General features: G+C 34.7%; 2 protein-coding genes across 2 annotated transcripts; one reads left to right on the forward strand and one right to left on the reverse strand.

Annotated features, from left to right (window-relative positions):
* Positions 1-10,923: 10,923 nt before the first annotated feature.
* Positions 10,924-30,351, forward strand: kl-3 (dynein heavy chain 8, axonemal kl-3). Its single transcript, XM_069045592.1, has 60 exons — positions 10,924-11,160; positions 11,238-11,460; positions 11,511-11,659; positions 11,715-11,913; positions 11,968-12,131; positions 12,345-12,521; positions 12,579-12,902; positions 13,150-13,293; positions 13,492-13,766; positions 13,817-14,156; positions 14,206-14,332; positions 14,391-14,795; positions 14,851-15,030; positions 15,081-15,234; positions 15,291-15,514; positions 15,571-15,710; positions 15,762-15,942; positions 16,005-16,167; positions 16,227-16,401; positions 16,453-16,871; positions 16,930-17,370; positions 17,438-17,609; positions 17,664-17,817; positions 17,870-18,231; positions 18,279-18,484; positions 18,533-18,753; positions 18,812-18,960; positions 19,011-19,147; positions 19,204-19,450; positions 19,503-19,615; positions 19,664-19,890; positions 19,946-20,043; positions 20,105-20,223; positions 21,742-21,970; positions 22,019-22,205; positions 22,256-22,603; positions 22,670-22,788; positions 22,844-23,180; positions 23,242-23,512; positions 23,570-23,799; positions 23,855-24,071; positions 24,129-24,447; positions 24,500-24,726; positions 24,780-25,179; positions 25,235-25,402; positions 25,462-25,677; positions 25,729-25,866; positions 25,927-26,223; positions 26,279-27,012; positions 27,060-27,608; positions 27,910-28,186; positions 28,235-28,433; positions 28,489-28,750; positions 28,804-29,043; positions 29,099-29,266; positions 29,317-29,458; positions 29,510-29,699; positions 29,751-29,872; positions 29,929-30,090; positions 30,146-30,351. The coding sequence occupies exons 1-60, from the start codon at positions 11,032-11,034 to the stop codon at positions 30,269-30,271; spliced, it is 13,812 nt and encodes a 4,603-aa protein (XP_068901693.1). The 5' UTR covers positions 10,924-11,031; the 3' UTR covers positions 30,272-30,351.
* Positions 30,352-58,982: 28,631 nt separating this feature from the next.
* LOC138124797 (uncharacterized) lies at positions 58,983-63,729 on the reverse strand. Its single transcript, XM_069040005.1, has 3 exons — positions 63,009-63,729; positions 59,107-62,105; positions 58,983-59,000 (listed from the first exon to the last, which is right to left on the reverse strand). The coding sequence occupies exons 1-3, from the start codon at positions 63,727-63,729 to the stop codon at positions 58,983-58,985; spliced, it is 3,738 nt and encodes a 1,245-aa protein (XP_068896106.1).
* Positions 63,730-72,089: the final 8,360 nt, after the last annotated feature.

Here is a 72,089-nt window from a genome sequence, read left to right on the forward strand (position 1 = left end):
CTTTAATTCTTCTTTCTTTGAGTTTTGTTTGTGTTTCGTTTTGTTATTATTTGCTTTCGTTCTATTAAACTCGCTTCTTTTTAGAACCACCATTTGTTGTTTGCTTTACGACTTCCGCCCATTAATAAATTTGTATTAATAGTTGCGGGCTATACGATGACAACTTTTATTAAATTTATTGATATTATTCTTAACCTACATTTTTTTGACAGTGCAATAATGTGCTAAATTTGATAATAAAATACAGTCGACCAGATATTTTGAGTAGAATGATAATATTTTTGGAAACCAAGCAACGCCCTCATTCATTCTGTTCTCCCCTAGTTTTTCCGAGCTTGACTAACGGGATTGGTGGATTTGATATGCTTCTAAGTCGATTAAAAAAGCAAATAAGAAAAAAGAATCAGTCTTTCCAGTAATGTTATTGCTGTCGGCACAAGTCAGTTTCCTCTGGGGCGTGAGTTGTGCCACACCCTGTATACTGATTGCGATTGGGTAGTATGCATAAGAATAAGCATTTGCTTTTACTATATATTTATCTTTTTCTATTTAATAGAGTCCATGTATTTCTATCTCTCACTAATGCAAGTAAAAGCATTTGCTAATAATTTATGCATATGACCCAATGTCTTAGAACTGTCGCATGATATTTTAATACCAAATTCTGCAGCGAAAATCAAGACTAAAATTGAAATAAAAAATGTCAAGGGTCCTACGGTAAGCAATTTTATCTGACCAATTACAAAACCTTTCTTAATTGCTTTATTAGGTAAGCTTATTACTTTATTTCATTTACATGGACTTTCATAATACGATGAAATGCTTTGAATTACATATTTGGTTCGTCACTTTGACAGCATAATTTTTACTTAAGATCGAAAAGTGAATATGTACTTTTGAAAATGTTTACCGCTGCAGAGTACTCATATGCTCATATGGATATGGAGCATCTGGTGAAAGTGCTTCCGGAGCTGTAGAAGCCTACGCTGCACCTTTTCCTCTTCGACAACATCCAATTGCAAATGTGTTTTTGCGTTTGGTGAATTGCGCTAGGAATTTAATACCTCAAACTACAGGAGTTGGTAGTTGGTGGTGTTCCACGAGAGGCTCCCACTCCACAAAATGAAGAGACTGTTCCTCAGGCTTTTGAGGAAAACGGAACGTTGAATATTAGAAGCGTCGCCGTCGCTAGTATGTTTAACATTTCAAAAAGCACAGCGGATTCTAAAACGATTATCATTATACGCGTGTGCAGTTCTGTGAATGGTTACTGCAACAACATGGAGCAAATCCTAACTTTGTAAAAAGTATTTTACATATTTACAGATGAATGTTTTTTCTTGAGAAGCGGAACATTTAACATTCATAATTATCACGTATGGGTTGACGAAAATCCACGTACAATTCATGTTAATGCATTTCAACATGGGTTTGGCATCAATCTGTGGGCTGCGATTTTAGGAGATTCAGTGTTTATAAATAAACGATTATCAGATAAAATATTGAGTGTAGAGTTTCAGATTAAATGGCGAAGTCTATGTCCATTTTCTTAACGAGGAATTGTCTGATCTTCTAGCATCTAGACAATGTGCCATTGCAATTCTTGGTATAGTTTGGGAACGAGAAATTGGAACTTTAGCTTCTTCACTTGCAATGGATTTAGGGTAGATTGTAAAGATTATAATAATGAAGATTTACGCTGTGGTCAGTTTTTGCCTACCGACCTGCTAGTTATTAAAGTGGATGCCGAATATCGGCAAAATGCAGATTGTTAGTGCCTCCTGGAATGAAGTGCTCATAGTCGTAAATCTTCATTATTATAATCTTTACAACCTCCCCTAAACCCATTGCAAGTGAAGAAGCTAAAATTCCAATTTCTCGTTCCCAAAGTATACATCCCTGATTTCAACACGAAGGTGCTCCAGTGCATTATACCTACAAGACAAGCTCAACAAGTCCTTCATGGAAGATATCCTGATTCTTGGAGAGGTGGTGGGCAATAAATTGGCCGGCTAGGTCGCCCGACCTCACACCTTTAGACTACTTTTTGTGGGGTCACATGAAAAACTATGTTTATCGTGAACCGGTGAACTCTTTAGAACAATTGGATGATAGATTGCATGAAGCTTTGACAACAATTACACCTCAAATGATTTAAGGCGCCCAAGCAAGTTTAATAAGACGAGCACGCCTTTGTATTCAAAAGAGTGTCTACAAATGGTTAACTTTTATGATTTTTGATTGATTATTAAACTTTTTTTTTTAATTCTAAAAAAAGCAAAACAACATTGATTTTCTGTTTTACCCTGTTTAATAAAAACCAGCTTCTGTTGAGGTATTATTCTAGTCAAACATGAACATCAATATTTTTTTTGTTCGACACTGTCAGAATTTGAGAATTTTCTCCTATGTGAACGGATTTTGATAAATGTCACCACTTGTCAAAACGAAACGTCAATCTAATTTTAAAGATTTTAAGCGATTTGGAGCCTTTAAGGGGCTCGTCGAACAAAAAAACGTTGTATTCAACTCGTTCGTGTGTCTATTGGGCTTTTTTGGCACTCGCGTTTTAAAGGCCCACTCGTGCCAAAAAACCCCAATTTACACACGAAATCGTCAAATAAACTTCTGTTCACTAATTTTAAAGAGTGTGTTAACGTTTATCAGCTCAACATTTACGCTTTCATCTTAGGGTGACGTGCCTCGACGCAGCTATTCGTATTATTCAAATAAATTAGGTCGATTCTGTAAGTTCGTCGCTACGAAGCTATCCCGTAGCGATGTCCCTTGCAAACTACAAGTTTTCTTAGCGAGCTTGGTAGCTACTTATTGAAAATGGAAAATGTGTATTCTAAGCCATTGAATCAATTTACAGAATAGGAATATATCAAAAAACTCGCTAAGTAACGATCGACTTTGTTATAGCGATGTACTAGGTTGAATCAAAAGTTTTCGCCACTACTGAATAACAGACCTGTATTATTTTGTGAATTTTAGTTTTATTGAAAGCGTAAAAAAGGAACAATTTAATACTATGTAGTTTACGTGGACAGTTGTTAATTTTTGAAAAATACAAGTTTTGAAAATACAGAGTGTTAAAAACAAGTGAAGAAACAGTGTGGCGGTGCACAAAGAAAAATTGTATAGCAACAATTCTAAATTCGGTTTTTTCAAGAAAAGAAAGTACCCATAATCACAATTTTGAATAATACAGCGTGTCTCAAAAATGGCGCCCAATCTCTTGAGTGGTTAAACTATTTGAAGAGTTGAGTTCAATTTCGTTGTGAATTTTTTTTCCTTTGACTATTCTCTAAGTTATACGCATTTTAAAATAAGCAAATTTGACAACATTGGTTGGTATGCACAATCAACTAAACCAATTCTCCTTTGAGGTCAATGTTGCCACTGTTATTTTAGCGTATTTTGGTAGGTCATTACTCTAAAAAGAATTACTTCGGTGTTGTTCCACTACCTAAAGGGGCCTTGGAAAAAGTAACATTGTAAAGTAATTTATAATTCAGCTGTAAAATTTGGTAATAAAGAAGATGCATCTCTTTGAAATTACCATACTTAAGAGCAAGTTATACAAAATCTGTTGGTCCGATCAAATTTTGTATAGAGATTTACCTTCCAAGACTTCTATTCTTTAAGACCCTTAGGAGATTGGGCGCCATTTTTGAGACACCCTGTATATACCAATAATAATTATTACTGGTAAAATAAAAAATCAGTAACTCCATCAAGAGAAAAACCCAAGAAGCTATTTCTGCCAAACCAAGATACGGAGCGCAGTTCAGGTATTAGTAAAGGTCAGTCCAAATATGTTGTTGGTTCCGCGAAGCTTCCGACTAAATGCGTTGAGGAGGGTGTTTTACGGTGTCCTGAAGGAGTTGACCTCGCGACCGTGGTTTCTCCATGACTGCAGCCTGATGTTCCGCTGCTGATCCTCAGAGGGGTGAAAGGTTGCACGTGTCCTCCCCGGATGCAGGTCCTGTTCGACGGGACGAACAAAGCGAAGGAGAGGAAACGAGACGGAGAGAAGGCGAAGACGTAAAGACAAGACGTCAAAAAGATGTAAAGATGAAAAGACGAAAGGACCCTTTCATAAAAAAAGGAGACGTAAATTAGAACTGATCTTGGTTGAAAATTGTGACTTACTCAATTGTTGTGAGGTCTTTTTTGGGGCGTACTAGGCCGTGACCCCCAGAAGTTGGGGTTCCAGGTACGCACAAAGCCACAGAACTCAACTCCTTACTAGAGTACGGACTACGGAGACGACGATATCCAAACGAATACTGGTGACGAAGTACATAGGTACACCAAGTCACGGTACTTGAACGAAACGGAGGGAAAATGGCGTCGAAATCTAGTATTCATTGCCTATAGACCTTAATACCGTGAGATCGAAAAAAAAAAATTAGAGTTGGCTTTGACCAAAAATTTCAGTTGGCAATTCATTAAAATTTCAGTTATCAGATGTCAGTCTTAAAAGTTAGGTTAGTGATTTTGAGAACGTCGAAATCTTGATTATTATAAAGGGGTGCATTATGTGTGACCTGTCGGTTGTAAAAGAAACATGAGGAGCTCCAATCGTACTTACGAAGTAGAGTAAATGTTCGAAATGTCTGCCTTCAGCTTCCAAACATAATGCTACTCTCTTCGTTTCATGTTTTCAAATGACATTCGCAAAGTCGGGACATCAATTAAATTGCAGTTAACAGTAATTACTTGCATTAATGCGGGAATTGTGCCAGGCCTGTTTTTGAACACGTTGATTTTCAGGTATGGAAAAACAAAATAATCAAGGCAAGTTGTTGGTAAGTGTCTTGAAAGTCGGGAATGACAGTTACTATTGTAATTAATGACATCTGATGACATTTGAATTAAATTTTTATTTTTATTTTTGATCGCGCGGTAGCAATTAACGAAAGGAAAAGTCAAGAACTGATAAGTGCGTGCGTTCGAGAATTTTTGATACGCGGAAGTGGAACCAAGATACGATAAGAAAATCAAAACAAAAGAATTAAGATATTCCCACTTTTAATCGTCGATGAGAAACGTCGATCGAGACCGTCACAGCGTGTTCTGAGAGACAAGGAGAGCTATCAAGGGACGAAGTGCGTAGGACTAAGTAGTCGACGGAGAAACAAAAAGGTCGAGGAGGCGAAGAGAATTTATCTAGTTGGAGTCCAAAAGGAAAAGGAAAAAGTGAGTACTTGGCTTACCCAACTCCAATACACTCGAGGCTATGAAGAGAGAAGAAGATGGGAAAGAACGAAACGTTTCTGACATAGGACCAACCAATGTTCCAACTGCCTCGTCAGCTGGGGCAAAAGGTAAAGGGAATCTACTAAGTCAGCAAAAAAATCTTAAAAGAAAACAAGGCGAAAAACGATTGATGACAACAACCAAACGAACGAGAAGAAGAAGGATCGGGAAGAAAAAGATACATAAACCAACTGCGGCCTGGGCAGTCGCGGAAACATACATACTCTCGGCCTAATTGTTGGCAACGGTTTACTAAGTTGGACTTTTAAGGTATTGGAGTAACGATGGTATATTCATTCCCAAGCATTAGTGGAACCCATGAGATGAGTCTTCTACTCTGGCTGTTATTTGTAAAAATGGAGAAACGAACGGGATTTTTGAACCGTGACAATCTGGTGAATTTTCTTGTTTAATGTCTTGATGTGTGTGATAAATATCACACAAGTTAAACAAATACATATTATACAGTTCTAGGATAATTTTTCTCTTATGTGTTTCATTAGAATTACTTTTCCTTAAAAAATGTAATTTTAATACATGTTTTCGTTATTGAAAATTAAGCGCAATTATCATTAGATTATTATAGTATTTTACAGTAGAAGTCCGTTAGGATAGCCTTTACTGCCGAGCCAGAAATTTTGTGAGACGAGCTCGCAGAGCGAGTCGAATAATACTGGCGAGGCTGTAAAGGCCCTAACGGACGTGTATTGTACAATAGTTTTTGTAATATCTCTACGATTCGTTCACAATTATCTTTTTGAAATACATTTTTTTCAACGCGATCGAAAAAACCGAATGATTAATAAGTGTGCGGAGGACGTCGTCATGTCGACCGTTGTTTGTGAAAAAAAATTGTTTCAATGTTGTTTGTCAGATTTGTTCAACGCTTAACTTTCCGTTGAAAATAAGTGAATGAAATCAATAAAAAACCGCAATCAAGAAATTCCCGATGTCCTGAAGTGAGGTCACCGTTATTGCCTGCAAAATCGCGCTTGTGTTAGTGAAGCATCATCTTCGATTTTGTCTCCATTTGTTGCTGTTTGTCAGATTTGTTCAACACTTAACTTTCCGTTGAAAATAAACGACTGAAATCAATAAAAAATCGCAATCAAGATATTTCCCGATGTCCGGATGGCCGCAGAGCAAGTGAGGTCATCGTTATTCCCTGCAAAATCGCGCTTGTGTCGGTGTTAAAATTCTGAAGCATCATCTTCGATCTCGTCTACATCTGCTAGTGACTTACGGATTTCGATTAATTCAAGGTGTGTCCCATAACATTAAACATTAATTATTGTACCAATTGTAAAAAAGTTGAAAAATAAAGTTTAGATCTACGTTGCTATAGTTATTTGGTCATTCATAACGGCCGCTCCCGCTCATAACGGACACCCTTAACGGACTCCGGCCGTTATGAGGTTGTTTACATGGTGACAAACAGTCCGGATATCCACCTTTAACAACTAGATATTACAAAAAACATTAAAAAATAGGTGTCTACACAAACAATTAAGTTAATCACTTGTCTGATTCAAAGAAAAGATTAGATTTTATCGGCTGTAATTACACGAGAGGTCTTTTTTTGTCCGGATAAAATTGAATTTTTTTACGATAATTTGGTTGCTTGGTAAATTGACGATACAAACCACCCGATAAAAAAACGAGTCCGAAGGACGAGTTTTTTTATCTGGTGGTTTGTGGAGTCAATTTACCAAAAAGAAACCAAATTAGAGTTTAAAAAATGAAATTTTATCCTGGACGAAAAAAACCTCGAGCGTAATTCGATGAGATAATTTAATTGAATTGGCCATTTTGCACGTCAATTTATTACAAGCTGTGTCAATGTTTAAGATTGTTGGTTCGTTATCATAACAACAAACAATAATCAGGTTCGAAAAAGTTTGCCATGGAAGTTTAAGCACATTTTATCCAGATGCAAAGTTAGGGCTAACTTTATCCGATGTCAAAGTGACAAATGCATCACCGCTTATGGGATTTTTTATACATGAATTAAATTATCGTTAAAAATTTAATGTAAAGTTTGAAGGTATTTGAGCCTTTTGAAACAATTGATGATTAATTGCCAAGCAACATTTTGTACACCCTTTAAAGTCTGCCAAATTGGGCGCGCTTTATTAGAAACGTCTAATTGTGAAAATTTATTGAAAATACTCTAAAAATAGACTACAGCGGCAAAAATTTCAATATTGTTGAAAAAGCAAAAAATTTTGCATATGGAGAGTGTCGTAAGAACTTCAATTACACAGTTCGTTTTCTCGTGGAACACTATCCAAATGTAGGCTTTACAAAATGTAAGGTTAAGAGAGTCGTCAATTTATTTGAAGACACAGGAAGCGTACGTGAACTAAATTATCTTGCTAAAATATCCCGATCGTGTTTTAGTCCTTTATAGAAGAATTAAAGCATCCATTATAATAAATTACGTCCAAATGTTGTCTTTAACTTTGTAAGTGTTTGTAAGGTTAGCAAGATAAACGTCAAATATGTCACCTGCGCTTCTGCGAAAAGGGATGACCAAAATTCTGCAAAATTGCGCGTTTGTTTCATACGCGTCTTCGTTTTTGCATTTGCAGCCACGTTTAACACAGTTTTTTGCTTTTTTCTTGCAAACCAGACGTCTTTCAAGGACGAGTTTTTCCCTACAGCATTTTTTATTGACGATCAATTTTTTATGTAAATCTTAATTGATTCAACATTTTAAAAAGGCATGTAAAAATTACGTTTTTAAGACTTGGGTGATTGCATTAATGGGATTTTATTCTTCACCGTCTAAAATATCTGCATTTTAAATTTCACAAAAACCCGCTGAAAAATAACTGAATTATTAGGCTCGAAAATCTTAGCTGAGACACCCTGTATAAGTTAATTTCGCTTCTGTAAACTGGCCCTGTACTCGTAGTAATGTCAACAAGAAATTACTCCCTAAGATTCAGGGATATTCGTTACTAAGTTGCTATAACTTTTAATTTACTTAGGTTGAAGGCTATGTGGTTTCTGGCGACAAACAAAAGATATGGTAACAACAAGGCAGCGAATTCCTTGCAACAGTTGCAAATGGCTCATTTGTCGCTAACTGAGTTTTTCGCTTCACAATTAGTTTTAGTTCCTGGCGGCATATTTAGGTGGACTTGCGTAAAAAATCTCTCAATTGATAGTAACCAACCTTAGACATTCAAAACTGATTTTGAAAATTCTAGTTACATACAACATGAAAAACGTAATTTCCCTAAAAGTTCGAATCCTAGAGAGCAATTTCTTGTTGACATTATTATAGGTAACTAGCTGACCCGACAGACGTTGTCTTGTCCAAATTTCAATACCTAAATTTGTTTGTGATCGTTTTGTAAATTTGTGAAAAGCTATGGAAATGTGTAAACAAAGTAAAAGTGAGGATTTTTACATGGGAGATGAATTGTATCGGCAGTGTGACTGATGTGCTTGGAATGTGATGCGGTTCTGTTCCAGAATTTAAGTCACAATTAAATTAAACAAATGATTTATTTTCTTCCATTAAATTTGAAATCACAATGAATCTCAAGAAGTTTTATTGGGTGATTCAAAATTATTGTGAATAAGTATTGTAACTATGTACGAAAATTTATGTGGCAACTGTGTGAATGGGATAGAGTTGACATTTGTATGACATTTCATAAGCGTGCATTTGATTTTTTAAATTCCATTACACATTGATTTGACAACTTTCAAAACTGCGCGACTATCAAAGAAATGTCAACTCTAACCTACCCACACAGTTGCCACATAAATTTTCGTACATAGTTGCCAGATTTATCCACAATTATTTTGAATCACCCAATATTCACATTTCGATTTCGATTGCAAGATCGATGTTCAAGTAAACAATTCGATTGGTTTGATTCCCAATTTCACAATCAGCTGTCAAATGACATTTGTGCATGTAGGCAAATAAATTGAAATAGAAAAAACAACTACATACTACATTTATTGAACAGATCGCGAAACAATACAAAAGTAAAAGCACATGTAATTTTATTTTAATTTACTGGATTGCGTTTTTCCAGATTTTTCTTCAAATCTTCCAGATTTTTTTCCAATTGAAAACAAAAAAAAGCATCAAGCAAATATGTAGCTCCTACTGTCAGTTATGATCGGGAGTGCATACAAAAATTATAATTTTTGAAATTTGTCCAAATTTTCCGACTTTCCTTTGTAATTGTCCCGATTTTTTTTTCCGAAGACTTAGCCAAAACCCTAACAAACAAAATCAAAAAAGAATTACGCATAGCCATCATTCGAATCCTGAGTTAACGTCTTGATTTCTTACAAAAAAGCAGTCAGTTTTCCCCGAATTATTTTAATTTAGTTTTTCCAGATTTTTCTCCAAATCTTCCAGATTTTTTTTTTCTATTTAAAACATTCAATTGAGTTATTTCCATCCCGGGGCATATCGAACAAAAAAAAAAGAATTAATCAAATATGTCATTCTTATCGTCGTCAGTTATGATCGAGAATGCATAAAAAACTATAATTATTGCAGTTTGCCCGAATTTTTCGACTTTCCTTTGTAATTGTCCCGATTTTTTTTTCCTGAAAACTTTTTCACGACTATAACGAACAAAACAAAAAAAATAATTCTGCATATCCATCACAAAAAAGCACTTTCAGTTTTTCCCGAATTTTCCGATTTTCCGAGTAACTTTTTCAATTTTTCTTTACATAAAAACCTCATACGGATTATTACGAACATTAAAAAAAGAAATTAGCCAAATCGTTCCAGTCGTTCCCACAGAAAAAAGCACTTTCAGTGTTTCCCGAATTTTCCAATTTTCCGAGTAACTTTTTCAATTTTTCTTTATATAAAAAACTCATACGAATTATTACGAACATAAAAAAAAATAGCCAAATCGTTCCAGCCGTTCGAACAGAAAAAAGCACTTTCAGTTTTTCCCGAATTTTCCAATTTTCCGGGCAACTTTTCCGATTTTTTTTTCTTTTTAAACCACCCCTGAATTAAAGCGAACAAAAGAAAAAAATAAATATTCAAATCGGTTAAGCTGTTTTTGAGTTTTAGCGAGACTAACGAACGGCGATTCATTTTTATATACAACGTGTAACAGAAATAAGTACATTAATTTTAACTGGTAATAGAACTCGTCAAAAGGAACAACTTTTCTACCTACCATTTTGCCGAAAAACGATGTTTAATTCCAAAAAAAAATTGGAGAGATTTTTCACTAAAATAACCCTACGCCACTAAATACTGCAATGGCTAATTGAGATCAGCGCTAATATGAAAAAAACATACATTTTCATCCAGAAAACGTGTTTTAACGCCGAAATCGAAATTCAAATAAATCTACCCGTATAGCAAAAAATCCACTTCGTAAGAATCTGGTTGTTTCACGTTTTTAGGTAGCTTAGTTTTGGAGATACGAACGGTTTTAGGAAAATCTTTCCTATTTTTTTAAGCCACTACGCATGTTTTTCGCCAAAATGGCAGAGAGAAAAGTTGTTCCTTTTGATGAGTTCTATTACCAGTTAAAATTAATGTACTTATTTTAGAAACACTCTGTATATAGATTTTATTCATTTTTTGCTCATTACATCAAAGAGTGTAAAAAATATGAATTTAAGTAAACAGTTACCATAGGTTGTCAAAATAACAGACAAATTTTAAAATCTATATTTCACATAGATTTGAGAATTTATTTTGTTCACAATTTAGTGTATTTATTGTGTAATTATAGTTTTAATACAGAAAAAATCATGGCAGAGGCAGATGATTTTGCGATGTTAATGGATGTCGCCAAATATATTGCTAAATCAGCAGAAGCTACAAAAAGATCTGGAAGTGCAACAGCTTTCGCTCTAGCTGAATCCTTCAAAGAAAAATTGGTATACATTGACACGTTTTATAATAACATCTTATCGTCCTTATTGAGAACATGTTTAATATACATTTATTCTGGTAGGTGAAAGCCAAAGAAAGACGGACTCAGCGGTTTCAGGAATTACTATTGCCACACAGACACATATGTGACATGATAGCGATGCATTTAGCTGTTGAACCGAATGAAGTTCTTGAAGCTGCAGCAGACAGCGACAGCCACATTGAACTATTAGACAAATTACTTAATAAAAATGGCATTCACGGACTGCTAGTCTATTATCAAGATGGACCTGGCTACGAAATTGGTATTTCCTTAAATGTTCAATCTGTTCTATTTCTATGAAATGTATTGCAGATTCTGGACGATTTAATCCAAATGCAATAGTAGACATGGTAATCAAACGCATTTATTTTACAGACGGAATGGACGCTGCAGTAAAAGATATAGTCATTGCTGTATATAAAACAGCAAATGTTGACGTTACTTTGAAAAACATAAATGATGTATGTGATCATTACTAACTAACATTACCTACTGAATAACTAATTTAATTTTCAGGCTTTGTACTTTACAAGATTTGATATTCAAGCGGAAAATGGTAATTCGGTGGCAGTTGCGTACAATCTTTTGGCCGAATTAGTTGACCCTTCTTTCAAGTTGAACAAAGAGTGGGGCGATTTGCCTAAAACAGAAGTAGGACTCAAACAACAAAATAACTTTCAAGGGGATTTTGATTCGTTTGTCGATTTTTTAAAACGTACCTAAAATTTCTCATTTAAAGCGTATTGTAAATAAAAAACTAATATTGTAGAAACTAAGTTGGATCTCGAAATGGTTATTAACTTTAACTTTGATAGATCTTTATACCGACGAGATTTGGTAAATGAAAAAAAACGTATCGAAGCAATTCTTAATTCATCCATTGTGCAACAAGTAGAGGCAACTGTGAGAATTTGGTGCAAACAAATGGAAAGGGTAATTATGCAATGTATTATAACCAATTAATTCTAACAAAATAATAACAGAAGTAAAGTAGTAGCATCATACCTACAATTTTAAAATAATTATACTTTCATATACATAATTATGTATTTGTTGCTGTCGAGTTTAAGTGAAGTGAATTACGAGAATAATTATTTTATTTATTCAAAATTTGTTAAAATTGCACTGAATGATGTGTTATAATAGGCTTTAGTGCAATACCAACAACTGCGAAGGGAAAACGAATTTGTTGGGCCTCTTGTTGAAATTGAATATTGGCGAAGACAACTTGCCCGTTTTACAAGCATAGTGGAATTCCTACAGGATGCACCGTGCAAGGTTCATATTCAATTCTTGGAAGGATGTAAAAGCAAATTGTTGAAGGTAAATAACTGAAGAAATGTATTTTTTGAGAAAAGAAAAATGATGTCCTCTTAACAGGTGTGGACCAAACATGAAAGTGCCGTAATCGAAGCAAAAAATGAATGCGCCGACAATATGAGATATCTGTATGCACTTGAAAAATTTTGTAATCCACTCTATAGATGTGAGGCTACAGAATTATTGCAACATATTCCGCCATTGTTACATGCAATTCGAATGACCTATACTACGTCAAGATATTATAACAATACAGCAAACGTGACGGCACTCTTAGTAAAAGTGTCCAATCAAATGATCAATGTATGTAGGTCCTATTTAAACTGCGGAGGGACAAAAACAGTGTGGAATCAAAAGAAAAAAGTGGTGCTGGAGAAAATTAAGGTTGATAATTATTAATATGTTTCTGTTGCAAGAAACAAATTCGTATTTATTATTTCCTTGTCATTTTTGTAGTCTCAATGTATTATTTTATTACATGAAAGAATTTGTTAATTTCATATAAGCAAATTTCATGAAAATTGCACTGGATGCAAAATATGTCACATATCCAATGATCTTTGTTTAACTTACTAATATGCAATTAGCTTAAGACAAAATTAATTCAGTGACTTACATTGTACTTTAATAGGTTTGTTTGGACATCTATTTGAAATATTACCAGTGTTTTAAACACATTCAAGAAGAAATGAAAGAAGCAGGTGAATCTCCTTTTGAATGTTCCGAAATGTATGTCTTTGGAAAATTCGAGACTTTTAAAAAGAGAGTAGAAGAGGTAAGAATTATTAACATAAAATCAGTAATTTCGAAGCTCGTTCACATTCTTACAATAATTTTAATGATTACATGTCTTTGATACTTGGGTATACCTACTTATACTTGGGTATAAATTGCATTTAATCTCCAATGAAAATTCATAATGCAGTGCTGAATAACAGACATACATATTACTGAAAAAAATTTTTGTTTTAAGATTGTTGATGTTCTTGAGACAACAACAAGATACTCAATTCTACAGAGTAGCACTATTGAAGACATCGACATATTTGCCAATAAATTTAAAACTTTTTTTGAAAACATATCACAACAAGAGTACGACGCATTGAACCACAGACTGCCACATTTTGACAAGGATTACAACGAGTTTAAGCAGAATGTTGTTGACACGGAATGGGAATTAGAAGAATTTGTGGGTACATCCTTAGAAAAAAACATGAACGTCCACAATGTGTTAAGATTGCTAAAAAGGTACTGGTTTTCAATAATATCTGGTCAAAAGTATAACGAGTATTATGTAGATTTGAAAAGTTGAACCTCGAATGTTTACACCTAGACGAGCGATATTTAGAGGCCATGGAAATGTTTCAACGAGAACTAGAGGACTTGCGTGATCGTTACAATGAAGATAGACAATCGCCTTTATTACCGAGAAACATGCCACCTGTTAGCGGAAGAATCATGTGGATAAGACATTTGTACAGAAGAATGGAAGAATCCATGGAAGTTTTCTTAACAAAGCCGCGAGTAATGCGACACAGAAACGTACAAAAATGTATACAGCTTTATAATGCACTTGCAATGGTTTTCGTACATTACGAACAAATATATCACGAAGCCTGGTACAAATTTGCCGGCCAAGTACCAAGAATGAATTTAATCTGCTGCAGCTAAAATTATGCTTTTTTAGGTACGCGCTTGTTTAAATACACCCATATTGACCAAGGATCCAAAGACGAAAAGATACAAAGTAAATTTTCATTCTTACATTGTTGAAGTAATCAGAGAATCAGAATATATGTATAAGCTCGATCTTGGTACAACAAAATCAACATTTCATTTTACCGGAGTGTAATAATTTTCGATTGATTTTAGCTGTACCTGATGTCGGTCAAGTATTAGTTTTTTGTAAAGAGAAGATACTGAATTCTTATGAAGTTATAAAAGGTTTAGTTGAAAGAAATGACAATATAAAGAGCAATATTCCACCTCTGTTTATTCCTTTAATTCGACTGCAATTAATGAAAATGGAAGATGCATTTAGACCGGGCTTTTCCGTTATCACGTGGACTTCCACCAAAATACCGGAATATTGTGAAGAAGTGACTAACGTTTTGGACTATATCGAAATGTTTGTTAAAGAAGTTAAAGACATGAAAGAAGCTAGAATTGATGAAGTGTTGGACGCTATCGCTACCACCAGTTTGGTACATCTTCCTAATGTAGCTCTTATACCTAGCGAATTTTTGGATCAAAACAAAAAATATATGGACCAAGCAGGTTCCTTCCAAATCTATTATTTTTATGCATCAGGAGTATATGTGCTTTGTTGTAGTAAAAGAAATTGAGTTAAAATCATCAACTGCTGAAAGAGCTGTAATTGACCTTATTGAAAAATTTTTGAGCGTAATAGAACAACCAGAACTGCAAGAAAATAAACTGGATTGGTTAGATCCTGATAGAGCTATAAAACCTGTTGGATCCGCATCTCGTTTAAATGTTTCTCCCGAAGCAGGTAGGACATAATTTTTAGTACATAACTGCATAAAATTAATTTTTTTAAAGCTTTTAAGGAAATCGATAGAAATATTCCACTGGATTTGACAACAATTCACAATGACTGTTTAGAGTTATTCGCGTTTTTCAACATGAAACTATGTGAAGCCTTGGTTAAGTGTGTAAAGCTGTCTTTAGAACAAATTAAAAAAAGGACTGCCAGGTAGTCACATGAATTATTTTTTTCATTATAAATTGTTAATGGTTTGTTTTCTCTAGTTTAAGAGATGACAGTAATGCAATGAATACACCGATTATGAAAACCAACATGGAATTACAAATTCCCATTATTGTTATTAACCCCACGTTGGACGAAATTCAGAATTTTTTTACTCAAGTGATAACAAATCTTCTTGGTACTATGAAGTTTGTTTGCATGTGGGGACAACGTGGAACTAAAAAAAAGGCACCAAGAGATAAACCATTGAAATTTAAAGATATTGGTAATCAATAATATTAGTAGAGAGAGAGAAACAAATTAAAGTTGAAAAATTTACAGCTAAATTAGTAGCAAAAGCTCCTCCTCCAGATAGAAATTACTACAAGGTTGTATCAGAAAATAAGGAAATTATTCGTATCTTTATGAGTCTTCAAGGTGTGATGTATCTGTTGAAGCCAGATGTTGCAAAACTGTTACAAGTATTTGATCCAGTACAAGAACTGTTTCATTTTTAAACATTTTCTTTACAGCAATATCTGTCTTATTCATATTTATGGGCAGAATCAAGAGTTGATGAAATCGAAGAATTTTGCAATCAGAATCCTTTAACTGTAGAAATAGCAGAGAAATTTCAACACTTTGAAAACAGAGGTGAACTTATTCGAGAACTTCCCGAAAGTCATATTGTAGATTCGATTCAAATCGATATGGGTAAACAAACAGATACATTTACTGAGCGGATTACTGACATATTTTCGCATCGTAATTTGTAGAAAAATTTAAGTTAGCTTTACTTGTGGAATCAGATGCCTGGAAACATATTTTGGGTAAGAATCTAGGCAAGAGATACAGAGCAAAACTTTTGGAATTAGTTGATTTTATTAAGAACAGAGAAAAAGTTTTAAATAAACCTATAAAAGATTTGGATGACTGCAGGTATGTTTATTAATCTATACATTACAGGTGAAGGATGAATTGTATTTCCAATTTTATAGACTTGCCATGGCATGTTTAGAAATGATTAGAGAGAACTTTATTGAAATAGATTTGGATTTGATAAATATGGAGGAAGCTTATAACATATTTGGCAAATACAAAATTGACATTCCGAAAGAAGATACCGAAAGAGTTGAATCGCTTAGATTTAATTTTCAGAATATGGTCAACCACGTGAGTTTGTAAAAATGCATTTTAAAAATGAGCATTAAAATATTTGTGTAGGCCAAATCGGTTCAAGAAAATATATGTAACGTTCAAGGTCCATTATTGGAAGAGTTAACAGAAGGAGTTTCCAAATTTAGAGATGAAGTTGAAGCTTTTGACATTGATTTTGAATTAAACGGCCCCATGATACCGGGACTGTCAGCTCGAGAAGCTAGTGACAGAGTGTTAGCTTTTCAAGATCGCTTCGATGAATTATGGCGCAAATTCGAAATGTATAGTAGTGGTGAAAAATTATTTGGGTTGGAAGTCAATGATTACCCAATTTTACACAAGCGCAAGAAAGAATTTAATCTTTTGAATAAACTTTACGGTTTATATTTGGCAGTTAATCACAGCATTGATGGATATTACGATATCCTTTGGGCTGATGTTGATACGGAAGCAATCTTTGCCGAGCTTCAAGAATTCCAAAATAGGTAGCGGTTATGTTTTTTTTTTGTTAATATTTTAAAATAATGAATTATCTATAAAAAGGTGCCGAAAACTTCCTAAAGCTATGAGAGAATGGCCTGCATATTTGGATCTAAAGAAAAAAATAGACGACTTTTCAGAAACCTGTCCTCTTTTAGAACTTATGGCCAATAAAGCTATGAAAGAACGGCATTGGAAACGAATCGCAGCTACGACTGGTTACACATTTGATATTGAATCTCCTACATTTACATTAAGAAATGTCATGGAAGCTCCATTGTTACAATTCAAAGACGATGTAGAAGACATTTGCATAAGTGCAGTTAAAGAGAAAGACATTGAGGCAAAATTAAAACAAGTAATAGCTGATTGGTCTGTTGTCGAATTGTCTTTCTCGCATTTTAAAAGTCGAGGTGAACTGTTATTAAAAGGAACTGAAACTGGAGAAATTATTATGGCTCTTGAAGATAGTTTAATGATCATGAATTCTTTGTTGAGTAACAGGTAGGTACATTTAACTAACGAAAATTAACGATTTTATTTAAATTTATTTAAATTTAAATTATCTCAGATACAACGCACCTTTCAAAAAGGACATTCAAACATGGGTTCACAAGTTGGTAAACACTTCTGAGATTTTAGAGAAGTGGTTGGTGGTTCAAAATTTATGGGTCTATTTAGAAGCGGTTTTTGTGGGTGGTGATATCGCCAAACAATTACCCGGAGAAGCAAAAAGATTCAATGTAAGAAATCATTTACCCACTTGTATCTTAATACATTCTATTAAAATTTTGTAGAACATTGACAAGTCGTGGGTAAAAATAATGACAAGAGCTCACGAAATTCCGAATGCCGTGGAATGTTGCACCGGAGATGAAACAATGGGACAATTGTTACCTCACCTATTAGAACAACTTGAAACTTGTCAAAAGAGTTTAACTGGATATTTAGGTATCTACTTTACAATAACGTTCAAAATTTATTTGCAATACAATATTTTTAGAGTCAAAAAGATTATGTTTTCCAAGATTTTTCTTTATATCTGATCCTGTTTTATTGGAAATTTTGGGTCAAAGTTCCGATCCTACATCAATTCAGTCTCATTTGCCCAGTTTGTTTGATGCAGTATACAGAGTGGAATTTGATCCGAAAAGACCTGATACTATCATAGCAATGATGTCTGACCTAGGAGAGACGGTTAATTTTGAAAAACCGGTCCAATGTATTGGAGGTGTTGAATTATGGTTGAACAGTCTTCTTGAAATGGTTAAGGAAACTGTGAAAACTGTAATTGCGGCTCACGCACAACTCTTAACAGATCCAGAATACGATTTCATTCAGGGGTTTATACCATTCTGCGCGCAGGTACAAACATTAAGATCTGATTTTAGTTTGTAAACAAATGTTTTAAGGCGGGCCTTGTTGGAATTCAAATTTTATGGACCAAAGAAGCCGAAATTGCTATCCGGAAAGCTAGAGTGGATAGATTTATAATGAAAATTACCAATGCGCGATTCTTGGAACTTCTTAATGCCCTTATTGATTTGACTTCAAAAGATTTGTCACAAAGAGAAAGAATTAGATACGAAACAATGGTGACCATACATGTTCACCAAAGGTAACCAGCGATAGATAAAAATTTGAAAATTATAAAATATTATTCTAGGGATATATTTGATACAATTTATAAACTTAAAGTAAAAAGTCTCCTAGATTTTGAATGGCAACAACAATCTAGATTTTATTATAATGAGGAAAATGATGACGTGACTGTAAAAATAACGGATGTAATTTTTCTTTATCAAAACGAGTATTTAGGTATTACGGAAAGATTGTGCATAACACCATTGACCGACAGATGTTACATTACTTTGGCTCAAGCAATCTGTAAGCAAATTATTTGCACTTCACCAAAACGCTGCTCAATCTCGATGTATTACTGTAGGGATTAACATGGGAGGTGCTCCTGCTGGTCCAGCTGGAACTGGTAAAACAGAAACTACGAAAGATATGGGAAGAACATTAGGCAAGTTCGTGGTTGTATTCAATTGTTCGGATCAAATGGATTTTCGAGGTCTAGGAAGAATATTTAAAGTAAATTTGGAAATAGCTAATGTTCTTTATTTACTTTTTTTTAAATTAAGGGTTTAGCTCAATCGGGAACGTGGGGTTGTTTCGATGAGTTCAATCGCATAGAATTACCAGTACTTTCAGTAGCGGCTCAACAAATTTACATCGTACTGATAGCAAGAAAAGAAAGAAAGTCGACTTTTATATTCATGTGAAAAAGTATTACAATGATTAATGAACAATATCTAAATATTTTTTAAACCGCAGGGATGGTGATACCGTAACAATGAATATAGAATTCGGAATATTTTTAACTATGAATCCCGGTTATGCAGGAAGACAAGAACTACCGGAAAATTTAAAAATCATGTTTCGCAGTGTTGCTATGATGGTGCCAGATCGACAGATTATTATCAGAGTAAAACTGGCATCTTGTGGATTCAAAGATAATATAATATTGGCTCGTAAATTTTTTACTCTATATCAGTTATGTGAAGAACAGCTGTCCAAACAGGTAATTAAGCTGTTACTTTTATTTGTGTTTGGAACTAATTTGAGTAATATAGGTTCACTATGACTTTGGACTGCGCAATATTTTGTCGGTGTTACGAACCTTAGGAGCACAAAAACGTTCTCATCCTACCGATACAGAAGAAACCATTGTCATGAGAGTTTTAAGGTGCTATTAATCAACTTTAAAGAATTTATGTTAGATTTTAATTTTTAGAGATATGAATCTCAGCAAACTTATAGATGAAGACGAACCATTATTCCTTTCATTAATTGAAGACATGTTTCCCGGAATTAAACTGTCGACACATTCGTGGAAAGAATTACAAAAAGCTATCACCAATCAAACTGCTGAAATGGGTATTATAAATCATCCACCGTGGAACCTGAAGGTGATTCAACTGTATGAAACTTCTTTAGTAAGGCACGGTCTAATGGTTTTGGGTAAAAAGTCTTAAAATAGTGCATAATCAGTATTTGTATTTTATCAAAAATCAAGGTCCAACGGGAGCTGGTAAAACACAATGTATGCATTGTTTAATGAAATCTATGACAGAAACAGGATTACCACACAGAGAAATGAGAATGAATCCGAAAGTATAATATTTATTTATTATTAATTTATTATAATGTTATCAAATTCATTGAAAACTTTAAGGCAATAACAGCTCCTCAAATGTTTGGAAAATTAGATGTGGCCACCAACGATTGGACGGATGGTATTTTCTCTACTTTGTGGAGACGAACTTTAAAAATTAAAAAGACGGATTACTGCTGGTAATAATGGGTTTTAGATGAGTTTAAAAATGTAGTAAACTGAACTCTAAAAATTTGTCAAAGGCAAAATTTCTTTTTTGAAAAGAATGCGCTTGTTAAATATAAACTATAATATGTGCCAATAAAAATGCACCACCAAGAAGGGGTCAAGTTACGAAGTCAAAAATTTCACAGTTTATTTCTCTTAAATAAAGAAGTAATTGATTTCATTTTGGAAAAAAATTACAGAAATTAGGGGAAAAAATAATAAATTGTCACTTCACCGTGGTTAGTACCTAATACCTACATTCCCTAACTCGCTGGGACATGCCCCGAATAAGAGGATCGATTTCTTCTTGAGGTATCTCATTCAAAGCTTGCTGTAGGTGCTGTGGCAGCTCCTCCAAACTGTTTGCTTGTTGAGGAAAACATCTTAAACCTAGACCCATGATATCCCATATGGGATTTAAATCCAGCGACCGAGTTCGCCAAGGAAGAATTTCTACCTCTGCTTGTTGCAGAAAGGTCCTACTAATTTGTGTGATATGGGGTCGGGTATTATCTTGCTGGAAAACTACTCCAGCGCGTTCATTTAGCAAAGGTAACAGAACGGGTCTTAAGATCCCATCGATATACCGATGCGCATTTAATCTGTCTTCGATATAGACCAAAGGATCTGTACCCAATGCCAATGGAACCCCATACCATAACACCTGGTGTTCCACCGCCATGGCCTCGTACAATAAACTCCAAAATAGGTCTCTCTCCACGGAATCTTCTAATCATTTGACGGCTGTCATTTTGCCACAAACAAAACAGGGATTCGTCATTAAACATTACTTGATCTCATTCATCGACATCGACACGGCCGGTAGGAGTGAAGAGCAAACGATGCAATACGTGATAAATGGTTCGGAGTGGCACCCTTTGTCTTAGGTCTCTTACCCAATCCACTCCAATTGCAACTGAAGGGTGAAACCTATCTCTTAGAGCCAATTGACTGAGACGGTGACCTTCACGTTCGTTGGTTCTTCTAGGGCGTCCACTTCCTGGTCGACGGTGTTAGATGCGTTCTTCAGCCCACCATGACCATGCTCGAAGAACCGCGGAATGGCTTTGGTTCAAACACAGCGCTATTTCACGAAACGAGAAACCCGCTTCGTGCATGCCGACAATTCGCCCCCTTTGTATTTCCAGGCATTTATGCTTTCGCAAAAAATACAGACTACTCTGACGCTCCAGTTTAAAGAATTACTGATAACCAGTGCCTATCTTTTTCAGGACGACTCTCAAAAAAACCGAAGATTAACTTTTTTTTTGGGTCGTTTTTATCATCAACTCCTAAGATTTGGTAAAAATTTCGACTTTGTAACTTTATCCCTTCTGATTTTTATTGGCACATAATGTATACCTGTAGAAAATTCTTTAATAATTTAATAATTATATTTTCCACAGTATTCGTAAGAGACTAGCCAATGCAGACAATCATTAGTAACATTATTTGTTTAGTTATTAAATTTTATTTTTACATTATGTTAGGTTGGTCTTGGATGGTCCCGTCGATGCTGTGTGGATCGAAAATCTTAATTCTGTATTAGACGATAACAAGACATTAACACTCGCTAACGGGGATCGCATCGTAATGGCTGTCAATGCAAAATTAGTTTTCGAACCTGACAATGTAGATAACGCCAGTCCCGCCACGATATCCCGCATGGGTATGGTGTTTATGAGTTCATCTGTACTCCCATGGAGTCCCATATTAGAAGTAAATTGACATCAAACAATGTTCTAAACTTACGTAATATTTTTTTAGGCTTGGTTGAAAACCAGATCTCAACAAGAGGGTGATGTATTCAGAATTGTTTTCGGAAAAATCTACGAAGAACTCCATTCTTTTGTACAAGTTAGACTTAAAGCCAAGATGAAAATAACTGAAGCTCTGTATATTCGTCAGTGTTACGATGTATTAGCCGGAATTTTAGACACTGGAGATGAGACAAGTAAATCGGCCCATGACATTTAACGTCATAATCATAAAATAATATTACAGAAGTGTGGACTGACAAACAACTGGAACGGTTAGTTTTATTTTCAATTATGTGGTCTGTTGGAGCTGTGTTAGAACTGGAAGACAGAAGTAAAATGGAGCAGTTTGTTACAACTCATCCATCAAAACTTGACTGGCCAAAATGTGGTGAAAATGAAACAATTTTTGAATACGTTGTTAATCCAAAAACTGGAACGTGGCAGCACTGGTCCGATCGAGTGGAGCAATTTGTGTATCCAACAGACACTGTACTAGAATTTATCAACATTTTAGTACCCAACGTTGATAACGTCAGAACAGCATTTTTAATTGATACTATCGCAAAACAGAATAAGGCAGTTTTATTAATTGGTAATTTCACTTTTACTTGGTAAAAGAACTGTAAACACATCTAACAAGTTCACATTTAATTTTTAGGAGAACAAGGAACGGCCAAAACAGTAATGATAAAAGGTTATACGCAACAATTTGATCCTGAATATAAATTAAGTAAATGTTTTAATTTTTCTTCTGCCACTACTCCAAACATGGTTCAGGTAAAACTGTGCAATTTTTTGTAATATATTCATAGTTTTTCCAACAAATTTATAGCGAATAATAGAATCATATGTCGATAAAAGAGTTGGGACAACTTATGGTCCCCCTGCTGGTAAAACTTTAACAGTATTTATTGATGACATTAATATGCCCGTCATTAATGATTGGGGTGACCAAATAACCAACGAAATTGTACGCCAAGTTATGGAGTGTGGAGGGTTCTACAGTTTAGATAAGCCAGGAGATTTTTCGTCAATTGTTGATGTTATGTTCCTTGCAGCAATGATACATCCAGGAGGTGGAAGAAATGATATTCCTCACCGATTAAAAAGACAATTCTGTGTTTTCAATTGCGCTTTACCTAGCGTCAAAGCAATGGATGTAATTTTTAGTAAGTTAATGATAACACAACAACACAACAAGATAAAATTCTAATGTTCTTATTTTTGTAGAACAAATTGCTTGTGGCTATTTTTGTGTAGAAAGATTTGAACAAGAAATTGTTGATTTTATTCCTAGACTTGTACCACTTACTAGAAATATTTGGCAACAAACAAAAATCAAGATGCTACCTACACCAGCTAAATTTCATTACGTGTTTAATTTAAGAGATCTCTCACGAATTTGGCAAGGAATTTTGACTGTTCAACGATTAGAATGTCAAAATCTTGTTTCGCTGCTGAAATTGTGGCAGCACGAGTGTATAAGAGTTATTGCCGATAGGTCTTAGACTTTAAAAAAATTAAATTAATAATGTAATAATTTAAATACTTACTGCAGGTTTACAAAAGCCAAAGAAAGAGACTGGTTTTTACATTTGCTAAAAACTGAAGCAAGGAAAGAACTTGAAGATGATTACGAATATTATACAGAAGACGTTACTTACTGGGTCGATTTTCTTCGAGATCCACCCGAAGCAACAGGTGACGAACCTGAAGATTTTTCTTTTGATGCACCAAAAATATATGAAGAAGTGCCTAGCTGGGAATTTTTGAAAGAAAAATTATTTGGTATTTACAATCTACAATTTAAAACGTGTACACATTTAAGTTTTAAATTGTTCAGGTTTCATGGATCAATACAACGAGCAAGTCAGGGGTGCAGCAATGGATCTAGTACTTTTCCATGACGCCATGGTTCATTTAATGATAATTTCTCGAATTGTCAGAACAGCAAGAGGAAATGCATTATTAGTAGGTGTTGGAGGTTCAGGAAAACAGAGCCTTACAAGGCTGGCTTCTTTTATCGCAAATTATAAAACTTTCCAAATTCAGCTCACGAGGTCTTGAATGGTCTAGATTTTTGTGATAATTTTAATAAAACGTTAAAATCCTTTTAGATCCTATAACGTAGGAAACTTAATGGAAGACATGAAATATCTTTATCGTGTCGCAGGATTTGAAGGAAAAGGAATATCATTTATTTTCACCGATAATGAAATTAAAGATGAAACATTTCTTGAAAGCCTTAATAATATTTTAAGTTCCGGTGAAATAGCAAATTTATTTGCCAAAGATGAAATCGATGAAATACAAACAGATTTAATTCCGGTAATGAAGAAAGTCTTGCCCAAAAAGGCTCCAACTGGTGACAATTTGTACGAATTTTTCATCGGTAGAGCTAGATCTAATTTACACGTAGTACTTTGCTTTTCACCGGTATGTTTAAATGAAATTAGTAACAGTTTTTCAACAATAAGATATTTAACAGGTGGGTGAAAAATTCAGAAGCAGAGCGTTGAAATTCCCTGGCTTGATTTCTGGTTGTACGATTGACTGGTTCTTTAGATGGCCCAGAGATGCCTTGATCGAAGTATCAGAACATTTCTTAAACAAATTCGACGTGGTATCTACACCAGAAACCAAACAAGAATTAATATACGTAATGGGCGAAATACAAGATTATGTAGCTTTAACTTGTAATAGTTATTTTGATAAGTATATTAGAAAATTTCACAAAAAGAAAGAAACGTTACGAACTTTTTTTTTAGGTTCCGTCGAAGAGCGTACGTTACCCCAAAAACATTTATATCTTTCTTGGAAACCTATAAAACATTGTATACAAAAAAATTAAATAACATAGGGGAAATGGATGTAAGAATGCGTACTGGTCTAACTAAATTAGTAGAGGCTCAACAGAACGTCGATGAATTAAAGAAGGAACTTATTGTAAAAGAACAAGAAATGAAAGTGGCGACAGACGCTGCGGAAAAAGTATTGGACGAAGTACTGGCAGCTTCGGAAATCACTAACAAAATTAAAGAAGAAGCAACTATTGTAAAGGACAAAGCTGAAGGACTCGTAGCCATAATTAGCGTGGATCAACAGGAAGCCGAGAAAAAGCTGCTTGCAGCAAAACCAGCATTAGATGCTGCAGAAGCTGCTTTACTGGTAATTATTATTATCATCAAAGAAAACTGAACCTAGACTAATCAGAATTATTTAGACAATTAAATCCGCTGATATAGCGACGGTCAGAAAATTAGGAAAGCCTCCATATCTGATTACACTGATTATGGATGCAGTATTAATTTACTTTAAACGAAGACTTGATTCTATTAAACCAGATTATGAAAAAAACTTTTTTGCTTCATCTTGGAATGAATCACTGAAGGTTAACAAATTGTTTATAAAAAATTTATTTTGAATACATGTATGTCATTATTTATTAAGGTTATGGCAGATACAAAGTTTTTAAACAAATTGCAAGAATATCCCAAAGACACAATTAATGGAGAAATAGTGGATTTACTTCAACCTTATTTTGCTTATCCCCTTTATACGTACGAAAGTGCTAAAACAGCTTGTGGAAATGTAGCCGGCTTAATTTCTTGGACGGTTGCAATGGCTGCGTTTTTTGAAGTCAATCGAGAAGTTTTGCCATTGAAGGTAATGTTAGTTGTAATATCGCAAAAGTTTTGTTAACGAAACGATTCTAAGGCAAACTTAGCAGTTCAACAAGCGAAACTCGACAAGGCACAAGCTGAATTGTCTAAAGCAATGGAGCTGTTAGCCGAAAAGGAAGAAGAAGTGCGGCAATGTCAAATACTGTACGAAGAAGCAATGAGACATAAACAAGTTTGTTGCATATTTATATTAGACTTGCGTCTATAAAGTTTTAATCTAAAACAAATTTAGGAAGTTTTTGATGATGCTATGAAAGTGAAAAATAAAATGGATTCAGCTAGTGCACTTATCGATGGTTTAGCGGGTGAAAGGATTCGTTGGACAGAGCAATTGGCTCAGTTCAAAGCCGAAACTGACAGACTGATTGGTGATGTAGTATTGCTGGTCGGATTTCTCAGTTATTCAGGTCCATTCAATCAAGAATTTCGAACCAACATGCAAAAGTTTTGGCTAGAAGTCGTGCTCAAACATAAGATACCAGTAACGATGAGCTTAAATTTGATTGATAGTCTTACCGATACGGCAACTGTACATTAAACGTAGATACATATTTGGGAAAACAATATTCATAAAACAATTTTAGATAGGCGAATGGAATTTGCAAGGTCTTCCTACTGATGAACTCTCGATACAAAATGGTATCATTGTCACTTCTGCTTCGAGATTTCCATTACTGATAGATCCACAAAGTCAAGGAAAGTATTGGGTTAAAGCAAAAGAAAAAGAGAATCATTTACTAGTTACTGGGCTTAATCACAAATACTTCAGAAATCACATAGAAGACGCCGTTTCTTTAGGATATCCAATGATCGTTGAGGACATTAACGAAGAACTGGATCCTGTTTTAGATAATGTATTAGAAAAAAATCATATTAAAGTTGGGTCAACGTTTAAAGTAAAGGTAGGAGATAAAGAAGTCGATGTACACCCGTCTTTCAGAATGTATATCACTACTAAACTTGCTAATCCGTCATATACGCCTGAAATATTTGCAAGAACCTCAGTTATAGATTTCACAGTTACAATGAAAGGATTAGAAGATCAATTATTAGGAAGGGTTATTTTAACAGAAAAGAAAGAATTAGAATCCGAAAGAACCAATCTAATACGTGATGCTACTGCTAATAGAAGAAAAATGCAAGAACTAGAAGCTAACTTACTTTATAAATTAACAACAGTGCAAGGGTCACTTTTAGATGATCCTACTGTCATAGACGTGTTGAACGTTACAAGAAATACAGCTAGTGAAATACGTGAGAAACTGGCTATCGCGAAAGATACAGAAATTAAAATTAACGCAGCCAGAGAAGAATTTAGGTTTGTTATTAATTTGACACAATGCATGCTTCAATACTTATTTATAGGCCAGTGGCTACAAGAGGAAGTGTTCTATATTTTCTAGTGGTTAGCATGGCAATGGTGAACAATATGTATCAAACATCTCTAGTACAGTTCCTAGAAAGATTTGATATATCGATGTTTAGATCAGAAAAGAGCAACATAACTTCAAAGCGGATCGTCTTTATTATAGACTATTTAACATACGAAATATTTAAATATAAGTCACGGGGTTTATACGAGAAACACAAGTACATGTTCGTACTTTTGATGTGCTTAAAAATTGATCTGGAACGAGAACATATAACTCATGAAGAATTTCAAAATTTTATAAAGGGGGGAGCAGCGCTAGATCTTAACGCGTGCCCTCCAAAACCAGCAAAGTGGATTACAGACATGACATGGTTAAATTTGGTAGAATTATCGAAACTACGTCACTTTCAGTATATCGTTCAACAAGTGACGGCAAACGATAAACTTTGGAAATCTTGGTTTGATAAAAACGCACCCGAGGAAGCCGTGGTTCCTGATGGATATAATAATTTAGATACATTTCGAAAATTACTACTTATTCGGTACGTTTGAGAGTTTGATTAAATAGTACATAAACTCCATTCAAAAATCAAAAAACCACCACCTGTTGCTTTAGGTTGGTAAAATTTAAATTATTTAAAAAACTCTGGGTAATTATTTTTTCATACTATGTTGGTAACTGTAAATTATGATATTTATTTGATTCAAAATAAAATTCAATTGCTTTGAATTTCGTTCAAATTGTTTAATTATTGCTCAGCATGTTTCATTTATTGATTCTTATTATTTTTACTTAAACATGCCCAGGAAAACAAGACACTTAATAAACATTTACATTTACAGTGCCTGGTGTCCTGATCGCACAGTAACGCAAGCCACAAAGTATTTGGCCAACTCGCTGGGACAGAAATTTGCTGAACCTGTAATTTTAAATCTAGAAACTCTCTTTTACGAATCCCGGTCTTTAACACCTATCATATGTTTTCTGAGTATTGGATCCGATCCCACACCTTATATAGAACAACTTGCTAAACGATTAGAAACAAAAGTAAAGTCAATTTCAATGGGCCAAGGTCAAGAAGTACATGCCAGAAAACTTTTGACTCAAGCTATGGCTGAGGTTTTTAAACTGTGCTTTTAAATAGTTTTTTCTTATAAAAGGTTTTAGGGTTTTTGGGCAATGTTACAAAACTGTCACCTTTCTTTAGACTACATGCAGGAAGTTCTAAGTCAATTTTTGGAACTAGAAAAAGGAGTTGGCACATTCCACCAAGATTTTCGACTATGGATTACTACTGAAGTACACGAAAATTTTCCAATTAGTTTACTACAGTTATGTATAAAATTCACAAATGAAGCTCCTTCTGGTACATTTATTTATGATTTTTCTACACTGTAATAACTTTTTTTTTTGTTGTGAAGGCATTCGTGCTGGACTACAACGTACATACACTTCAATGAATCAAGATATGTTAGATTATTCAGACGCCTGGCAATACATTCCTTTAATATATGCCATATCATTTTTACATACAGTAGTTCAAGAACGAAGAAAATATGGACCCCTTGGTTGGAACATTCCTTACGAATTTAATTCAGCTGATTGGTTAGCTAGCTGCTTGTTTGTTCAAAATCATCTTGACGATTTAGATCCTAAGAGGGGAGTAAGTTGGCCCACTGTTAGGTAAGATGAGTGAAACAATTGTTATTAACATTTACATGAATAATACATTTTAGGTATATGCTAGGAGAAGTACACTATGGAGGTCGAGTTACCGACGATTTCGATAAAAGGCTCTTAAACACTTTCTGTAAAGTATGGTTCCATGACGACATGTTTCACGATGACTTTGTCTTCTATGAGGGATATAAAATAGTCAAATTTAAAAACGTTTCAGAATACGTGAGTCACATTGACACATTCGCTACCAACGATCCTCCACAAGTCTATGGACTTCATCCAAATGCGGATATAACGTACATTAATATTAAATCATTCACATAGTTGTTTCTAGTTTGCATTGCTTTTCAGTTATCAAACAAACACAATCAGCGACATGTTTTATGTAATGGTATCCATTCAGCCAAAAGAAGCAGGAACCGGTGGAGGGGAAACTAGAGAAGATGCAGTAACAAATCATGCAAAAGATATGCTAGAAAAACTTCCGGCTAATTATGATCCGTATGAAGTGAAAGATAGGTAAATATAATACAAAGTTCCATTAAAAAAGTAATAAAAGGATAACGCAGATTAAAAATTATGGGTCACCTAAATCCCTTAAATATTTTTTTGCGTCAAGAAATTGACAGAATGCAGAAAGTGATAACGAACGTCAGAACAACATTGAAAGATTTGTTATTAGCTATCGAAGGAATCATAATAATGAATGAAGTTGGTGATATTTTATTTTTTTAATACTCTTATTTAGAAAGTCTATTTTAGTCTTTAAGAGATGCTTTAGACAACATTTATGATGCTCGTGTTCCATTTGTTTGGAGAAGAGGATCATGGACGGCAAATACACTTGGATTTTGGTTTACAGAACTGTTAGACAGGAACGCTCAGTTCAACACCTGGTGCTTTGGAGGAAGACCCTTAACCTTCTGGATGGCAGGATTTTTTAATCCTCAAGGTAAGATACTTATTAAATTGCATCATTTTTTTAATGTAAAAAGACGGTAAGGTTTCCTTACGGCAATGAAACAAGAAGTAGCACGAGCTCATAAAGGATGGGCTTTGGACCAAGTTAAATTACAAAATATAGTGACAAAAAATACAAGAGAAGAAATTATGGCACCCCCAATTGTAAGATTTTATGGCACAAAAATATTATCTGTAAGATTTAATGAAATATATATTAGGAGGGAGTTTATGTTTATGGACTACTTCTTGATGGAGCTGGTTGGGACAGAAGAAATGCCCGACTAAATGAATCAATAAACAAAGTATTGTATACTGTCATTCCCGTTGTGCATATTTTTGCCCAGTACGGAGCGGAACCAAAATTAACAACACTCTATGTCGTACGTTCTGTAAATTAAATGAAAGAAAACAAACATATTAAGTATTCTTTTTCAGTGCCCCGTTTATAAAAAAGTAAGAAGAACCGATTTAAATTATATCACGAGTCTGTTTCTTCAAACAATAAAATCACCAGAACATTGGGTTCTTCGTGGAGTTGCTCTACTCTGTGATACACAATAATATTAATTTTTTTTTTCAATTTTTGTGTTAATGAATTTATTTTTGACAAACAAATTAAGATAATATAGTTATTTTCCCAACATCATGTTTTTTCACGTACATACTTATTACTTTTTTTATAAGATCGCCCAAAAATTAGTAAACGCTTTAAGAGTGGTAAGTTGGTAGTGGTGTTGGGTTCTCTCATGGGTTGTGACCTTGAAAATATCTCCGCGAAGGCGGAGCAACAAACCAGTGAAAAATCTGTAAATGAACACTGAAAACGTCGACTACTTTAGCGACGGAGTAACACGTGGAGGAACACAGTCTACTCTAAAGGGCCCCACATACTGCGTTTTCTTCGACGGTTTTGTTCGACGAACAAGTCTGTTCGAACAAAAACGACGAACACGAATTGCACACACACTTCAGCTTTATTTAAAAGTTTTAATGAGTGAATCAAGTTATATTTGTATGCAGTGGCGGCGGCATTAGCTATAAAAGCATATAATTTCCATAAACACGGAAGACTGCGAAGAGTTCTATAAATTCCAGTAAGAACTTTCTGTTAATCTGGCGAAAATCCGTCATTTTCAAACAATAATTTGTCGCGAAATACAAATCGCCAAAATCTGGTTTTATTATTTGGTACAGTGGCCGGCAAAAAAAGTTAGCCATCATTTAAATGTCAGTGTCATTAAAGCATTAATTACACCACGGCCTCCTAGATTCATAATCATAAGAGACTCGTCTCTTATCCGGCCTGCCGCATTCGTAGTTCTAAGCATTATTTTTGTTTTATAGGGTGCGCCACAATACGGGGCTTATGTGTTATACTGGTTGCCTGCCTTGCAGGAAATTATTGTTTTATAGACATGTTTTCAACATTTTTCAACAGTTTTAACGCACACATATATCTGACACTTTTTCAAAATCTCAAATCAAAAAGATTTTTTATGAACAGTAAATTTAATTTCAACAATTTTCTTTTTTATAATTTTTTTTTATTTGTCTGAGTGCGTTACAAAAATTTACAATGACAGGAAGTTCTAATTTTTAAAGAAGTGTCTCACTCACATTTTACCATGAACAGGACAATGAATTAGTGGATTTTCCGAAAGATTGATGCCAAGATATTCTTCAAAACAAAATTTATATTTTCCTTAGGAATGCTTGGTAGAATTTCGTATCCCACCTCCACCCGGCGGCACGGCAATTTTGCCGGAGTACATACACTATTACGGATATTACTATCAAGTAATAGTGCAGTGCTTATCAACATAATTACCGGTGTCTTGCCTCCGCATTTTGACTTTGTTGTGTATTATGTTCTGTGTCAATGTTAAGGAACTTCCTCACGATGTGACATGAGTATAATAATATACCTTTTTGAATTTGGAACAGCTATATCTAAAAGATATGCTTGCTTTTGTTTTTTATTTAAAATTATAATGTCTGGTCTGTTATGCTTAATATGAATGTCAGTTAAAATTGTTTTATCAAAATATAACTTGTAACTGTCATTTTCCAAACAACTTTCTGGTGTATAACTATAATGTCGTTGTGTATTCGTTAATAAATTGAATTTAACACCTAAATTCATGTGTATAATTTTAGCGAATATATCGTGACGTTTTTTATATTCGCTTTGAGCCAAAACGGTGCAAGAAGAAATGATGTGTTCAATTGTTTCCCCTTCTGTTCCGCAAATCCTACATTTATCAATTATCGATTGTAAACCGCATATGTGTTTTTTATAATTTCTTGTATTTAAAATTTGTTACACAGTCTAGGACTGGTTTACTGGTTTACTGTTTTTTTTTTTAATTATTTTAAATTTCGCCCTGGGTCGGAATCGAACCCGCGACCCTCGCGTCCCTGAGCCGAAACGGACTATTATTGAAATTATTGTAAATTGTAAAGGGTGTTTTTTTTAAATTTGGCGTCGAAGTAGGCGTTGGAGAGTCGATTGAGATCGCACCACTTATGTAAAAGCGTAAGATTTAAACAGCTGATCCGTGATCCGTAACCTGTATAGTGCGTTCACAATCGACACTTCAACGCCTACTTCGACGCCAAATTTAAAAAAACACCCGTTATAGTTTGCGAACGAGAAATTGGAATTTTAGCTTCTTCACTTGCAATGGGTAGATTGTAAAAATTATAATAATGAAGATTTACGATAGTGTAAGTTTATCTACCTGCTAGTTACTAAAAAGGGATGCCGAATATCGGCAAAATGCAGATTATTTGTCCCTCCTGGAATGAACTGCTCATAGCCATAAATCTTCATTATTATCTATAATGTTTAACCTTCCCAAAACCCATTGCAAGAAGCTAAAATTCCAATTTCTCATTCCCAAACTATAGACCCACAAATTGATCATTGGGGTAACTTAGCCTTCCTCTATCTTAGTAATAAATTAATTCCAGTAAAGGATTTTCTTTTTCGAATTTGAATCTTGTAAATGTGACAAGCAATAATCACATCCATGGACTGCCTCCGTTATTTTCATAATTAAGTAGTCACATAAAAAAGCTGTTGCCGCCGTCTCAATTTGAAAATTGGTACTTGGCAAATAAGTAAAGGAAGACAATTTTTCTAGTTTTTCCAGAGAACTATCTTGCAAGGTGACTGAAATATTTACATTGGTCCTTAAATTTTGGAATCTTGGTAACATTTTACTACTTGCATATTCTGCGGCACTCATGATATTACCAGTATGATCTCTCAGTCAGGGCCCCCGCAAGTACGTGTTCAAAGCGTGCGGTGCACGCGGGCGGCATCTCCAAGGGGCGGCAAATAGCCTCTTGGCGACGCTGTACGTGTTTCACATTTTAAAACTTTAACAGAAAAAAATTACACTGCATGCACATAAAACTAAAATTTTAATAATTTATTGCGCATAAGATAGTTACATATTTATTTACGAAATGAGTGCGAGAATAGTTATTTATGCAACAAGTGAGTAAAGTAATACTTTTTTTACGAGAAGGAAAATTTGCCGCACGAGCGCAGCGAGTGCGCAAATCCGCCGAGTAAAAAAAAGATACTTTAACGAGTTGCATACAAAAAATTTTTGGCGCCCGTAAGTTTAGATAACAATTTTTTCGACACTCTCAAAATTTGAAAATTTTCTCCTGTGTGAACCCGTGGACCTCTAAAACGCTCGTTTTACTCGCGTTTTAAATTGGCCCACTCATGCCAAAAAAATTCCAATTTACATACGAACTCGCTAAAAAAACTACTAATTATGAACGAAAAATTTTATAATTGCGTTAAAAAATGACACGTTACGACACATTTTTTAACCTAAAATGCGTGCAAAAATAGACCGCTATGGCACTTTTTTTAACGCTTCTTGGCCGATTCAAAAATCACATATTTTATGAACGCAAACGAATGAAAAAACTTGCACTTTTTTTGCCGGACGTTAAAAAAATATTTTTTAAACTCATTACCTTCAAAAGCACATTTCGCGACCGCATACCATTTTGAAGCACTAGTGCGTGAAATCTACGTTAGCGCATTAGTGCGAATGCTTTTGGATTACTTTGAAGCACAAGTGCGCGAAATCGACGTTCCAAAAAGCATTCGCCTTTTTGAGCATTCTGAAAATAATTTGACTTGATAACAATAAACTGTGGTTTACAAAACGCCATTTCTCCAATTTGGATGATGAAAATTTCGAAAAAGTGAAAATAAATCGCTATTAGTTCGATTGACACTTTGGCAAGCGCATGGACAACCGCCACTCTATTCACAAAGGGTATACGACAAATCAGACATAATGTTCCTTTCAAAAAATATTGTACGAACTTCGATGCGAGAAGACGTATTCGGCACATTCGCGCAAATGAAGCACTCGCTTCTTCGTCGCCTGTGCCTCAAATAATGCGCTCAGGCACGAAATAGTTATTTTTGTATTAAGTGCGCAAAATGATTGTTTTTTGTTGGGGCATGAGAATGAGTTTTTGGTCGAGACCGTCAGGTCGAGACTTCAAACTCATTCGAATGCGCCAACAAAACAATCATCTTGCGCACGAAATACAAACACTATTTTTTCTACAACAGCATTTTAAAATTTTTGAATTTTTTAATTTTTGTAAAATTTTCCTTGGATGCTAAAATATTCGTCAAAAAGTTTCCTTGGGTGCTAAAATATAACTATTTTAGCATCCAAGGAAACTTTTTGACAAATATTTTTTCACTATCAAAAATGACATATTTTGCGACTTGATAACGATGCATAAATGTCACGTTTTTTTGACAGTTGTAGAAAAAAAATTATACGTTATCCCAAAATGTCTAAATAGTTTTTATTTCCTTTTGATTCAAAGCAAGAACTTGCAAAAGTTTCTAGAAATTGTAAGTTCCTTTTTTTTGTGATTTTTTATCATTAAATTATTCCAATTATGTTTAAATAAAAATACTTTCAAACGGTAACAAGATGATTCTCGGTGATTTTTTTTTTTGTACCTTTGGAAAAAAAGATTGTCGTTGAAAATATCGGGGCAGCTCAAACCGAAAATAAACTTATTCCAAGTGACAAAAGGGGTAAAAAGGCACGATAAAAGAAAATTTAAAACATAAAAATAGGAGAACATATCTGTTTTTTTTACATATTTTAGATCATTTTAAGAGACTCGCAATTTTGTAGATAAACTTATAACGGGTGACTATTAAAATTTTCACTTAGGGTTGACTATGGATCATTCTTTGTTTTTCTTTGCATCTTAGACACTGACAAGTTTGACATTTCAATAAATGTTTTTTCTCTTAATTTGTTTATGTTTCAGTTGTACTGACTGACATTTGTGGTTCGTTCTTGCGTGTGTCTAAAGTAACAGAAAAAATAAAAACTCGTTCAAAGCCAACTCCAAGTGAAAATTTTAATAGTCACCCGTTATTTTCATTGAGATTTTAACTATAATTTCAGGCGTGGCTTAAAAAATTTCCTATTATGAAGCAACCAGACCCCCCCCCCCCCTGATATCCTCTTTCGCCAAAGGGCGCCAAATTATGAACTCGCACGCGGGCGCCTTTTGACCTCGCGGGGGCCCTGCTCTCAGTCCTATCTTCTATGCCGCATTTAAAGTGATATCATTGGGTAGATTATGATAAGAAATGTTAACTTTATGTCTTGAACTAATACAACATTTTTTCTTTGTTTGTGGCATTTTTAAAGTTTCGACTGCACTTAGTTTTTCAAATTGACAATTTATTATATAAAATGTCATTATTCATACGTATTTTTAGATGCATATACTAATATATGGGTCACATTAAAGTCGCTAGATGGACATACTATACGGGGAATTTTCAAAAACAGACATTTATCGAATGCGACAGGCCGGATAAGAGACAAGTCTCTTATAAATCAAGGAGGCCGTGAATTACACATTTGGATTTTGACGTGACAGAAAAGTGATGGCTAGTTTTTATTGCCGGCCATTGTACTACACCACTGCAAAAACCGACGTTTTTTAAAACCGTTCACCGCACACTTCAGATTTGCTCGAATTGACAAGTCTGTCGAACAAGTTCGACGGACATAATCGGGGTAAACCTGATAATTTTCCTCATTTTTGTTCACGAGCAAAAACGACGGTTTTCCAGACACACACTTCAGATTTGCTTCGTTTTTGTTCGAACAGACTTGTTCGTCGAACAAAACCGTCGAACAAAAACGCAGTCTGTGGGGCCCTTTAGAGACGTCTACGAGACGACACTAACGTAACAAATGACAATGCTTTCCGGTCGGTTTGTAGTGCCCTACTTGAGACCGATATTCGTCGTTTGCGCAGATATGACTCATGAGAGAATCAGAGACCCTAATTATGTACTAAGTATACAGGGTTATTCACGTAAGATGACCAGGTAAAAATGCAACCCAAAAGACAATTCACAAAGCAATCTCGATCCTTATTACATTATCCGGCATTATCATAATGCACAAAACATAGACAGCTTTTAACGTCAGCGTAATGAATGTCCCGTCTAGTCTGGAAATTTCTTTGATTTTTTGGTATCACAAACATAGCGTAGTTTACTAAATCTATATATTAATACGTGAAGGAAAATCTTTGTACCCCTTTTTAAGCAAATTGCGCGCAAAAGACCTTTTCATGCACAAAAAACACTCTCTTCACGCACTTAATATAAAAATAACTATTTCAAATCCGGACACTTTTTTTTTAGTAATTCTGATAGAGATTTTTATTTTGAAAACAACAATGTATGACATGTGTAACCTCACATGAGAAAAATTAAAAAAAAAATAACACTACATTTTCAAATGACGAGCCCCAAGCGAGAAGCTATCTAAATTCATTGCGTTACAATGTAATAAATTAACCAAATTAAGTTAGTTGAAAAAACAAATGACAGATATATAATAACATTTGGGATTACACGTACAGAGCGCAGTTTAAGCGATAGTAGCGTTTTTTAACTTTTTTTTTTGTATTTTGGGTAGGTAAGTGTACACTTGTGATACACTGTTCTTTTAAGAATAAAAATCTCTATCAGAAGTGTTAAAAAAATTATGTGTTCGCATTTGAAAAAAAAATATTTTGACAGTTTAGCTGAAACCCTTGGACCTATATGTCAATTTATTAGGGCTTTTTGTAGCCTATTTAGAGCCATTTTATTTGGTGCATAATTAAAATCTTCCGATAAATAAAGGAGTTATGCACTCATCTTCTTCTTCGGGGACACCTGTGTGTTACAAATATCAAAACATTCATTGTTTACGTTCATACACTGTAAGAAATTATCGACTGTAATTACACGAGAGGTCTTTTTTGTCCGGATAAAATTGAATTTTTTTACAATAATTTGGTTGCTTTAATTAAATCGCTTAAGGTTTATACTAAACTTTCTTTCGCTTTTAATGTACGCACGGAGACATTGGCGGGTACTAGAATTTACGATCAAACTAATTAAAAGAAAAGTAATTTGTGTTGATGAGTTCTATCACCGTTTAAATTTTCTTAACGCATTTCAATAACATACTGTATCATGAATAAAATATATAAATAAATAAACACGTTCCCGAAACCGACTGGACGCATTCAGTGGCAGAGCGATTGATGTGACGGCTAACGCAAAGCGAGCGAAAATACAAAGGTTGGTATATTCGAATATACAAAGGTTCGTATATTCGAAATCGCCCTGGTTTCTAAAATAACCGCTGTAATACATGGTAACTAAAGAAAATCAAAGATTCTTATTGGTTTATAAAGTAATGAATGATATACAGGGTGTTTCTGAAATAAGTACATTAATTTTAACTGGTAATAGAACTCATCAAAAGGAACAACTTTTCTCTCTGCCATTTTGGCGAAAAACGTTGCGTAGTGGCTTAAAAAAATAGGAAAGATTTTCCTGAAACCGTTCATATCTCCAAAACTAAGCTACCTAAAAACGTGAAACAACCAGATTCTTACGAAGTGGATTTTTTCCTATACGGGTAGATTTCTTTAAATTTCGATTTGGGCGTTAAAACACGTTTTCTGGATGAAAATGGATGTTTTTTTCATATTAGCGCTGATCTCAATTAGCCATTGCAGTATTTAGTGGCGTAGGGTTATTTTAGTGATAATTTAATTCATGTATAAAAAATCCCATAAGCCGCGATACATTTGTCACTTTGACATCGGATAAAGTTAGCCCTAACTTTGCATCTGGATAAAATGTGCTTAAATTTCCATGGCAAACATTTTCGAACCTGATTATTGTTTGTTGTTATGATAACGAACCAACAATCTTAAACATTGACACAGCTTGTAATAAATTGAAGTGCAAAATGGCCAATTCAATTTTTCATAATTACCTACCTATTATTATTCATTAAATTATCTCATCGAATTACGCTCAAGCTTTTTTTCGTCCAGGATAAAATTTCATTTTTTAAACTCTAATCTGGTTTCTTTTTGGCAAATTGACTCCACAAACCACCAGATAAAAAAAACTCGTCCTTCGGACTCGTTTTTTTATCGGGTGGTTTTTGTCGTCAATTTACCAAGCAACCAAATTATCGTAAAAAACTTCAATTTTATCCGGACAAAAAAAAAAACCTCGTGTAATTACAGTCGAAAAATCTCTCCAATTTTTTTTGGAATTAAACATCGTTTTTCGGCAAAATGGTAGATAGAAAAGTTGTTCCTTTTGACGAGTTCTATTACCAGTTAAAATGAATGTACTTATTTCTGTTACACGTTGTATATACTCTCGTGTCAAAAATAAATTACTTCCTAGAATTCGAACTTTTAAGGAAATAACGTTTTTCATGTTGTGTGTAACTAGAATTTTCAAAAGTAATTTTGAATACTTAAGGTTGGTTACTATGAATTGAGAGATTAAGGCTCGGTTTCTGGAAACATTTTATTTGGCCAGTTAGTTAACTCTCCGATAAATACAAAAATCATGTAATGTGATTGGTCACTTTCTTGTGTTTCTATAGCAACGCTTGATTTAACCGGCCGTTAAATTATCGGATCGTTCCAGAAACCGGGCCTAAGTCCAAATAAATATACCGCCAGAAACCAAAATTAATTGTGCAACAAAAAAACATCTATCAGTTAGCGAGAAATAGAGCCATATGCAACTGTTACAAGGAATTCACTGCCTTAAGGTTACGATATCTTTTGTTTGTCACCAGAAACCACATAGCCTCCAACCTAACCAAATTTATGGCAACCTAGTAACGAATATCCCTAAATGATAGGGAGTAATTTATTTTTGACAAGATTATAGTCGTGTCAAAAATAAATTACTCCCTAGGATTTAGCGATATTCGTTACTAGGTTGCCATAAATTTAGTTAGGTTGGAAGCTATATGGTTTCTGGTGACAAACAAAATATATCTTAACCCTAAGGCAGCGAATTCCTTGTAACAGTTGCATATGGCTCTATTTTTCGCTAAGTGATAGATGTTTTTTCGTTTCATAATCAATTTTGGTCTGGCAGCATGTTGTTGGACATAGGCCCGGTTGTATAAAGCGATTTCAATTCCTTGTTAAAGTTAACATACTGTCAAGCGATCTGATTGGGGGATATTTAACATTTAATTTGAATCAGCCAATCAAATGGACGGATTTCCGACTTGACGCGTTGTTAGCTGACACGATGTTAACTAAGCTTTATGCAACCGGACCTTAATGTCTCAATTCATACAGAGTGGCTACGAAAATTGGAGTCACTTTTCTTCACATTGCCAAGGAATGTCGCTGTTTTTACAAAAAATCATGGCCAACTTCATGTAGCTTCCGCTGCGCTCCATACAGCCGTCTCAATAAGGATATAAAGTTGATTCCGCTAACCTAAAAAAAAATCGTTTGGTAACTAGCTCCAACTAGCGGAGAAAACTGTTAATAACTATGATTGACGTATCTTTTCAAAAGTGTCAAGAAGTTTCAAAAAGATATGAAAATTTGTTTGGCGGAAAAATGTGAACCGGACTTGATACTATCCTTTCGACTGTTAGAGAAATTTCGAAACTTAAGTAAACCAATCATTATTGTTCATCGCAGTAACACCATATATGCAGCTTCTGTTGTTTTCATAGCAGGGTATATTGTAAAAAAATGAAATGAAAAATTTTACTGCGACTGTTGTCTCTCTCCTATATTATCTTCTTCGACCCCTGGGCTTCTTTTACGTTTAATTAATCTTCAAAATCGTGGCGGTTTGACTTATCCAAATTATCAGTTTGTAAGTCTTAAAAGAATTGGCAGATATTCAGGGTTGCTACGGTGAGTATTGGATATTGTTTATTAACAGATAAACAGAAAATAACTAAGAAAGTTCGGAAGTCTGTTTATGGTGGCATATTGCTTATCTGTCCTTGAATCGTTATGTTGGAAGTTTTCAGATTATTGTAAAATAACCAATTTTACGTGTTTTGGGTATTACTGTGACAAAAGAGGTTACGAGGTTACGACATCCAATGTTTGATATTGGAAAATTTAAGAACGATCTGGAGTGGTCTTATTACTGTTGGATATTGGTTATTTCGTATTGTAGGTATACCTAAAACTGAAAATGGATGTAAATTTGTCATGTCTGATGTGGTCTGAAGTAAGAAATGAAAAGTTTTGACATTTTTCTTGTCTTGGTGACATCAAAATTGACAAGAAGAAGGATGAATTAAACTGTACAAAATTTGATGTACTCGATTTTTTTGCAATCGACTGTAAATGTCGTATTTTTGACGCAGACTGTGCTTTTCTATTTCATCCAGGAGGAGCAACTAAAAACGTTTAAACGATATTTAAAAGGCATCAAATGTTCAGACAATATGGTCAACAAAAAAAAAAAACTTCGGAAAACATGAGTCGAGCTTCAGTCGTAAGTACTATGGCGGCCAAAAAATTTTGGCCGTCACTTTCTTGACATTCAAGTAAAGTGTAAATAAACCTTAAGGAATCGTAACCCCACTTTCGATTCTTGTCATTTTGACAATCAATTTACACTGTTTGAAGCTCAGATATTCCAAAAATCTGATATGAATAAACAAAATTAGAGCAATCGTACATAGATAACCTGAGGTAAACGTTCTGTGTAGTAGAAATGACAAAATAATTTTGAGTTTTCAAATTTACCACCCAAAAAATAACTTTTATAATCAAGACGGTAATCATGATGACAATAAAGTACGGATTACAGTTTTTTTTTTTGAATTGACAGTACAGTTGGCTTCAAAAAAAACGGGAATTGAAATCTGACCTAATGTGAATTGGAAATTTAATTTGTCAATTTATGTCAATTTGTATCCGTTTGACAGTAGTATTTCTGACACATAAGTGCAGTTTTTTAACCTAAACTCTAAAAGGCCGTTTCAAACTATAAAAATTTAATAAAATCTGACAGAACTTTTTCTGACAGTTCCCGTTTTTTTTTGAAGCCAACCGTACTATGCCGGCCAAAAAATTTTGGCCGTCATTGTCAAGAATACGTTCGTAGTTCTAGAATCCCTAAACAAAGTTCTAACCTTATGATCAGACATACGTAATTTTTTTCATGCCACACTTTGATGACAGGTTTTTTGAATCACACGTTATGAAAATAACTATTGCACAAGGTTTGAATGGTGGGAAACGATCTAGGAGGACGCCCTGAGGCTATCTAGCCAGAAAAAACGGGAACATTCCAGAAGTAGCTAAAGTGAACAATTACCTTCTAGGTCATCCTTATCGATTGCTTTGGCTTTTTCTGTTCCCTCTCGCGAAAACCCAGTTTCCTCGAACTTCTCCTACGGAAAACTCCAGCTTGGGTGGTTTTCCAGGCGGTTTGCCGATTTTTGCGCACATAAGCCACATGTGCTATTTGGCATTTACATCCTCGATCCTCGTCCAGTTTGACAGTTGCCAAAAATCCGTTTTAAATTTAGTTTTCACGTGACTGCAGTTAGGAAATTCTCTCTAACCTTTACACAACGAAGCTTTTCCCCACAACAAATAGACAAATAGACGAGAGGCCCATTAGTGAAGTTAGGTTTGTGTTTTAGAGAATGTATCGGGCCAGAGCGATAGTCAGTGGCATCAACGGAGGCCACGGCCTCTTCACCGGATGGCTCCTGGCGAAGAACGTAACGCCCGCCATCAGCTGTGCCACTGTTAGAAACTATAATGTATATATTACCTGTTGCTTCCAAGTCGTTCCTCAATGGGAGATACAGCCAGAATGTCAAGGATATGTACCGGGTGTCCCATCACTTGTGTCCCGTAGGAAAATGACTTTAAAACTAAATTATATTTATATGAAGGTATTATAGATGCATAAATACTGTTCACCGCCACAAAAGTTGGGTATTACTTTTTTGTTAAAATTAATTACCTAGGTGCAGCAGGCAAAAAACTACCACTTTAAAAATTAAACTTTGTTCGATGCAGTTCAAATTTAGTATATGTTATGAAATAGTTATAGAGAAATAAAATCCGTAATTAGAATTTAATTAAAATGTTTTGATGTAAAGATATTTGGTTAATTTAATTTGGGTTAAGTTTGTGGGTATTATTCTTGTCCGCAATTTATGGTACGAAGACCATTTAAGAGGGTTCCAGCGGTACCTGCCTGTGTGGTACGGCGTCAAATACACTACAACCCCTCATAAATCTTCGTCTGCAATAAATTTTCATAAAGTAGAACGGCCCAAATTAATTTAACCAAATATCTTTACATTAAAAAATGTTAATTAAATTCTAATCACGGATTTTATTTCTCTATCATTTTTTCATAAAGTATACTAAATTTGAACTGCAGCGAACAAAATTTAATTTTTAAAGTGATAGTACAGCCGCCCGAAAAAGAATCGAGCCGATCCTCTGCAAGGAAATAATCACCAATCCATATTTCGACAAAGGGACCTGACCACTGTCATAAACTCAAATTTAATCTCCAACATTTTCAGGCAGTTCGATATACGAGGACAGTACCATTAGTTTTTGTCCTTTATTTAAACGGTGTTGACTGACAAATGAAAAACTGTAGAGTTTTTATTGTGCATTTCAACGTTTAATGACGAATATAATTCGGTTGCATTTTTTTTTAATTGTTATACAATGACGTTTATTGGTTAAAAAATCGTATGATTACGAATAACAAATAAACAAAAATTAATATGCTAAAAAGATTTTCACTTATAATCTCCCAAGTGAGTAGATTTATTATCGAAAAAAAATTCCAGTAATTAATCTATTCACAAGGGTTGATTCGATAAGAAAATCGCACGACACAAAGAAAAATTTAAACAAAAACCATATAATTTTCCTTAAATCAAAATCCCAAATTTTCTATAGTCGTCTTTGGAATGTGTTGTTGTGTTGTATCATTCAGGTTTTGGAGATTAACAGCGTTTAAAAATTATCGGGTATTCATTTAAATTTCCGCTCAATGTTGGCGTGAAAAGTCGATTGTGAACGCACCATTCGTGTAAAAGCACAAATAACGGTAAGATTTAAACAACTGATTTGTGATCCGTAATCCGTAGTGCGTTTACAATCGACTCTTCTACCCCAAATTTGACCGGAAGTTTAAATGAACACCCGATAGATAAAATTAAAACAAAAAATACAAAACGAAGCAAGGCCAATGTGTGGTGCCAGTTTCAATAGTTCTTAAAAGAGCGCAACGTCAAGTTGTATAGTTCCTTGATTCTACAGGGTGAGCAACAATAACTGTTTCAGTTGGCAATAACAAGTTTTACATGAAATTTTCAAGAGTGTGAATTGTATCTATTTCGGTTTGTTTAATTGACATTATTGACAGCTGGCATACTTTTCAAATTTAAACGTCTTAGTTTGTGTAATCTTTTATTAATAAAATGGTTTTCTCTTTGAAACATGACATAAAAGTCACCAAAATTTATTGCCAACTCAATCAGTAATTGTTACTCACACGGTACTATGCTGTTGAAGGGGTGGACTGGAAACATGAAACGCAAAAATGGGGACAATTATTAAGAGGCTGTTATAAAACTAATGTGGAACTCCACAGCCAAACTGTGAAAAGAAAAATTATCAACAAATTAGCTCTTATTAATTTTGCTTGGGTATGTAATATGTAAAATATCAGAAAATTTTTGAGTTGCTAGGCAGTTATTAAAAGTTCTAATTCATTCATTGGCTGATTTTGAGTGCCGTGCGATTTTCTATTGAAATCTTAAAATAAAGAAACTCCAGCTAGATGTAAAGTGTAAACTATGACAATAAACTTGACTTTTTTAATAAGTAATAAAGAAATTTGCTATAAATAAAACTATGTACAAAAAAAATTAAAATGAAATTAGATTACCACCAAAATAAATAGTAATACATAATAGATATTAATAGCAAACTAAACATTCTTCCTGGTGAAATCGTGCTAATACAACTATAGGCGAAACAAATGACCGATGGTGGCGCTGCAATCGTGACAAATATGGCCGTCGTAAGAAGTACATTACGTTATTTCGTTTCTGTTTTTGTTATTGTGTACGATGGTGTACCTTAGTTTTGAGGATGTTTTTTCTTATTTGGAGGCAGTACCCTCATCTCAGTGTGTTGGGAAAGGGCAGAGAGTCTTAAAAATTGTCACCAGAGTGGTTTTATTTGCTCTGTTCCTGAAAATTTAAGCATCCATGCTTTATGTCTATCAACTTTTTCTTTTAATCCAAATCTGTTAAAATGTAGGTACCAATTTAATGAAAAACTAAGGAAGATTAAACATTCATATTGAATGAACTTTTGCGGTTATAGATTTACTTGTTAGTTATTAGCCGTTGACGATTGTTTTAAAGGGAGTCACCGAGTTCGACCACGATTCCAAATTTGTGTTAATCTGATGGTCGAGTTCGGCCACCGACCGCTACCAAAGGGATTAAGATTTTCCAGGTACTGACGGGGGGCCAAAGAGACCAAATTCATTAGCTTGGAGGTTGAAAAAATAAGTGGTGGGACGTTGGCATATTTAAATGTAGAAGCAATTACTGATTTTATTTAGTTTTGTATTATATGCCAATCATTTCATTCGAAATTTAATGAATGCTTTTATAACACTCATCCAAATATATTTCAATTCCTATCTGTGTTAAAAGATTTCCAGTGTGAGGTTTATATTAAAATACACACTGCTAACCGTTTTGTAAAAAAAAGTACGTAAAGACATAGCTGAGAAGCAAAAATTAGTAAACACTAAAATTGCTGCTTGTTATGTACCTACATAATGTTATTACTAAATTCGAATTTATAGAATGTGTATCTTGTAAATTTCAACCACATTAACTTTTCTTGTGAAATTGTTGTATCTTGTCCAGAACCAACAGGTAAAATCCGATCCCCTGGGTAATTAGATAAGTCAGGTAGCGTGGTCCAACCCGTATATGCACTTAATCCCATACCCTTCAGAATACTTAGAAAACACAGGTAACGTGGTCGAACTCACATACGCCCGTTTTAAATACGCAGCAGGCCAAGATATTTTTTTATTAGATTGCAGTCAGGTCCTGTCACATACTACGTGACAAAGAAAGGTAAACACCCAGTACTTATAGTTTTATTTCAATAAGTTTTTGCGGGCAAATGTGTTTTGGGTCAGATAAGAATAAATAACTATTTTGAACCAAATAAAGGCACAAAGGGACCAGAAAATCATAGTTTGGATTGAATATTTTCCATATACGTACAGTTTTAAAGTAATTTCAAATGACTAATGCCATAAAAGTGCTGTTGCAAAGGCAAAGTGGTTTTTTGCAACTTGAATTAACTTTAGTAAATAGTAAATACACATGTAACAACCACGAGGTATACTTCACAAAGTAATTCAACCAGGTTCCGCCAGAGGTCACTTTAGAACATTTCGTTCTAAGGTTCTCGATTATAAAAGGTAACGACAACGGTTGCGCCAATATTTCCATCTCACTTAATTTGGAGTCTATGCAAGTTAATCTGTTCGCCACGATACAAACATCCCGTGACACGATACAAACATCCCGTAAAATTCTGTATACTTCTGTCTTTGTCACACTCACGGCATTTGTCGATATGTCCTCTCTTTTAATTTGGAGTCTCAAAAATGAACAATGAGTTGTCGCTACCTTATTTATCATCGGGAACCTTATTTCGTTCGCCTATCCATTTTACCCAAGACTGTAAAATCTTGCCTGACTGAACCGGGGATTTCCGTTAGGGACAAATAATGGTTGTCTTGTTAAAATTACCTGAATTCTGTATTCTAAAAATCTAAAATTCACGGAACAGCTTAGCAGTACGTTGTTAATTACAATACATTACAATATCAGGTAAACATGTATTAAAAAAAATCAATCTTCTTTTTCCAAGAAGAAATGGACTCGTTACAGTAAATGTGGCAATATTTTTTAATTGTAGTATGTAGTTTATTTAATGAGTTCGTGTGTAAATTGGGCTTTTTTGGCATGAGTGGGCCCACAATTGAAAAGTTGTGACATTTATCAAAATCTGTTCACACAGGAGAAAATAATTCTCCAATTCTGACAGTGTCGAACAAAAAAAAATTCTATGTATCCCAATAGTCTGCAAATATTTCATTTATGTTATATCCATGGCTATGAGAGAGAAAAATCAAAGCCATGTTGCCATACGTTATTTGAGGTAAAACGAACACAAAATTACTACTTGAAAATGCTGGAAATAATAAACAAAATAATTGTAAACCTGATTAGTGATTACAGTCGTTCAGAATTATTATGCCACTTGCTATAGGGCATTCATTTTAAACGTTGGGTAAAGTAAGTAAAAAATAAATAATAAAATACGTAAACAAATAAAAAATTAATCGTCATCTGAATCAAATTCACTAGTTGATTCACCAGTATTGGCAACAAATGTTAATGGTTTCACTTGGTTTTCTAAAAGTTTATCTCGATCCCACCATTCTTTAATTTTGGACCCGAATATATTGAACACAGTTTTAGATTTACTGAGTTTCGGACAAGTGTCAAAGCAGGCAAGTTTTATTACAAAACCCAACATTTAAAATGAATGCACTATAGTAAAAGACAAATAGTCAAAATCTTTTTTAATATTTAAAATAAACGATGGGATGTAACATACAGAATAGAAACCGAGAGGACTAATTCTTTCTATTTATTTTATTCGAATAACTTAACAACTACACCTTTCAGCTGAAGAACAAGAAAACAAACAATATCAAAAACAAAACAGCAATAAAACAAACAAAAAAGAATCATCACACAATTAAATCCATGTGATTTCAATTGAAAAAATGATTTGTTATCTAACTGCATTTATATTTATTTCATTCATACATAACCAAATTTAGCAATAGCGAAGCATTGTCTGGTGCGGGCATATTGATGATTTTCGGTAAGGAAAATTTTTCTGCCTGGGAATTCTATTATAAAACAACTTGTCACAGGTAGTTCGGGGAAGGGTTTAGTTACCTATATTTGTAAATTCTTTCTTGTAGTAATTTTAGCTCAGTTCAGTATGGTTTGCTTTGGTGAATAAAAGTATGTTTTAAAATCCGCTTTTGGTGCTTTTATTTTCGCTAATAAGAACACAAGTAGTGTAAGATACAAATAAGTTTCATTAAAAATTAAATGGCACAATTGTTCACTATTTCTGTTGCATCTCTTTAATATTGATCTTAATCAATTTTCGATCGTTACACATGAATTTATCATTATATGGGATAAAATACTTGTAGTTGAAAAATAAATAAGACTCAGATAAAAGCAGAATTCACTATTTTGTAATCGGTATACCAAAATTTACAACTATGTCATAAAACCCTCAATGGTATGGAAGCAAGACTCCCCGTTTACGGCACCTAACAGCTAAAACTAGTTCAAACAGTAAAAGAAACATAAGCCCTGATTAATTTATTATACTTGACGATTATTTCACGATTATTGAGATTCTTATTTACTTGCTTATTTATTTGCTTGGCCATTTTAACCTCCCCGCCCCCATGTTGTTTTAGTTTTGTTTAATAAAGATACTTTACCTCTGCAAATTTACCCAGAATTTTCTTACCTATTGTAACGATCTATTTTATTACGTTCATTTTGATTTTTTCTATCAAGCACACCGGTTATTTCGATTGTGTATTATCTTATTGAAGATTCAATTCATCATATTAAAATCAAAAATTTCGTTAACGTCTATCCATCAGTGTAACTCTTTCGTGATAATTTTATAATGCTGAACAAAATAAATTGGTGATTAATTTTTTAAAGCAAACTCTTTATAGTAACTAATAAATACGTTTCACATTATTTAAAATAATTCGAATTGTGTCAATTTGTTGTAAAAATGCATAAATCGAGATTGGGAATGGCATCAGCTTTGCAAATCAATGCGATGTTCAAGTCAATTGTTATATCACTACTTACTGATAATAATTTTTTTTATTAGCTCTATAATTCAATTTTTTTTGGAGACATTGTTATCCGTTACAAATCTAAAAAACCACCAACACTGGATTTTACCTAGAAAATACAACCGGCAACGTTGTACCTATGCTTATAGTTGACTTTTGACATGGGGGAAATAGAAATGTTTGATTAGGATGATGCCAATGATACGTTATGAAAACTATATTATAAATAAAAATTCGATTTGTTGTAATCTTGTGTTATTTATTTCATTGTTTTTACGGCACTCGCTTTTTGACATAATAAAGAAATCGATCAAAAGGTCTAGCTGGCATCCTAGTAATACACTCACCGGCACAAAAAACGACTTTAATAAATGATCTTGAAATTATATTTGTGGTGATTTTTCTTTATCATAGTTAAATTGGGATATTTTCAATGATCGGGAGTGCTATGGTCACCATGGCAACCGAATTGTTTTGTTTAAATAAATTATTAGAAAATTTGCGTTATTTCCACGTTGTGTTTTTGTCAGTTGATTTACGTGTTAAAAGAGTTAATGTGACAGTACGAGATACTAATTCAAAATGCTGTTCAATTTTGACAATTTTTCATAACATAACATTTTTTCTGAAAAATTACTTTTATTTTTTTTTTTCATTAAAAATTTATTTGCTGTGTTTAATGTTTTGTTTGTCGGATATTCTTTGGCAAAGAATAACTTAAATAACACTTATCAATTCAACATGATATCAAAAAATTTGTCTAAGACAATGAATTACTTGATTATATTAATAAAATTCAAAGTGAGTCGTTTTTTGTGCCGGTCAGTGTATAAAAGTTACCATTTGGACATTTAGTGTAATTTTAATTTTACCAACTTAATTCAACAGGTGGTAGTTTTTAAATTTTAGCACGGCTAATACACATATGTATATTTTTATAGTTTTACTAAACGTCGGCCGTTACAAATCACATTTATTGAAATCGAATTAAATCAATAATTTTTAAATATAGAGACAGACAAACTCTAGGGATATCTAAGAAAAGAAACATTGTTAATTCAGAAGCGTCTAAGTAATGACCAAAAATTAATGAAGCAACCCTCGTATACCAAACTGTCCGAAATAGTTGCAGCGGGGTAGGCTCGATTCTTTTGCGGGCCGCGGGCGGCTGTAGTTACAACGCGTGGCTCGCCGACCCGTCGTGTCGGCGTCATGAATGAGCACACCGTAAGTGTCCTCCGAATTAAAAGATGATGAGTTGATAAAACTCTCAAGAAGGTAAAGGTTGAAGTCCAACTTTTGATGTAATACCGTGTGAGCAACAATTATTGATTGAGTTGGCGGCGACTTTTATGTCATATTCCAACGAGAAAACCATTTTATTAATAAAAGTTTACAAAAACCAAGACGTTTAAATTTGAAATGTATACCAGCTGTCAATAAAACAAACTGAAATAGGTACAATTCAGTCTTCACAATTTCATGTAATTTTTTTATTGCTAACTGAAACTGTTATTGTTGCTCACCCTGTAGTTATTTTCATATGAGTAGCGCTGTCAGATCACTTTTCAGGTATGAGGCCGAAATTTGAAGCATGAGGCGTCAGTTAAGTGCTGCAAAACAGGCCGAATACCTGAAAACTGACAGCGTACGAATATTGAATAACATTTTTCGTGGTCGTTTAGGCAAAGTCTTAAAAAACATTAATTTATTGTAAATTTTGAGGTTATCTTTGACAGATGTCAAGTTAGGTATATAACCGGGAAAGTTTATATATTTAGTTGTATACCACTTTCCCGGTTATATAGAGTGTTCCCAAAAAAGAAGACGAGTCCATAACTCCGTTATTTATCAGAAGATTTTAATTATCTGTACACCAAATTAAATGATTATTAATAGGCCACAAAATGGCCTAATAAATTCAAGTATAGCCCCATGCGCTTTAAGGGTAAACTGTCAAAATATTTTTTTTCAAATGGGATTACATATTTTTTTTAGTAATTCTGATAGAGATTTTTATTCTGAAAACAACAATGTATCACAAGTATACACTTGAATACCAAAAATTCACAATCTTTTTTTTTAACGCTACTATCGTCTATGTTCCATTTTGCACTAAACAATGGCGGCATATCTGCGCAATCCCACATGTTATTATTTGTTATTTGTTTTTCTAGCTCCCTTAATTTGGTTATTACATTGTAACGCAATGCATTTTGATAGCTTTTCGCTTGGTGCTCATTTGTTTCAAAAGTTAGTGTTTTTTTTTTAATGTGAAGTTATACTTGTGATACACTGTTGTTTTCAGAATTAAAATCTCTATCAGAATTACTAAAAAAAAGTATGTAATCCCATTTGAAAAAAAATATTTTGACAGTTTAGTCTTGAAGCCCTTGGAGCTATACGTGAATTTATTAAGCCGTTTTGTAGCCTATTAACAACCATTTAATTTGGTGTACAGATAATTAAAATCCTCCTATAAATAAGGGAGCTATGGACTCGTCTTTTTTTTTGGGACACCCTGTATATCCCAGGAAACGAACACGAAATAGTATATTCTGTAAACGAAGTTAGAATGAAAATTCGATCTACAAGTAAATATCAATGCGACGTCATACTTTTTTTGTGACAAGTTTTAATTGAAATAAACGAAAATTGTTCAGATTTAATTGTTTTCGATTCAAACTTTCTGGTCGTAAAGAATTATTACATGGTCGTGGAGAAAATACAATCTGTTACTCGGTTAGAATGAAAATTCGATCTACTCGTGGTTCCTCACGCTCGCTAACGCTCGCGCTCGGAATCGTCCACTCGTAGATGGAATTTTCATTCTAACCTCGTTATAGGATATGCTATTCTTTATATTCTTTTTTCAGTCATAATGTGACTTTTCTGGGTGGTCACTTACCAAATTTTCTGTGATTCCAGGAGCCAGAGACGAAATAAACAGCTAGCTCGGCCGGAACATTTGAAAGGATTTTGAAGAGACCAGCGTTTGTGGACAAAACGCTGTTTATAAAAGAAGTTCTCGATGTAGATGATGATCCACAACTAATGATAACAGCACCTGGAAGGTTTGGGAAAAGTATCAACTTGGATATGTTCCGCCGCTTTGTCGAGTTACAAGTGGATAAGGAGACAGGAAATAAGATGACCAAAGTTGATTTAAAAAGTGACATTGTTTCTAATACAACAAATTACGAACTGTTTACTAAAAAGCAAAATGGAGAAAAACTGAATTTAGAGATCATGAAAAAGGATGAGTTTGTGAAAACTCATTTTGGTCCGGTCATCAATGTCGATTTCTTGTGTAATGAAACCGTTACAAGCAAAACTGATGCTCTGAATCTTTGTAAGAAGAGGATACCTGCGACATTTGACGAACACCCCTACCTATATAAATATTCAGAGTCAAAACTGGAAGATTATGAGAGAAATGTGTGTGAGCAATGGTGTGGAAATCCCATGCAGTTTGAACCTACCAATGTAGTTGAAGGCTTGAAAAATTTGTCCAAATATTTGAACAAGTTCCATAAGAGGAGAGTTTTCGTTTTCAATTGTAATACAGGCTGCTAGTTACATCTGTGGCGTTCAAATCAAAAATGGGAAAAAGAAAGGAGTGGATCTAACAGCACACAAAGATGGACAAGAAATCATCATGGAATTGAAGTACAAAGATAATGATTCACGTGGTGCCCAGAAACAAATTTTCACCAAAGGATACTACAAGATCTTCAGAAACGAGAACCTAATATTAAATTTTGGCTTGCGATGGGCGGACGAGGCGAATTGTCTCCCAGAACGGCACAGGTAGTTTTTCCAAGAGGTGAGTTGTCTCCCAACAAGAGGCGAATTGTCTCCCACTCAAATTAACCCTATGCGGTGATAATCTTCGTATTTCTAAGTTAAGATATTAAGTGTTTTTTCCAAATTTAATGCAAGTTTCTTTGTTTCGCTAACAAATATTTTTCTATTTATAGATAATCGATATCCTCATTAATTTTCAAAAAGACACTTCCGAGTATATCAAACAAAAATTAATAAACATAAAAATAGTAATGGAAGTTATAGTTTCTTTGATTTTGTGAAAAAGATGTCCTATTATTTCCGTTATAATGAACAAATAAATATTATTTATAAATATTTGGAGTACCTACATTTTTATATGTAAATTTGTATTCTTGAAGTTGTATTTTGTATTATAATTATAACTTTGAATTATACAGCGTGTTTTCTAGAATTTTTATTTGTTTGTTCCTCCTTAAAAATTATCTATCAGCTATTTCAATGCATCCAACTGCAATTAGTGTACCTAGTCGTAATCCTAATGCCTTTCCCTGAAGCACAGGAGACAACTCGCCTCTAACCCTTTTGCAAGACTTAGAAAAAAAGGATTAACGGGAGACAACTCGCATATGCCCGCAATGGGGATGCATTTCTCTGAGAGGAAGAAGCTTGCAATAGGGATGGATTTTTTTTTTCTCTAAGAAGAAGAAGCATTCAAAGGTAAAGGTTACTGTACATTGTCTGCGAGATGTAGACATCAACTAGGTCCTAACAGAACTGAACATCGAAAAGGTGGATGGAACAGGAACTGAACTTGTAATAGAAGATCGCATTGAAAATGCCTGCGCTAAGGAAGGAGGCATCGACGCATTTGTTAAAAAAGCTATTATTTGTGTCACTTAACATTGTCACATTTTGTTGACTTCATCTCCAAAATATTTCAGTTTCATTATTTCTAGTAAAAGTAGTGTTTTGCTCTTTTGTATGATATCGGGTGTTCATTTAATATTCTGGTAGCATCACCTATGGAAATCTTTTGTTTTGAAAAACGGATGTCGCAGCGTTAAAATACGACATAACCTCACTATAAAATAACAGCATGACACGAATTATGATAAAAATTAACACAATTATAATTCACGCACAAATTAATCAATTTATTAAATGAGGTGCTGGAAATGTCTACCTTCTTCTTCCCTACACTTTAATGTTCGCATTTTTAATGCATTTATTACATTTCGGGGCGTTATTAATTTCTTCAATTTTTCCTCTAATTTTTCATTCCTGTTGAAAGTATCCTTCCTGCAGTTCATCAGCATGCAGTTCCTCAAAAAATGGTTCCAAAATTTTCTGTCGATACTTTGCTGCATTTATATTGCCTAAAACCAGCAATTAATTTTAAAAAATTGATTTTGAAATCATGAAAATTACCTTCAATTACCACTGTCATACAGTAAGGATACAACTGTACATCTTTTCGTAACAATTTGTGGCACGTTCCTACTTTCCTACACAAGGTTCAGTGTGTTGCGATAACTGACGTATTGAAGTGTGGGGCGCATTTTGCATTATTTCCCTTGCAGTTTCAATACCTGCAGCAGTGCGTTTTAGCGGCCGACCTGTGGTTTTTCTTCGGTAAACGCCTCCAGTTTCACCAAACAACTTTACACACCGGCTCAGGTTGTCTTCGAAGGTTTTACGGTTAACAATAACATTGGGAAATTCGGCGATAAACTCTTCTAAGCAGTTTTGTACGGAGTAGATCCATGAATTTTAAACCATTGCGAAAATAACTTTCAATCAAAAACGTTTTCTGCTCTAACGTGAACACCAGCAAAAAATAAACGTCTCTGAACGCAAATGTCAAAATGTGACAGTTCTACTCTAATTTTACTAACCAGAAGTTCAAACGACGACATGCCTTAACAAAAACAAAATATTTCCATAGGTAATGCTACCAGAATATTAAATGAACACCCGATAGATTTGGTTGTCTAATTAAAAGGTTTTTAAGTAATAAGCCTAGCCCTTTTAAAACAAATAAAAATTTCTTCTCCCGAATCCCAACTATTCTAAAAATGGAATGCTTTTGAAAAAATTCTGTAGGTTTGTTCGTATTTTTTTCCATGTGTCTGAATGAAATGCTTGAAAAGCCAAGCTTAGATCAATTTTCCACACGTTAAAAATGATACTCTGAATTCAGCAAATATAAGCCGCTTTCCATTTACAATTGATGTGAGGTAAAGTGAGTGAAGTGCCTCGCCTCACCTCAGAACTTTTCCAAACAAGCTAAAAGAAACGCATCTCATCTAACAGATGACAACTGTCAACGAGGTGTTCTATGCAACCTGCTGTCAATCATCAGTTCATCACAGAACAGTCTGGTTAATTAAAAGACACTACCTATGGCTATGGGGCGTATTCTGTAACTGCTCCGCTAAATTTTAAAGGGCGTTAAATTAAGTTGTCATAGCAATGACCAATCAGGGCTTGATATTTTAAACGACGCTAAAATTTTAACGCCCCTTTAAAGATTACAGAATACGCCCCTATGGGTAAACCTGGTGAAAAATATGATGACCAATTTGTTGCAAAGTGATGATTTAATTACACTCAGTGCAATAGATTAGTTCCATATCCCCACCCCTCTCAGCTATTAGGATAAACAAACCGGTAAGGTTATGTTGTAAACCTGCGTCACGAACCTATGTTCTGCACAATACCGGCCTGATAACAGACGAGATTTCTGGATTTACAGTTATAAAATGATCAGAACAAATTTTAAGACACAGTCAACAACTCCACAAAACGAAGGCACTACACATGAGAACAAATTTTTAGTTGACAAGTGCACAACTCCATATCTCTGGTGTACACAAACTAATTACACTTTCTGACATTACAATTTTTTCGAATATACTTTTCATTCAGCGAAGCCCGATAGAAACTTTAAAACTTTGGCACTTCCCTATTAGAACTCACTACAAAACCGGTTTGTTTATCCTAATAGCTGAGAACTGTCATTAATGTGGTGGGGATATGGAAGTCAGCTATTAACTCAAAATTCAAAAACTGACTGGGAGACTGACAGAAAAGTTTAATTTTTGAATGTCAGTCATAATGACAGTAAAAGGTACATATATGATTGAAATTCTTAAAATAAGTATAACAAAATTGAAAATTATACTATAAAATATACTGTAGTGACCCAGTTTAAAATTTTAAATTTAAATTTCCGGTACCGCCACAATAGCGCGCCAAATGTGAAGGTACTAGCGGCTAGACTAGGAACTAAGGGAAAGCGGAAATATAGCGGGGATGAAACGGGCTCTCGCGGGTGGTTGAAGGGGGTAGGTCACTTTTGTTTAGTTTTTCGAAACGAACACACCTTGCGAAGAGCGATCCAAGTTTCTAAAATTTGTAAGTTATATCGGAATCAATTTCACTACCGTTCCGAGTAGATATTTGTGTCCCCGTGAGGAATTCGACGTTTTTCATTCACCTGGGTAATTTATTCCACGTTCGTTGGCTTTTTGTTTTTGTTTTTGGGACCAGGACCACGGGGCAGTATCAAATTGCAGCGGCGGTCAAGTCTTAATCTTTTAGGGGAAGCAGGTACTGATTTCCAAATAAGTAAATAGCAGCGCTTGTCATTTTACCCCCCAGGGAGTGGGCAGGTAGACGATTATAAATAATAACTATCCCTTACCTCTGACTTTTAAGGAGGTAACTAATTAATAATCTGCAAAGTCTGCAATTTTCGGAGAAGAGAATAGTAAGGGGAAACAAAATTTTCTTGGAAATCATTGGAAGGTAAATTATATTTATTTATACGTAAATTGAAATACAGAAATATCGTTGGTGCACAAGAAAAGTGACACATCTCAAAAACCCTCATTTTTCAGTAGAACGATTTTAATGGTATATTGGGATATAAGGTCAGGAAGTGCATTATAACAGAATCGAGAAAGAGTGAAAAATCGAGACGAAGGAGGCACATAATGTATATTTTTATATCCGTGAACAGTAATTAATTGTTTAAAAAATTTTGTACAGTGTGAAAACGTACCGTCCTCGTAAATTTTTGATGATGTTGACAAATTTTTCAAATTTTTGTGGCAAGAAAAAATTATAATGTTTTTCTTTTGTCATTCACCTGAAGATTTCGATTAGTTTTAATTTGAATCGATTCAAGAGCATCATGTACACCTTTGATACATCTGCTTAATGAACTGAGAAGTGCAGTGCTACCTGAAAATTTCTAAATGATAAGCCGACCCCTTATTAAGATTATAAGCGCTGCAGTTTACATCAGGTTATTAAGACCAAAACTAACCGCGCGCTGCAATTTAGTACTTAGGATTTTAAAACCTTCGATCCTCGCTGCAATTTGACATCGCCGGGACCACGTGGTAAGGGTGTAGTCCGAGAGCTGATGACGAATTTGGAGAAGGTATTTTAGGCAATCAGAAATTAAAAAAAATGTACTATTTGAATGTTAGTGAATCTGGAATCGACAGTCGCTAAGGGCGTTTGCGGTTATTTTACTACTGCGCAGCATATGAAACTTGCAAAAAATTTGTCCCAAAAAACATACTTTAGGCAACTTGAAATTATACTGATTTTTTAGTTTAGCATTTATAGTTAGATTACAGAAATAAAAATGCCAGATTATTTGGACGGTTTTAAAGTACAACCCGACTGCCCCAAAGTCATTTTTTTAGTATACGCAAAAAATATACTTTAGGCAGTCTGAAATTTTTATGGCAGATTCATTAATTGATATTAAAAATATGTGCAAAAGAGCCAGCCTAATACGAGGGTTTTAAATAATAACCCGACGCGAATAAACATTTTAAATAAGTGCGACAAAAAAGTCTTATGCGTATACATAGGTACGAGAGAGATAGTTTATCGATGTCTGCCAGCAGTAGCTAAGGAAGCCCTCGGCTCCGATAAAACTGTAACTATTAATATCTGAGAAAAATCATCGAAAAGCTCAACTTTGTTTGTAAAAAGTGCATATTGTTCAGTACTTTACTTATGTTGACAGCTTTTCATCTCCTAATAATGACGTCATCAATATTTTTTTTCAATGACAAGTCCCACTTTTTTCTCCTTTTTCTAATAGATCTTCTCACTACCTATAAAGGCATTCACCGTCTTTTTGGGACCGAGTTGGCTATGACCATCTAGTGATTTTGTTGGCAGTACCTCGGTACCTACATTCCCTAAAGGAAATTGACACTTTTTGTGTTAGGTTAGGTTGTTTTCAAATTAAGGTTATATTTTCTGAATAGGTACATTGTTGCCGGATCTCTTAAATCTGGTCTGTAAATTTATTAATGAAAATTCGAAAAATATTATTTCTAAACATAGCAATTTGTTTCTGTTAATCTGAAATTATTGATTTTTTTTCATATGTAACTTTAATTCAGACAATATTCATTCGCATATTTGAAGCAAATTTTTAATATTAGGTAATTAACATCACATTTATTTAGATAGAATATCTAAGCAGACATATGTATAAGCTCTATAGTAAAGAAAGGCGTTGCTGAAGAAAATATTTGTTTAACAATCTATTTTAAAAAAACGAGCCGGGGCCGCCCTTAGCTACTGCTGGCAGACATCGATAAACTATCTCTCTCGTACCTATGTATACGCATAAGACTTTTTTGTCGCACTTATTTAAAATGTTTATTCGCGTCTGCCATAAAAATTTCAGACTGCCTAAAGTATATTTTTTGCGTATACTAAAAAAATGACTTTGGGGCAGTCGGGTTGTACTTTAAAACCGTCCAAATAATCTGGCATTTTCATTTCTGTAATCTATAAATGCTGTTCGTGACTAGGACTGTAATGAGGTGCTGGTATTTGTTTAATTCTGTGTAATTGTTCGAAGGACCTGATGATTAAAACTCAATGTTTTAATTTTAACAATATATTCAACAACAATGAAAGTGGACCGAACTGTCCGGTGGTTAATACAGAAGTCCTCTCTGTTTGAGAGTTATCTTGCCAGGTAAGCTACCTGCAGGGTAGTGCCCACCCTTGACGGACCAAACTACCTGCAGATGCGCCAACATCGCCGGCCCCTTTGAAGGGTTGCCTTCAAATGATATAAATGAGTAAATGACCTAATTAGATATTTACAATTAATGATTTAAGTATAATGACTAAAACTACAGACATGAATAATATGAGAACAAATATGACGTCTCAAGTGAGAAGGAGAATGATTAACAAACTAAAACTAAACAATATAAACACATGAACTTAAGCTAATACATAATATTAAATGGATTATAAGAACTATGAAATCACTTGTGACAAATACATGATATGTACATTACAAACATACGTCAAATTGAATAAATTTGAACATCGACGAGCATGTCGTTATCACTCCTTTCGAATGTCATTTGTCTAACGGAAGAACGCACAGTTTTTTGACACTACGCGACACAACCGCACCTTTTGCTGTTTTAACTGACACCACTCTAACAACACCGTCGTGTCCTGGATGGACCTGGACGACCCTACCAAGAGGCCAATGTAGTGGTACGACGTTGTCTTCTTTGATCAACACCATATCTCCTGGTTGAACGTTGTCGTTGGTGATGCGTTGACCCTTTGGACGTAATTGTAGTTGCGGGATGTATTCTCGAATCCATCTGCGCCAGAATTGTTGCCCCAATTGTTCGATGCGTTGCCAACGTGATAATCTGTTTATCTTCAATTCTTCGAGATTGGGCTCCAATGGCGCCGTCATGGGTTCGCCGATGAGAAAATGAGCAGGTGTCAGGACGGAAAAATCTGTAGGATCTGGACTCATAGGAGTAAGAGGACGTGAGTTTAGACAAGCTTCCACGCGAGTTAAAAGCGTATACATCTCTTCATACGTGACTGATGTGTCACCAATTACTCTTTTGAGGTGATATTTAATAGATTTTATACCTGACTCCCATAAACCTCCGAAGTGAGGTGATCGCGGTGGGATGAAGTGCCAACGGATATTTACATTATTCATTTCCTGACTAATTAAATTTTGACATTTTGATGAATTTAATAAAAGTTTTAGTTCTCGACTGGCAGCTGTAAAATTTGTTGCATTATCCGAATAAATTTCTGCGACATGTCCGCGTCGCGAGATGAATCTCTTCAATGCGTTCAGGAAGGATTCTGTAGTCAAATCGCCCACTAATTCAATATGTATGGCCTTAGTGGTGAAACAAATGAACAAAGCTATGTAGGCCTTAACTCTTTGTTTACTGCGTGAGTTTCCAGTTTTTAAATATATTGGTCCTGCATAATCTATACCGGTTTTGATAAAGGGACGAGCAGGTTGCAATCTGTCAACAGGTAAGTCGCCCATTTTTTGCGTTAATCCTTTGGGATTCGCCTTAAAACACTTTACACATCTGTGAATTATTTTTCTGACTGTGTTGCGACCTGAGATGGGCCAGTAGACTTGTCTGATTGAACACAATGTCGCCTGTGGCCCAGCATGCAATTGCCGCTCGTGCTCCTGTCTTACAATAAGCTCCGTTATGTAGTGATTTGCAGGTAAAACTATCGGGAATTTTTGGTTGAAGTTAATCGGTGCATGTGTTAATCTACCACCCACTCTGATTAAGCCTTCCTTTGATAGAAATGGACTTAATGCTATTAATTTACTGTCCTCTCTGATGGTTTTGTTATTCTTTAAATCAGTTAATTCGGTATTAAAATGTTGGCGTTGAATTATTTTCAGAATTGCAACTCTGGCCTTGTTTAATTCGTCGCAAGTTAAAAAACCTGAAACCTTGTTTGTTTTGTGGTGACAATTGTGTATGAACCTTAAACATAAGGCTATGACGCGCTGCAATTTGGAGAATGATGAAAATTTTGTTAACGTCTCAAATTCTGGTGTGGCCGTTGTAGCAACAAGCGTTATTTTGCGTTTTTCTGGGACCGATTGAGTCTGATCGGGATAAGACTTGGGCCAGTTCTCAGAAGGAGTTCGTAGCCATGCGGGTCCGTGCCACCATAAATCTGAATTCATTAACTCTTTTGGGGACATACCTCTTGAAACAATATCGGCCGGGTTATCCTTTGATCTAACGTGATTCCAATCAGCTCTTGTTGTTGTGTCTTGAATCTCCGAGATTCTATTAGCGACAAATGTTTGCCAGCTATTTGCGTTCGCCGATATCCAAGCCAATACAATGCTCGAGTCTGTCCAATAATACTGTTTTTGAAGATTTAAATTTAATGTTTTTGATATTCTCGCAACTAACCGGGTTAATAATAAAGCGCCACATAACTCCAATCTTGGCAGAGATATGGGCTTTAGTGGTGCGACACGCGATTTCGCACACAACAAATGTACATTTATGTTGTTATGCTGATCAATTGATCTAATATATACACATGCTCCATATGCTTGAATGGAAGCATCGCAGAAGCCATGTAATTCTATTACGACCGCGGGTGAAGAAATTATAACCTTTCGAGGAATTTGCAAATTGGGTAAGTGCCTTAAATCTGTTAGAAACTGTGACCACAGATTCTCGATCGAAGGTGGAACTTGATCGTCCCAATCTAAGTTTAAACTCCAAAGATTTTGTAAAATGATTTTTGCCCGCACGACAATAGGACTAATAAGGCCAATTAAATCATAAATCTGAGCAATTATGGATAGAATTCCGCGTTTTGTAACTGGATTTGTAGAAAAATCGGAAATGTTGTATTTGAGTTTGTCAGTCGCGCAATTCCACAACAACCCTAACGTTTTTGTGTCTGCTTGCAAATCTAGTGTTATAAATTTTGAAATTTCGGATGAATCGGTTGATTTTGGCAAAAGTTCGGCACAGTTCGACGCCCACTTGCACAACTGAAAGCCGCCGCCTTTTAAGATTGATGTAATTTCATCGCGTATTTGAATCGCTTCGTTTAATGAATTTGTACCTGTCAATAAATCATCCATGTAGAAGTCTCTTAGGATTATTTTACTGGCTAATGGATATTTTTGAATATTTTCATGCGCTAGTTGTTGCAATGATCTCACGGCCAAAAATGGAGCGCATGCTGTACCGTATGTGACGGTTTTGAGTCTATACATTTCTAGAGGTTTTGACTGATCATCACGCCATAATATTCTTTGATAATCTCGATGTGACTCTTGCATTAAAATTTGTCTGAACATTTTAGCTATATCGCTACTGAGTACATATTGATATGTTCTGAATCTAGTCAAAATGCTAAACAAATCCTCTTGCAACGTAGGACCTATCATTAATTGATCATTCAGACTAATACCATTTGTTGTTTTGGCGGATGCGTCGAAAACTACGCGTGTTTTTGTACTGATTGAGTGTTCCTTGATTACTGCATGATGAGGCATATAGTAACACTTGTAGGTTTCTATTTGACTACCTGGTACCCTTTCCATGTGGTCAAGTGCCAGGTATTCATGAATGAAATCTGAATAACTGTTTCTCAGCGCGGGGTCTCTTTGAAGTTTGGTCTCCAAAGCAATAAACCGTTTCGTCGCCGTCTGCAAGGAATTTCCTAACGGGGTTGTATCGTTTTTGAAAGGCAATTGTACCATAAACCGCCCGTCTAGGTCCCGTCTGTAATTTTGCCGAAAGTGCTCTTCACAAAGGATTTCTTCCGACGAAAGATTTCGTTTATTGCCGAAATCCTCAATTTGGAAAAACCGTTCGACTTGTTTATGGAGGATGTCTGCACCAATGTGACAATTGGTCACCAGATGATTTAAGCTGTTTTGTTCCGGGCTAATGTTCAAGGCGCCGCCAATTATCCAGCCCAAATGTGTTTGTTGTAAAACAGGCTTGTTGTGCCCTAATGAGATTTGACCTTTGTTTAAAATTTGCCAGAATAATTGGGCTCCCATTAACATGTCGATGGGTCCCGAGACATTAAAGTGAGGATCTGCTAATTGGAGTGATTGTGGTAAATTTAACGTCTTTGAAGAAAACGTTTGTGCCGGCAAGTTTTCCGTCACCTTGTCAACTACGAAGAATTGCTGTTTTTTGGAAAATTTACTGAATCGTGATTTGAATTTAATATCTGCAGAATGTGAAATGGTGTTGCCTGTATTGTTAATTCCCGAAACTGCTAGTTTGGTATGCCTTAACGGGACGTTTAAAAGTTTGCACAAAGTACTAGAAATAAAGTTTAACTGCGAACCTACATCTAACAGTACTCGGCACGTATGATATTTGCCATGAATGTCTTCGACGTGAATTTGTGCAGTCGATAGTAAAGTAACGCTTAAGGTATAAGATTATATGGCCCTTTAAAAGTATTTGGCCGGAGATAAACGTTCCTTTTGTCGCAATTGCAGTAGGCGGTCAGCCCAACCATAAATCATGCTTCAAGCAATTCTGTGTTGTGAATTCCAGAGCCGGTCTCAAAACAAATGCGTACCCACGAAATTATATTTATTTATTAAATATACAATACTATTACAAATCATCTTTACTGTTTTTAAGACACAAAGTGCTAAAGGGAATTTCGTTTCAATAACAAAATTTACAATAAACATCAAAATCATGTTCTTTCACAAATTTTTAATCCCTGCCCTGAACGAAGGAAAAGGGATGCAGCTGCACGACCCCAGACAACCATCTTAACGCCAATATTGGTTTCCATTATTGGGATAATTTTAGTGCTGCCATATAATCTTATACCTTAAGTGTTACTTTAATACATATGGCTTATCAAATTGACAATGGTTTGTAACAACTAAAGGTTCCGTTGACGATGGTTGTTGTATTGTTTCGATTGACTGAGGTGTTTCGATTATTGTTTGATTGGGTTTGTTAAAATGCAGAAGTGTGTTATGTTTTTTGTTACATTCTTTGCAGGAACCTGACTTGCAATTTAGGGCTGAATGATTGTGTTTTAAGCAATTCACACACAAGTTTAAACGTTTAACTTGGTTAAATCGTTCAGTTACTGCTAACTTTAAAAAATCAGCACACTGGAAACTGAAATGACCCTTTTTGCAAAACGAACAAGTGAGTTTATCATTCGCAGAAGCGTGATTGGCAATTGCATGCGTTTTGTGCTGCGACGATTGTGATTTCTGATTACCTGAATTTAGCGACTCTAAAAGATTGCATTTATTATTTAAAAAGTCTTGAAGGTCTGCCAATTTCGGAATTTCTGAATTCAATTTTGCTTCCCATTCCCTTTTTGTTGGAAAATCCAGTTTTTGTGTAATTATTGGGACAATTAATGGATCCCATGAATTTGTGTTTATGTTTAGAACCTTAAGCGCCTCTAAATTGGAAATGACGGTGTCTAATAATTGTCTTAGACCTGAATATATGGTTTTGTTGAGAGGAGGTGCATTAAGTATGGCTTGAACATGTTCTTGCACAATGAGTCTTGTATTTTTGTATCGTTTTTTGAGTGTGTCCCAAGCGATTGCATAATTGGCCCCTGATATTTTTAAAGATTCAATGCATTTTAAAGCTTCACCCTTAAGAACTCCCTTTAAGTAATGAAAGCGTCTAATATCGTTTAAACCTTTGTTTTCATGAATTAAACTGTTGAATGTGTCATGAAACGAGGTCCATTCTGAATAAGACCCACTAAACTGTGGTAAATTCAACTGTGGTAAATTTACATTGACTTCCTGTGAAGTATCTTGGACATGACTATCTATGACAGATTGCATCATGCTCTTTGTATCGAAATATGAATCTTCAAACGTTTCGCGATCGTTTGTCTCTGATGCGGTATTGTCAATTAATTCAATTTGGTATTGAACCTCCCTGAACTCCTTGTAGAGATCATCTAGGGCTGACATGCGTGATTTAATTTTGTTTACATTATCACCTGGTGGGAATGATGCAACAAATTTTGATATTCTGTTAAGCTGAGCTATTGTTTGATTTTTCTTGAGTATTAATTCTGCTAACTCAGGCATTTTGAAATGAAATATGTGATTGAAATGAATTAAAGCTGAATTAAATGTGTCGCTCACGGAATGGATCTGAACGGGAATGATATAGGAATATAGGATGCTCACTGACCTGACTGGTATGTCTTGGACCAACTTGGTGGACTTCTGTTGTTGTCGGATGCTGCTATGGTGATTTCGCTGATGCACGAATTAAATCACTTATCACTAATCACTAACTCGAGGATAATCCGGCTCTATGGACCAACAATATGTTCGTGACTAGGACTGTAATGAGGTGCTGGTATTTGTTTAATTCTGTGTAATTGTTCGAAGGACCTGATGATTAAAACTCAATGTTTTAATTTTAACAATATATTCAACAACAATGAAAGTGGACCGAACTGTCCGGTGGTTAATACAGAAGTCCTCTCTGTTTGAGAGTTATCTTGCCAGGTAAGCTACCTGCAGGGTAGTGCCCACCCTTGACGGACCAAACTACCTGCAGATGCGCCAACAAATGCTAAACTAAAAAATCAGTATAATTTCAAGTTGCCTAAAGTATGTTTTTTGGGATAAAATTTTTGCAAGTTTCATATGCTGCGCAGTAGTAAAATAACCGCAAACGCCCTTAGCGACTCTCGAATCCAGATTCACTAACATTCAAATAGTATAATTTTTTTAATTTCTGATTGCCTAAAATACCTTCTCCAAATTCGTCATCAGCTCTCCGACTATATGTTGTAGATTTCATTTTGTTGCATGCTGTTTCTCTAAGAAGCGCCCATTCGTTAATTTTAAGCGTTATCCCTAAGTTTCTCCCGGGAGGTTCATTTTTGGCAATCTGTTAATTTCGAAAATTAGTAGCCGTCGTCCGGACCGCGTGCGTCCATTTTGTTTTTCTTTCACTAACATTTTCTAACGGCACTCGACCCCCCATATTTTTGTTTAGTATTGCCAGCGAGTATGGTATTCCTTTTTAAAGCGCTCTTATTTTATCGTTATTTAACTTCGCATTTTGTTCTCTTTTATTTCCTCATTGTTTAATGCTGCGTTTTGTTTTGCTTAAGTTATCCTTGTTTAATGTTGCGTTTTGTTTGCTTATTTTATCATTGTTTAATGTTGCGCTTTGTTTTGCTGGATTTTCTCATCGTTTAATGTTACGCTTTGTTGGATAGAATTAAACTCGTTTTTTTTTCCTTCGTGTTGTTGCTAGGTTTCGGAAAAGTTAAAGTAAAATGTTGTAAGTGCGCCCCTGTGGGAGCTAGGTGACAATCAGGAAGTCGTGGGGTTGTTTAGTAAATTTCTGTGGAAGCTACGGTTATTTAGAGCCGTTTGCGGGAGCGGCGTCGGTATTTTTTTGGTGAAGCTTCCGTCGACGGTTATAGAGACTTCGGGGTTTTGTCCGGAAACGGTTGGTTGGGGACGGCGGACCTAGGTCTTTGCGGATGCGGTCTAGGAATGCTAATCGTACGACCCCGAAACGCTCTGTGACTCTTGCTTGGTCGGTGAAATAGTCTGACGTTCATTAATACCCCGAATATCTATAAACGTCGCTTGCTCTCAAGATGATTCAGATTATTCTTCTGAGTCCCCTCGCGGCCGAAAGTTTGTTACCTCCAGCTCTAAGCTCCCGTTGGCGTACCTTGACCGCGTAGTTCCAAATTAAACATTGTTTGTCATTAATCGAATTGTAAAATATGAGTAATACCTGGGATACGGTTTTTGAAGAGGGTTTTTCATCCGTCCCTGTCTGTAATAACTGCCTTATAATTTGTTTACTTGTTTTGCAAGCTTTAAACTGTCATTTTGTCTGTCATGTGCCCGTTTTTCTGTTATTTTAAATATTGTTGCATTCATCTTGTCGTTTATCTTTGTGATGTACTCAACTAGTTAATTTCTTGTACTTCGTTAAACTTAATTTCTGTCCTTTGTATTCGTTCCAATTTCTTTTTCATCAAAGTTATTACAGACATTTTTAATAAAAGGTATTTTGCGTCCCTCACATGTGTGTTTTATTTGCGGCACTCTTCCAACTGAAACCCTCACCGTTTGCATTCCGAACCTTTTCCGCCAAAAGAAAATCACAACGTAGGGCTCCTCCGATTCGATGACGATCACGACCACATTTGTTACCGTTTTGCGCAGGTTCAAATATTTGGCGGAAAAAGTAATGTATTCAAATCATAACAGTATAATATTTAAGAAACAAGTAATAATTAAATGTATACATATAAATCATAAACAATGCACTTCTTCAACTGGAGTTGCAAAAGGCAGAGTGCCTAAAATACTTGCAGCATTTCCACGTTGAATTGCCAATGAGATTCTTTGGTAGAAGAAAAATTTTGCTCTAGAATCTCCGGATTCAATCATAAGTTTCGCACCAATGAAATCGGTAACTGTTTTACATTACTCCATGGACCTAACGTTTCAAAAGCAAATGCTTTAAAAATATAATTTGCTGACTTTAAATTTTGATATTTGTCATGTTTTCGTTTACTTGCTTCTTCGGCAGCTGATCCTGGAATTATGGAAGTTTTCTTATGTAAGAATCAGCCAAAGTGTCAACACATGTTACATCCCATATTAGGCGTTGACCTTTACTCCATGGAATGAGTATACAAAAATATAAAAAAGTTGCGGAGCTCTAGAAAGAAATAGGTAGAGTTGGAAAAACGGATGGCCGGTGCTCGGTGATGGTCGCTCAGTGTGATCCCTGCCTTATCAGACCACCGCGTCGGACGGGGCAGTGTTTTTCTGTTTTTTTTTTTGCGTTCATTCGTCCAGCTCTAACCTTCGCTCTCCTCGATTGCCCTCTTACACGTTCCCAATTACCGCAGTGTCCCCCTTCTATCTATCTTTCACACTAATCATCAACCGATCAGTGAAGCAACATTGGACGCAGTCAACATTTGGGTGGGTGCCCGCTGGGGATACCGCGTTCCGTTGCAACTTCAGTACCTACTTTATCTTAGCTCTGTAATCCGTCGCATGAACAAACTTCGATGTGGATGTCATGCAAAAAATAAGCGTGTAGCAAAAATAAATGATAATATGAAAATAGTTATTTGTGCAACTAGTTGTGAAAGTCATACTTCTTTTCACGAATTTGCAGATTGATTAACGAGAGCGTAGCCCAAGTTAATGAAGCAAATAAGTGAATGCATATCGATGTAAGTTGAAAAATTTGGTCTAAAAGGATATATGAAAAATTACAAAAAAAATAAATAGGTAGGTATGCTTTGACAATAATCTCCAAGAAAATGGAATAAAATGATGCAAAAAACTACTACTTTCACTACGATTTTTCGTGTAAAAAAGTGCCACTTTCATTACGATATTCAAAATAGTATATTATGTTATGAGGAGCAAAAATGAAGTTTTATGTGCTGCGGCTGGTAGATTGGCTGCCGAACGCAGTGAGGCAGACAAACCAGCCAAAGCACATAAGACCATTTTTGCTCCGAATAACATATGGCTCAAAATCACTAAGGTGGCAAATTTGCTTCGCCAGCAAATAAATTACAAAAATTACCATTTTATTGCACAAGTGAACATTAGTAAATACTAAAATTCATTTGTTTTAACTGTACATCATACAATATACTTCAAAAGTAAATAATATTTAATATTATTTCAAGATATATGTATGGAAACCTTCATAACAAATTCTTTAAGACAGGTTAAGAAACCAGGTAGGAATTTCAAATGATTTAGCTAGTTTACTTTACAGCCGCTCATCAGCGGAGATTATAACTTCACGGACGCCCTCAGCGGAGATAATAACTTCACGGACGCTCCTCAGCGGAGATAATAACTTCACGGACGCTGGGCAGCTCGTTAGATGCCATGACAGTTTAGCATTATCAATGCAGCAGTGCAATGTCATATTTTACGGACGTTTGAAGAAAAAATTGTATTTGAAAAAACTAAGAAAGCAGATGGTAAGCAACAAGGTAGAAAATGTTTGTCGGGAATATAACCTAATAAGTTAATTTTAACCCTAAGTGTAGAAAATCATTACCATTATTGACATAATGGCAAAGGTAAAATTATTCGGTATTTTTATCTCGTTATGTTAAATTAGTTTCCATTTGTATTCAATTATATTTGTTTTTATTCTTTTATATGTTCTTTATTGACATAATTACCTAAGACATACCTAAGGAGGATTATTTGTATCGATATATTTTTACCTTAAAATAAAAGCCTCAAAATTATAGATTATAGAAAGTGGTATGCTTCTGTTTTCGCTTAAATGAGTGAACTTATGTCCATGTCAGTGTCTGTATGTTAAACAAATACAGCAACAATGTCAACAGTACTTCTAGAAAAATTAATTTTACAATCATTATTTCACATCTATTTAATCAGTTCATTGCAAACAAATAAATTAAATAACGACACGTTGAAAAATTGTATAACACAAATTGTTAATGAAAATTTTCATTTTTCCAGAACCATAATACTAACTGCAAAGCATTTAGATTTAAATAACGTTAATGATTTTTCTAGCGTAATACGATTAGATTTTGCAGAAATGCATGTCTTGCAATCTATTAAAGAAAAAGTAAATCACGTCATTGTAGTTTATAATGATGTAAATGAATTAAATGAAACTGTGTCTTTGTTAAAAAACTCTTATTGTTTCAACTCAAGAGCTAAATATCTGGTAATAGCAACAACTTTCGAAGATATAATTCTGATTTCCAATATTTTGTGGAATTATCGGTTATATAAATCTGTAATTCTTTGGGAGGATAATGAAAAGATTAATATTTTTGAGGTGGATTTGAAAAAATCCAACTGTGGAAAGAACATTAATTTTCTCAGAGTGGGATATTTTTATAACAACGAATTGAAAGTGATCCATAAGTTATTTGATCCAGACATGAAAAATCAGTTTTACAACTGTACTTTGAAGGTAATATATTCCCATATCTATCCATGGATAAATAATAACTCATCTGGAGTTTTCGTGGAAGTCTTGAATACATTTGCGGAAATAAATGGATTTAATTTGGTTTATATGCCTGAAAATCCCATTTATGGGGAAGAATTGCAGAACAGTTATTCCTTTGAATCTGTCAGAAATGACTTGGAAAGTGGATATGCTGACATATATCTTGGTTTGGGTAACAATTTGCAAAATGTTATTATGGAAACTACAACAACTGTTTACGATGACAATTTATACTGGGTGGTTCCAAAAGCTTCAAGGATGGCATACTGGAAAGCTATGATTAAATATTTTCCTATTCATTTTTGGGCATCTATATTGGTCTTTTTTGTAATTATTTGTACGATATTTTGTTTTATTGCGTACAAAATTCATGATGAAAACAAATTCAAAGATATAATAGGAAATGTCTTGTACATGTTTTCAATCGCTATTAATTTTCCTATTTCAAAAATGCCAGTTAACAAAACTCTAAGAATATTGGTCACAATTTATTGCTGGATTTCATTATTAACATGCGTAGTACTGCAAGCTAGACTGTACGACATATTCAGTAATCCTGTATACGAAAATGATATTACAGATTTGGACAAACTTCTCGATTCCAGGTTACCGCTAAAATTTTCTGACGGTCTGGCGATCTTATTCTTGTTTACTGGACCTCAAAATCAACGTGTTTTCGACACATACATAGGCACCAATTTAACACTTATGGAAAGCTTGGATCAGTTAATCATTAGCAAAGATTTTGCAACCATAATCGACACTGGTGTTTTGGTAATGCGTCCGAATATTCGAAATGTTGTAAATATTTTTGATATTGCTTATTTTCAAACTTGTATTTACATGAAAAAGAATCACGAACTCTTTGAGATTCTCAATGAAGCTGTAAAGAAGATTGTGGAAACTGGTTTCGTTAACAAATTTGTCTCTGATGTGCGCTGGCAATGTTTTTTAAGAGACAGATCGAATAATGAAGATAATGGATTTTTTGAACTTTCACTAAGTCACATTCAAGGTGCTTTTATGGTATTGTTGTACGGACAGATCTCAGCAAGTGTGATTTGCATTTTTGAATTAATTTATGCATCGTTAAAGACAAAATTCACTAAATGTCTTTTATGTTAGATGATGTATACCTAATGCTAATTTAGAAAGAACCAGAGAGACGTTAAGGCATTACTTTTGCACCGTGAGAAAAAGTAACACAGTAATACCTATATCTACCTATTTAATCTGTATCCAAGCATTAATAAAATAATAACACTTCATATGTGTATTATCAAACAAACTATACTTCGTCCAGGGAGAGATTGGGAGATTTTAAATTTTATTAAATTAAGGCAACAATATAAAATGCAATAGAATACATTAATTAGAGCATAATTTCAGCGCAAAAAATGTTACTGCTTGAAGGTAAATAAATAAATAATTTACGCTAGGTAGTACGTACTTACCTACTTTCTCTGGTCAACCAATCTCTCGCTGGACAAACTATATCAATGATCAGTGGCGGCTCGTGACTCGTTGACGAGGGAGGGCTCTGTCACATGTACAGTTACGGCTACGGAATTTCGTTACTTTACTGTCAATTCGAAAAAACTTGTGTAGCCTAAACTTTATTGTCACTATGACTGACATTCAAAGTTTTTGTGACAGATATTCTGTCACGCACAATAAAAATCAAAATGCCACATGACATCCATGACATGACATGGATGTCAAAAATTCAAATGTGGGGTGTGTATATAAAACCTGTGTTACAGCTAATGTCAGTTGAATAACAACGACTGACGAAATTCCGTGGCCGTGACTGTACATATTCAGGGTGTTTCCTAAAAAACGCCACAAACCGTAGCTTCCGTTATTTATTGTCCGATTTTAATAATTAAAAAAAAACAATACAATGGTTATAAAAACACTACAAAACGTCTTAATATTTTATTTTTTTCAACATTAATTGTTATGTCAATTAAGTGTCACTTTGTTTTTTTTAAATAGAAACATATATTTATTTATTTTTATTCTGGTAGAGAATTTTTTTCTGACTTCAACGATGTCCAACACGTTGATTTTTGTCCAATAAAAATTCAAGAAAATAAACAACATTTTTATTACGTTACAATGTTTATGCAGCTTTGTTTTTGTATTGCTTCTGTTCATAAACAATATTTAAATTCGTCACTGGTCGACCGCTATTTTTTAGATAAATTCAACCAAACTTCAGTTTTTTTAAATCACACTTTCATTTTGTGAACGTTAAAAGAGTGTACATACTGACAACATGCCTCAAAATCTCGTTTGCAACGAGCCTATGAACGTTGGGCGCCGACTTTGCTTGCCACAAACGGCCTCATGAAACGTGACGTTGTCATGACAATGCAACTCGACGCTGCATTCCATTGATACAGGATACGCGATCGAGAGCTCCAGAGCTGGCCGCCCTCCCCAAAGAGGAGAATGAATAATATGAAATTTACCGCGGACCGTCCACGGACAGAGTTAGGTTGCTATTTACCACCTTTGCATACGACACATTGATATTATTGACATGAAATAAATAAATTAATCAGTCTTTAATAAAAAAAATTAACACATTTAAAAGAATATATTTTCCTTATTTCCTTTATAAATTTCTGGGAGGGCGCCGCCCCAGAGCCCCCCCTCACGAGCCGCCACTGTCAATGATTCTGTTTCTGAAATGTCTAAATAGGTGTAACGCATGATTAGCTCTACCGATATACATGTGGCCGGCTCATTCTTTAATTTGAGAACGGTCGAGAGTGGGACTGAGACAAGAAGTCAAAATTCGATCGGAGTGGTTCCGGTATCCTGGTGGACGAGTTGCTGAAAAGTCTACCCGAAAATAGAAAGACTGGGTTCTTTTCTGAACCTTCCACCACCCGGCGGCACGGCAATTTTGCCGGAGTACATACACTATTACGGATATTACTATCAGGTAATAGTGCAGTGCTAATCAACATAATTACCGGCGTCTCGCCTCCACATTTTGACTTTGTTGTGTTTTATTATGTTCTGTGTCAATGTTAAGGAACTTCCTGACGATGTGACATGAGTATAATAATATACCTTTTTGAATTTCAACTACCAATGTGTTACCTAAATCCTAAATTTTTAAATTTTTAAAAAGAGATTGCGGTACTATTCCCGTTGCTGAAATTATAAGTGGTAAAATCGAAATTTTTTCTAAACACAAAAGATTTCTCATAGCAACGGAGAGTTCTAAATATTTATTAATTTTTGTGTTATATGTCTGTCTTATATTATGTGAATGTGGAACAGC

The sequence above is a fragment of the Tenebrio molitor genome, chromosome 1, assembly GCF_963966145.1.
Source record: "Tenebrio molitor chromosome 1, icTenMoli1.1, whole genome shotgun sequence".
Taxonomy (NCBI): Eukaryota; Metazoa; Arthropoda; class Insecta; order Coleoptera; family Tenebrionidae; genus Tenebrio; species Tenebrio molitor.

Coding starts and splice junctions, on each gene's coding strand:
- kl-3 (XM_069045592.1), top strand. CDS start 11,032: ATGGCAGAGGCAGATGATTTTGCGATGTTAATGGATGTCGCCAAATAT. Junction 11,914..11,967: donor GTTTGTCGATTTTTTAAAAC/GTACCTAAAATT, acceptor CTAATATTGTAG/AAACTAAGTTGGATCTCGAA. Junction 29,267..29,316: donor CCGTATGAAGTGAAAGATAG/GTAAATATAATA, acceptor AGGATAACGCAG/ATTAAAAATTATGGGTCACC.
- LOC138124797 (XM_069040005.1), bottom strand. CDS start 63,729: ATGTCAGCCCTAGATGATCTCTACAAGGAGTTCAGGGAGGTTCAATAC. Junction 62,106..63,008: donor TTTAGAGTCGCTAAATTCAG/GTAATCAGAAAT, acceptor GAGTACTGTTAG/ATGTAGGTTCGCAGTTAAAC.